Genomic DNA, 66289 nt, shown 5'->3' with positions numbered 1-66289 from the left:
TTGTGAAAATGTACAGTCTGGTTACATGATTCCCAGTTGAAGTCTGGAGCCTCTAGGTCTCACAAACTCCCAAGGGATGCAGCTTGGACTGTTCTTTACACCCTCATCGCTTTCCATTTTTTGGAACCTCACACTCCCCCCAACCTTGTGTTTTTGGCCACGCCACGCAGCCCGTGGGACAGGGACTGAACCCACAACCCCCGTCTGCCAGAAGCTCAAAGTCTGAGCCAGCAGGGAAGTCCCCACACCCTCTTCTAGGGGACTGACTTTTCTTGTCTTATGCCACAGGCATCATTGTCTCAGCAGTGTCATGGTTACACTGTATCCAAGTCAGTCCGTTTAGTTTGGCTCCATGTAACAGGCCGAGCGAATGTTTCTTTCTTGCTCAGGATCAAGTCTAGCACGTGAGCCAATTGAGCGAAAAGAACGTGGCCCCCCCAGGGAGTCAGCCTACTGAACACATCCCGGACAGGAGGGTCACTTCCCCGGTGCACCACGCACCATGACTTCCTAGACGTATCCCCAGGTCACTCTTGTGTTTTGTCTCATGCTTGATGAGAGCTCGATAAAGGATCGCAACGGGGCCTGTGCAATCTACCTTGTCGTTGCTGCTCAGTGGCTCAGTCACGCCCAACTCTTTGTGACCCCGTGGACTGCAGCCACGCCGGGCTTCCCTTGTCCTGCACCATCTCCCGGAGTTTGCTCAAACGCGTGCCCAAACCACCTTACCTTTTCTTAATCGGCCCCTTCTCCTTGTGAATCAGCACACATTCCCCAGAGCTAGCGTTTTCCCTGCAGTCCCAAGTCAGCTTCGTCGTCTGTGGGTCAAACTTCACATTTAGGCTGGCATTTGGCTTCACGGTTGGAAGATCTGCAAGACGTGACCTCAGGAATCAAGAAACGCCCCTTTTCCCAACTCCATGCCCACTCAAGCAATTCGCCTCAGGTCTTGCAAGGAAAGATCAGCGTTAGGGATCACTGCCAACCACCCCTGTCAAATCCTCTGTGTCCCCTACCCTCTGTCCCGTCTCTCCCTCCTGCCCCTTTCTCCAAGCGGAGATGCCTCTGTTGTTATACAGTCACTAAGCCACGTCTGAGTCTTTGTGACCCTCTGGACTGTAGCCCGCCAGGCTCCTCTGTCCGTGGGATTCTCCAGGCAAGAAGACTGGAGTGGGTTGCCATGCCCTCCTTCCTGACCCAAGGATGGAACCCATGTCTCCTGCACTGCAGGCGGATTCTTTACCACTGAGCCACCAGGGCGGGCCCAGTGGAGACGTCTACTGTGAAAATAAATGAATATCAACCGAGCAAGGAGCAGAGGATAGTTAATCCCATCTCGTCACAGGCAGAGAGTCAGGCACCATCAGGCGTGGCTATGCCGATAGGCTCGCCAACAAAGGTCTGTCTAGTTAAAGCTACGGTTTTTCCAGGAGTCATGTATGGATGTGAGAGCTGGAGTATAAAGAAAGCTGACCGCCGAAGAACTGATGTTTTTGAACGGAGGTGTTGCAGAAGACTCTTAGAGTCCCTTGAACTGCAAGGAGAGCCAACCAGTCCATTCTAAAGGAGATCAGTCCTGAACATTCATTGGAAGGACTGATGCTGAAGCTGAAGCTCCAATCCTTTAGCCACCTGATGCACAGAATAGACTCATTGGAAAGGACCCTGATGTGGGAAAGACAGAAGGTGTGAGGAGAAGGGGACGACAGAGGATGAGATGGTTGGATGGCATCACCGACTCGATGGACATGAGTCTGAGCAAGCTCTACGAGTTGGTGATGGACAGGCAGGCCTGGCGTGCTGCAGTCCACAGGGTCGCAAAGAGTCGGATGTGACTGAGCAACTGAACTGAAGTGATAGGAATGCATCCCAGAAGCTGGGGTCAGGGGAATGGGGGGAAGCAGAAAGAGGTCAGGCACATTCACATACTCACCCTGCTGCTCCTGGGTGAGGAGCCATGCGGAGTCAAGCACCATAGAGAGGAGGACCACCGTCGCCAGGAGACTTCCAGGGCTGCCCAGACAACGCAGAAGCGCTGCAGATGAGAAAAACCAGCCTGCGTGGGAGTCTTGATGTGGACACCAGTGATGTTTCCCCAGGGAGATGGGGGAAAAAAACCAACAACACAGGACTCTCTCCAGGGTGATGGTCAGCATCGGCATGCTGACCTGGCCAGCAGCTTGGGTCACTTGCTTATAGTGGTTAAGACTCTGTCCTCCCAACGCAGGGGGCCACAGTTTCAATCCCTGGTCGGTGTACTAAGATCCCCCATGGTACACAGTACAGCTAAAAAATAAATTAATTAACTAAAAAGACAATTTGAAAAAGAGTTCAAAGTGCATGGGCTTCCCAAGTGGCGCTAATGGTAAAGAATCTGCCTGCCAACACAGGAGACTTAAGAGATTCTGGTTTGATCCCTGGGTTGGGAAGATCCCCTGGAGGAGGGAATGGCCACCCACTCCAGTATTCTTGCCCGGAGAATCCCATGGACGGAGGAGTCTGGCGGGCTACAGCCCTCGGGGTCCCAAAGAGTCGGACATGACTGAGCGACTTAGCATGCACACAGAGTGCATGATTCCAGTTCTATCACTTTCTGGAAAAGGTAAAACTATAGCAGAGTGGAAAAGGATTGATGATGCTTTCAAACTGTGGTGCTAGAGAAGACTCTTGAGAGTCCGTTGCACTGCAAGGAGATCCAACCAGTCCATCCTGAAGGAAATCAATCCTGAATATTTATTGGAAGGACTGAAGCTGAAGCTCCGATACTTTGGCCACCTGATGGGAAGAACTGACTCGTTGGAAAAGACCCTGATGCTGGGAAAGATTGAAGGCGGGAGGAGAAGGGGATGACAGAGGATGAGATGGTTGGATGGCATCACCGACTCCATGGACATGGGTTTGGGTAAACTCCGGGAGTTGGTGAAGGACAGGGAGGCCTGGCGTGCTGCAGTCCATGGGGTCCCAAAGAGTCGGACATGACTGAGCGACTGAACAACAGCAATGGAGAGAGAGAAAGCATCAGTGCTTGTCAGGGGTTGTGAGAACAGGAGGGATGAACAGGTGGGTGGAGGACAGGAGATTTTAGGGCAGTGGAAATATTCTGCTCTAATGATGGATACCTGCCATTACACATTTGTCCAAACCCACAGAAGACCCAGCAGCAAGCCCAATTCAGCTCAGTCGGTCAGTCGTGTCCGACTCTTTGCGACCCCATGCACTGCAGCACGCCAGGCCTCCCTGTCCATCACCAACTCCCAGAGTTTACTCAAACTCATGTCCATCGAGTCGGTGCTGCCATCCAACCATCTCACCCTCTATCGTCCCCTTCTCCTCCTGCCCTCAATCTTTCCCAGCATCAGTCTTTTCCAATGAGTCAGGTCTTCCCATCTGGTGGCCAAACTACTGGACAACAGCAACAGTGACCCCTAATGCAAATTATGACTTTGAGTCAAGAATATTGCGTCAAACTTGCTCCATCAATTGTAAGAGACGGTCCAGACTGATGCTTCGTGTCCATCATTGGGGAACTAAGTGTAGGAGGAAGTGGGTATGCAGGAATTCCCAACACTTTCCGAACCTCATGTTTCTACAAACCTACACACGCCCTAAGCAAATAAACTCGACTAACATTAAACAAAAAAATTTAGGGACTTCCCTCGTAGTCCAGGGGTTAAGACGGCGAGCTTCCCACACAGCGGGCTCGGGTTCCGTCGCTGGTTGGGGAACTAAGATCTCACATGCCACACAATTTGGGCAAAAATATAAAAATTTAAAAACTAAAGTAAAAAAAAAAAAACAAAAAAAACTACCAAGGTACCGTCCTCTATCCCCCACAAAGCCACACTCTGGAAAACACCTCATCGCCCAGCTGGGTTTGGGGTGGCAGCTGTGGATGTGCCCACTGTTTCCCCAGCAGTGGTTTTAGGCTGTGCTTTGCTGGTGGCTCAGGTGGTGAACAACCCGCCTGCCAACGCAGAAGACTCAATTTCGATTCCTGGGCCGCGAAGATCCCCCTGCAGGAGGGCGCGGCAACCCACCCCAGAGGAGTCTGGCAGGGCTCCGGTCCACGGGGCCACCAGGAATCATACCTGGCTGCTTTGGGTCGTGCTGATTCCTTTCCAGTATTGCTCTCACTTGTAATGTGCCTTTCCATTCGTCTACAGTGCAAATCTCCATTTGTCTCGAGCTGAGTTCTTGCAGACTCCCTCCTCACCTTTTTGGGCTCCCGGGAATCCCATCCTTTGCAAATCTCCATTTGTCTCGAGCCGAGTTCTTGCAGACCCCCTCCTCACCTTTTTGTGCTCCCAGGAATCCCATCCTTTGACCTCTGTATCTTTTCCCCAAGGGCTCCCCCTCTCTGTCTCCATTTTACTGGGCACGGTCGTATTTTCCATCATGTCCTTGGGTTTATGGAGTCTACCGGTCTCAAGCTGGCTTCTGTCTCTTGGGGAGTTCCTTTCCTGGCGGTTGCCGTGACAAATGACAAGGTTTTTTGTTTTTCCTCCTCGCCTGTTTCCCTCCATCTCTCCCTTCTCTCTCCCCTTCCTGCATCCCTGCATCGTTCCTGTCTCCTTCCATCTTCCGTTCCTCACTCTGGTCCTCCTACATTTAATCCTCTTCCGCCTTCTCTTCTCAGACTCACTCAGACGGTCTGCATTTTCACCAGGTCCTCCTGGCCGGATGCCAAGCATGGAGGACCACAAACACCCTCCCTCCTTAAGGACAGGGACACCTGTCCGTCAGCACACCCGGGGACAAGCACCCAGCCTCAGATTCCTGCCCACCCACGTTCAACCTCGTCCCCTCAGGGAACCTCACTTGCCATCACAGAGGGGAACCAAAACCAAACAACCCACCAGACCGGTTCCAACTTTCCCATCTGACTGTCATCTCCTGTTCCACTGCTCCAGGGACCGTCCCCCCGAGACCCTGCCCCATGCAGACTTTGTCTTTCTCGGGGGCCTGCTGTCTGATCCCCACCTGTGGGGGAGGCTGCTTCCTGCAGCGGGGAGGGGGTGTGCTTGCCTGCCCACGGCACCCCGGAACCTCTCCGAGAGGACCTTCCTCAATCCACACACCCCCACGGCTCTTGGGGCCTTGCCTGGATTTTCACATCTGCAATTTGCGAAATGTCTGCGGTCTGAGCTTTGCTTAACGGGAGACGAGGGGGATAGGCCGTGGGTGCAGGGCGGGGTGGGGGAGGAACCGCAGCCTGACCCGTCTCCCCACCTCCTCGGTGAGGGCAGCACCTGTCTTACCAAGCTCCCTGAGTCCAGCTTTCTCCTCCACGGGGCATACCGTCGTGCCGGCCTCCGGGTGGTGGTGCGGGGTAGACATGCAGAGGGGGTAGCAAAGTGCCCCCCAACCCACCAGACTCATCAACACCCTTCACCCCAACTTCCCCACTAACTTGTGCGCTGAACTCCCGCCGGCTTCCTGCTCATCGTGATGGAGCAAAAACCAGAAACTGCTGTAACCTTGACCGAAAAAAGAGTTCTCATATACCACAAAGGGACACAGAAACCCATCCCCAAAAGTTGCTCGCTTTAAATCATCAGTTCGTCGGAGACCCCGGCTCTTGGTCAAGGACTGTGAGAAAATCTCCAAAGGAGACTCTGCAATGGGCGTGATGTATCGTAGCACTGGAAAAGGCTCTTGAGAGTCCCTTGGACTGCAAGGAGATCCAACCAGTCCATCCTAAAGGAAATCAGTCCTGACTGTTCACTGGACGGACTGATGCTGAAGCTGGAGCTCCAATCCTTTGGCCACCTGATGCGAAGAACTGACTCATTGGAAAAGACCCTGATGCTGGGAAAGATTGAAGGCAGAGGGGGAAGGGGGCAAGAGAGGATGAGATGGTTGGATGGCCTCACCGACTCAGTGGACATGAGTTTCAGCAAGCTGCGGGAGTTGGTGATGGACAGAGAGGCCTGGCATGCTGCAGTCCATGGGGTCGGAAAGAGTCAGACATGACTAAGCGACTGAATAACAACATGATGTATCTTATTCAGCCAATCCCTGATTTAATTGTCACTTCCATCTTACGAGGCACTTCCAGGAGCCTCACAGAAGTGGTCAGAAGACTGAAATCCACAGAAATCTCATCGCTGTTTCACTTAATTTTGCCCTTTTTTTAAAAAAAAAAAAATTCAGGCTAAATTCACACGGGGTGCAACCCTCTGCGCTCAGTCGCTAAGTCGTGTCCAACTCTCTGCAACCCTGTGGACTGTAGCCCGACAGGCTCCTTGGTCCATGGGGATTCTCCGGGCAAGAACACTGGAATGGGTTGCCACTTCCTTCTCCAGGGGATCTTCCGGAACCGGGGAGGGAACCCGTGTCTCCTCCGTCGGCAGAAGGATTCTTTACCACTGAGCCACCAGGGAAGCCCCCTTGTACAACTCAGAGACACTCAGCACATCCACAAAGCCTGGCTGCAGAACCTTCCCGTCTCCCCAAGGGAGACCTGTCCCCCTGAGCCGACAGCCTCCACTTCTGGTCCCCCAGCCCCCCCAAGCACGAACCCACTTTCTGCCTCCGTGGACTCGCCTGTGCGGCTTTTGCTTCCTGTACATGGAATCGAGTCACCCCTTGCTTTTTTATGCCCGCTTTCTCTTCTTGTTTTGGTAACCACCAGGCCGCGCTTTCTTTCCCCATTTAAAGATTTCAGTTTTACAACCCTGTAGGAGGGCCCGACACCGTCTTTCAGATTCAGGACACGCCCTGGAGGGGGCTGGGTAACCGGGAGGCCAGTCCAAGGGGGACCCTTGCACGACCTTGCGCGTGGAGCTCACCCTGCTTTTGGGCGAGCCAGGGAGAGCGTGAGTGAAAGTCGCTCAGTCGTGTCTGACTCTGCGACCCCGTGGACTATACATATACAGCCCATGGGATTCTCCAGGCCAGAATACTGGAGTGGGTAGCCTATCCCTTCTCCAGCGGATCGTCCCGACCCAGGACTTGAACCAGGGTCTCCTGCATTGCAGGCAGGTTCTTTACAAACTGAGCCACACAAAACGCCATGCCAGCATCCCAGGCAGCACCCGTAACCGCGACGGGCCCCCATCACTGCAGCACACACAGCTCGCAAACCCAAGTCTCGTTCCAATCCCGACAGGCACGGGCTGGCCCGGGGAACTCCGAAATCTTTCACCCCAACCTGGCCAAGTCCCCGGGGGCGCATTCGGACCTGAGAACGCTGCGCCCACACGCCACCCCTCATCCATCACCCTGTCTGCCTGGGCGCCCTGCATCCGAAAGGCTTCCCAGGCGGTGCAAACATTACAGACTCCGCCTGCCCGTGCAGGAGACCCAGGTTGACGCCTGGGTCAGGAAGATGCCCTGGAGGATGGCATGGCCACCCACTCCAGAGAATCCCCTGGAGAATCCTGGAGAAGCTTGGGAGGGAGCTACAGTCCACGGGGTCGCAGAGTCGGACACACGACTCAAGTAACTTAGCAGATAGAGTAGCACGTTTGTTCTGACCCACCTGGAGCACCCACCGTCAACGGCAGCAACAGAAGCAGAGAAGTGGCACTTTCAAGGACCCCGGGGGTCAGGGGGGACCGGGTTACACCCCTCCCCTCCGACACACACGCCCCACGCTCCGGTCTGCCAACCTGCGTTCCCCATCGCTCTCCTGCCAGGCTTCCACGTCTGACCGCCCCGACGCCTCTCTTTCTCACCCGACAGTGATGGCCCGTGGACGGCACGACCAGACGCCGTCAGCTGGGTTCCTGTTTTCTTCTCCTCGATTCCCTCCCCTTGCCACGCCTGCCACGAGGAGGAACTGGGATAGGCGGGTCCTCTGGTCTCCACACCCCCGCCCATCACTCGCGTGGAGAAGGTCGTCTTCTTAGAGTTGGACCAAACGCTTCACCACATCTTCTCAGGTCAGGGACCAGGTGGCCTGTTCTCACTGACCTTTTCTTTTTTTTGATGTTTTGACCATGCGGTTGTTTTCCGTAGCTGTGGGACACAAGATTCTCACTGCAGTGGCTTCTCTTGCGCAGCGTGGGCTCCAGGGCCCCCAGGTTTCAGCAGCTGTGACGCACGGGCTCAGTTGCTCCATGGAACGTGGAATTTTTTTTCCCCGATGGGGTATCAAACCCCTGTCTGCTGCACTGGTGGGAGGGTTCTTTACCACTGAACCCACCTCAGCAACCATTTTCATCACAGATGTGGAGAGGGTCATCTTCCCAGGAACTGGACCAGAAGGTTCCCCAAGTCTACTCACATCCGGTACCAGCTTGGTACCCTTATCTCAGTTCAGTTCAGTCGTTGTCATGTTTGCGACCCCATGGACCGCAGCACGCCAGGCCTCCCTGTCCATCACCAACTCCCGGAGTTTGCTCAAACGCACGTCCATCGAGTTGGTGATGCCATGCAGCCATCTCATCCTCTGTCGTCCCCTTCTCCTCCCGCCTTCGATCTTTCCCAGCATCAGGGTCTTTTCAAACGAGTCAGCACTTCACATCAGGTGGCCAAAGGATTGGAGCTTCAGCATAAGTATGCGTGTATCCCCTCGTTATTGGATTTCCTTCCCATTTAGGTTATCACAGAGCCCTGAGTAGAGTCCCCTGTGCTGTAAAGCAGGTTCTGACTCATTATCTACTATACACATAGTATCAATACGCATACTCTCGATTTATTGTATATGTAAACATGTATAAGGATCTGTTAGCTACATAGTATCAGTATCAAGATGGGCTTCCCGGGTGGCGCTAGTGGTAAAAAATCTGCCTGCCAACGCAGGAGAAGTTAAGAGACACAAGCTTGATCTCTGTGTCAGGAACATGCCCTGGAGGAGGGCATGGCAACCCACTCCAGTATTCTTGCCTGGGAGAATCCCACGGACAGAGGAGCCTGGCGGGCTACAGTCCGTGGAGTCACACAGAGTCAGATACGACTGCAGCGACTTAGCAGGCATGCCTCAACTGTGTATACGTGCCAATCTCAATTTCCCAACTCGTCCCACCCCCTCCTTCCCTGCTCAGAGTCCGTGCGTCTATTTCTGCTTCGCAAGTACGGGCATCTCTGCCATTTTTCTAGATTCCTCATAAACCTGTCAAGACGCGACAGTTGTGTTTCTCGTCCTGACTCCCTCCTTCAGTCTGTGTGACTGAAGGTCCCACAGAGACCTGCCCTCTAGGTCCAGTTTTCACCTTCTGTGATTTTTCTCATCTTCATCGCCCTGGCGTGTTCCCAGACCAGCTCAGACCTCCCAGCAGGGTGTGCAGACAAGGCGAACAAGAGTAAAGGAGATGGCGCCTGGTCCTGGGTGGCGCCAAGAGTCCTTCAGGACAGTGTGCAGAGAGCTTGCAAGGCGGGGCAGAGGGCCTGGGGGACAGAGTCCTCCACAGGGACCACCGACTTACAGGTGGCCAGTGGACGGTCCCTTTAACACAGCCCACGCGTGTTCCCATCTTCACTGTCTCTATTTGAGGCTTGGGTTTTTTTTCTTTCCCTCCCCACCACACAGAATACCTTTTACCCTTTATTAAAGGTTAACTGTGAGATTCCGTAAAAACTGGAAATAGAACTGCCATATGACCCAGCAATCATGCCCACTGCTCGGCATACACACCGAGGAAACCAGAATTGAAAGAGACACGTGTACCCCAATGTTCATCCCAGCACTGTTTACAATAGCCAGGACATGGAAGCAACCTAGATGTCCATCGGCAGACGAATGGATAAGAAAGCAGTGGTACATATACACAATGGAACATTACCCAGACATTAAAAAGAATACATTTGAATCAGTTCTAATGAGGTGGATGAAACTGGAGCCTATTATACAGAGTGAAGTAAGCCAGAAAGAAAAACACCAATACAGTATACTAATGCATATATATGGAATTTAGAAAGATGGTAACAATAACCCTGTATATGAGACAGCAAAAGAGACACTGATGTATAGAACAGTCTTTTGGACTCTGTGGGAGAGGGAGAGGGTGGGATGATTTGGGAGAATGGCATTGAAATATGTATAATATCATATGTGAAACGAGTTGCTAGTCCAGGTTCGATGCACGATACTGGATGCTTGGGGCTAGTGCACTGGGATGACCAGAGGGATGGTATGGGGAGGGAGGAGGGAGGAGGGTTCAGGATGGGGAACACATGTATACCTGTGGCAGATTCATTTTGATATATGGCAAAACCAATACAATATTGTAATTAGCCTCCAATTTAAAAAAATAAAAGACTTAGTAACAGAGCAACAACAAAAATGGACATATTTCCATCTTTCAGATGCTACTGCAGATAGAATTGTTTTCTGAATTTCTTTTTTTGGACGGTTCCCCGCACTTGGGTCTTTGTGCCTGAATCTTATACCCTGCTGCCAGGCCAAATCTGGGTACTAGTTCTAAGATTTTTTTTTTAGTGGATTCTCATCAAGATTTTCCTTCCGTAACAGCCGTCTGCAGATGGGATATGGTTTTACTTCTCTTTTCTGATCTGCATGTTAAAAAAAATTTTTTTTTCATTGAAGTAGAGTTCATATACAGGGTTGGGTTAGTTTAAGGTGTACGGCAAAGTGATTCACTTATACACGTGTGTGTGTGTGCGTGAAAGCACGCTAACTTTCTCAGTCGTGTCTGACTCTTTGCGACCCCCTGGACTGTAGCCTGCCAGGCTCCTCTGTCCCTGGGATTCTCCAGGCAGGAACACTGGAGTGGGTTGCCACGCCCTCCTCCAGGGGGTCTTCCCCACCCAGGGATCGAACCCGAGTCTCTTATGTCTCCTGTATCAGCAGGTGGGTTTTTTTCCACTAAAGTACCTGGGAAGCACTGGGTACTACACGCAAAACTTTGTAATGACCTATAATGGAAAAGAATCTAAAAAAGAATATATATATGTGAATCCGAACGAAAGTACAGTACCCTGTATTACACAGTAGATCCTTGTTGGTTATTGCATATTTTTTAAAACGATAAAATTTTAATCCATTTATATTTTTAAATTTGCTTACATTGTAATACATCTTTTGTCTAACTGGCCTTGGCTTCTGCTCCACACCCCGTAGTGCACAGGACTCCTCACGTCAGAGACTCGTCCAGCCCTGCGTGTCAGCAGTGCTGAGGCTGAGGATCCCTGAGCAGGCACGACAGTCTGTTGTCTAACGATTTCTCCGTCTGTTTTTCTATCCATCTCCATTCTCCATGATTAGCATAATTATGCTATCATCTACCTATTATGCATCATGTATATGTACGTATCCATTCATCCATCCATCCATCTACCTACCGATCCATCCATCCATCCACTCATCCATTCATCCATGTACCCATCCATCCATCCATCCATACATATATACAAGTATCTATCTGTCCATTCATTCATCCATCTACCTACCAATCCATCCACCCATCCATCCATCCATCCACCCATCCAGCCAGCCCTCTATCCCTCCATCCATCTGTCTATCATCCATCCACCCATCCATCTATCCATCCACTGATAAATCTATCCATCCATCCATACATACATACATGTATCCATCCATCCATGTATCTATCCATACTTCTATCTATCCATCCATCTATCCAACTATCCATCCATCTATCTATTCATTCATCCATCTATCTACCGATCCACCCATGTATCTCTATCCATGATCCATCTACCCATCCATCCATCTATCCATCATCCGTCTCATCTATCCATCCATCTATCCATCCATCATCCATCCATCCATCATCCATCCATCAATGCATCCATCCATCCATCATCCATATGTCCATCCATCCAACCATCTATCCATCCACCCATCATCCATCCACCCATCATCTATCCATCATCCATCCGTCCATCATCATCTATCTCATCCATCCATCCATCAACCCACTCATCCATCCATCTATCCATCCATCCATCTATCCATCCATCTATCCATCCATCCACCCATCCATCTATCTATCCACTGATACATCTATCTATCCATCCACCTATCCATCCATCTGTCCGTCCATCCATCTATCCATCCATCCACCCATCCATCCACGTATGCACCTCTGGCTGTGGTTCACGGACTGGGAGGACTTTACCCTCCTAGGGGAAATATAACAACGTCTGGAGACATTGTGGCTGTAACAGTGATGGGGTCAGGGGGTCCCCCTGGCGTGCGGTGGGGGGAGCCCAGGGACACTCCTCCACACCCCACACAGGGCCCAGGACGCCCCCCATCAGAGACTCGTCCAGCCCCGGACGCCTGGCGGCTGAGGCTGACCAGCTCGTGCAGGCACTTGCTGACAGCATCTCTGTGCCCCTTCTGCTGACACAGGCTCCTCCCCACCCCCTCACCCGCCAGAATCCCACATTTCCGCCCTTCCCAGACTCTCCTCCGGGTCAGAGAGGAAAAGGAGTCATGGGCAAGAGGGGTCATCATTGCCTCTTCCAGAGAAAAACAGAGGTGTGGGCCGCAGGATCTCAGTGAGCCAACGTTTGGGGGGAGGGTGGAGCCCACTAAGTTAAAACATCGATTTTCCCAGAAAGGAAACCAGATACGAGGAGACACATTTCCTAACAAACTCACAGTTTCTCAACTTCCTGATGGGCTGAGCCGGGCCTCACGCTCAAGGCGGGGGCGGGCGGGGTTCGGCAAGAGCGCCTTCACTTCCTCCCAGACTCCAGGACAAAGATCTTCAGGCAGCAGGAAGGCCGCGCTGGTATTGTTTTCTTTTCTTTAAGTTTCATTTTATCTATTATTATTATTGGCCATACAGGAGGACTGCGAGATCTTAGTCCCCCGACCAGGAATGGAACCTGTAACCCCCCACCCCCTAAAGTGGAAGCTTGTAGGCTTAACCAGTGGATCGCCAGGGAAGTCCCCATTTTAGTGTTTTTTAATTGGAGTGTCAAAGTGAAGTGAAAATATCAGTCGCGTCCAACTCTCTGCAACCTCGTGGACTGTAGGCCCCTGCCAGGCTCCTCTGTCCAAGCAGCAGTAGCAGCAGTGTGACTCTGTGAATATCCAACTCCTAATCTATCCCTTCCCCTTCATTCTCTTTTGGCAACCACAGGAAGTGAAAGTGTTAGCCACTCAGTCGTGTTTGACCCTTTGCGACCCCATGCCCTGTAGCCCACCAGGCCCCTCTGTCCACTGGAGTGGGTGGCCATTTCCTTCTCCAGGGGATCTTCCCGATTCAGCGATCCAACCTGGGTTTCCCGCATCGGAGGCAGACTATTTACCATCTGAGCTACCAGGGAAGCCCAACTGAAGTATAGTTGACTACTGATACTGTATTAGTTTTAGCTGTACAGCAAAGTGATTCAGTAACATATATATACACACACATGTATTTTTTTCAGATTCATTTCCACTATAGATTATTACATGATGGTGAATAGAGTTCCCTGTGCTATAGAGTAGGCCCTTATAGTTTATTTATTTCATACATAGTGGTGTGAATCTGTGAATATCCAACTCCTAATCTATCACTGCAGATGGTGACTGCAGCCATGTAATTAAAAGACACTTACTCCTTGGAAGGAAAGTTATGACCAACCTAGATAGCATATTCAAAAGCAGAGACATTACTTTGCCAACAAAGGTCCGTCTAGTCAAGGCTATGGTTTTTCCAGTGGTCATGTATGGATGTGAGAGTTGGACTGTGAAGAAGGCTAAGTGCCGAAGAATTGATGCTTTTGAACTGTGGTGTTGGAGAAGACTCTAGCGAGTCCCTTGGACTGCAAGGAGACTCAACCAGTCCATCCTAAAGGAGACCAGTCCTGGGATTTCTTTGGAAGGAATGATGCTGAAGCTGAAACTCCAGTACTTTGGCCACCTCATACGAAGAGTTGACTCATTGGAAAAGACTCTGATGCTGGGAGGGATTGGGGGCAGGAGGAGAAGGGGACAACAGGATGAGATGGCTGGATGGCATCACTGACTCGATGGACGTGAGTCTGAGTGAACTCCGGGAGTTGGTGATGGACAGGGAGGCCTGGCGTGCTGTGATTCATGGGGTCGCAAACAGTCAGACACGACTGAGCAACTGAACTGAATCTATCCCTTCCCTTCATTCTCTTTTGGCAACCACAGGAAATGAAGGTGTTAGCCACTCAGTCATATCTGACCCTTTGCGACCCCATGGACTGTAGCTCACCGGGCTCCTCTGTCCATGGGATTCTCCTGGCCAGAATCCTGGACTGGGTTGCCATGCACTCCTCCAGGGGATCTTCCCGACCCAGGGATGGAACCCAGGTCTCCCATATTGCAGGCAGATTCTTTACCATCTGAGCCACCAAGGAAGCCCTAAGTTGGCAAGCATAAGGTTTTTTTTTTAAGTCTGTGAGCCTGTTTCCGTTTCATAAATAAATTTATTTGTATCATTTTTTTTAGATGCCACATATAAGCAACAGCATATGATATCTGTCTTTGACTTACTTCACTTGGTATGATAACCTCTAGGTCCATCCCTCATGCTGAAAATGGCCCTATTCCATTCTTTTTTATGGTTGAGGAGTATTCCCAGGTGGCTCAGCGGTAAAGAATCTGCCTGCCAATGTGGCAGACCCAAGTTTGATCCCTGGGTTGGGAAGATCCCCCCTGGAGAAGGGACTGGCAACCCACTCCAGGATTCTTGCCTGGAGAATCCCATGGACGGAGGAGCCTGGAGGGCTGCAGTCCTTGGGGTTGCAGAGTCGGACACGACCGAGCTACTGAACAAGAACGACAACCACTCGGAAGCAACCTTGGAGTCCATCGACTGATGGGTAGATGCAGAAGACGTGGTCCATATATACAATGGAGTATTAACTCAGCCGTGAAAAAGAACGAAACGATGCCACTGGCAGCAATACGGATGTAACCAGACATGATGAAAGTAGTGGACTAAGTCAGACAGAAGAAGACCAATGTCGTATGATATAGCTTATATGCGGAATAAAAAAAGAGGGTGAGAGACAAACGAACTCATCTCCAAAGCAGAAAGAGACTCAGACATACAGAACAGACTTGTGGTCGGCCAAGGGTTGATAAACTGGGAGTCTGGAGTTAACAGATACGCACTGCTATATGCAAAATAGATACAACAGAAGGACCTACTGTGCAGCACAGGAAGCCATACTCAATGCTGCTGCTGCTGCTGCTGCTAAGTCGCTTCAGTCGTGTCCGACTCTGTGCGACCCCATAGACGGCAGCCCAACAGGCTCCCCCGTCCCTGGGATTCTCCAGGCAAGAACACTGGAGTGGGTTGCCATTTTCTTCTCCAATGCATGAAAGTGAAAAGTCAAAGGCAAGTCACTCAGTCGTGTCCGACTCTTAGCGACCCCACGGACTGCAGCCCACCAGGCTCCTCCGTCCATGGGATTTTCCAGGCAAGAGTACTGGAGTGGGGTGCCATTGCCTTCTCCGCCATACTCAATACCTTATATAAAATATATAGAAGCAGTGATTTACTATATAGCACAGGGAACAATATTAAAATCTTGTAACAACGTTTAAGAGAAGTCACTCAGTCGTGTCTGACTCTTTGCAACCCCATGGAATGTAGCCCACCAGGCTCCTCCATCCATGGGATTCTCTAGGCAAGAGTACTGGAGTGGGTTGCCATTTCCTTTTCCAGGGGATCTTCCCAACCCAGGGATCGAACCTGGGTCTCCTACGTTGCAGGCAGATTCCGGGAGCCAGCGTGAGGAACTCCGCCCGTGGCAAAGGTCATGAGGAAGGAGGCTCGACATACGTAAAGGCAGGATCGAGCCTCAGGAGTCCCCCTGGAAATTCTCGAGCATCTACCCCCAAAACCAGAGTCTGCCGACTTTACTGCTTTGTGCTCTCACCTACACCTCTGACTTTACGGGGGGCTGTCCCCCACCACCTCTCTCTGAAAAAGAGTTAACTTACAGCTCCAGTTAATAATAATTCCTGGGCGTGACAGGAGTGTATCAACCTACAAACTCCTCTGAAGGTTCTCTAGCCTGCCTGACAGGTTTGTCTAGCCACATGTGATTGTTCACAGCCTCCCAACCGTGAGAGGCACGAGATGCTTTAAACCTTCTAAAAACAGGTTCTTCAGGGAAGTTAGAAAACTATTAGTATAGTATAGTGGGCTGATTAGAAATTGTACTGGTGAAGGGTTTTTTCATTTGTTGAGCCAATGTTTGCTGCTAAGTCTCCACATCCCCTGCCCTTATACACGTTAATGAATATAACTACATATAGGAGAAATAAGTATTAACCTTTGATATTAATCACGTTAGACCTTAGGCTAAGCAAATTCTTTCCTTAATTAAAACCCACTACACTCTCACCCTATAAGAATGTAACTTTATCTGGCGCCTTCGGAAGGTGGCGTCTGTTTTAAGAATAATCACCCCTGGAGAAATAAGTGTTCTGGTTGACTGACCGCTGTCACAAGCCGAGGGTCATAAACTGTCAGCAGGCCCCCTGGCCAGAAGATGATGTAACACCCCTAAGACCTCTGTATACATTTGTATGAAGCACCTGATTTTGATAAAAGTCAGGACTGCTGACCCCGCGTGACTTTTGTATTACATCTCTGTGTATAAAAGCGGACCCTGGAAAATAAAGAATGGGATCGGTTCCTGGAAAGACTGGTCTCCTTATGTCGTTCTTTCTCTCACCTTCTGGGTGAATTCACATCTGGAGCCTGGAGGCTTGTCAAGGCTACTAATTATGCCTGGGCTTCTAAGATCTGACCGGGGAGGCCTTAGTGTCTCCTCTCCTTCAGGAGAATGGGAGGATGCCTGCGGCATACGTAGGTGACGCAAATTTCTGGTCTTGAAATTTTATTGGCTTTCCATGTAAACCAAGTTATTCAGCCTCTTTTCTTCACTGAATTTTCCTACTGAGCTATCCTTATTTAACCACTCTTTACATCTTTAATTACCGCTTAATTGATCTATTGTTTCCTGGTCACCGACGCCATCCCCGCTGCGAATTCCCTGGATCCACCGGGGCTGGACCCCGGCAGGCCGACTCTTTACTGTGTGAGCCACCAAGGAAGCCTATGATGGAAAATAATCTGGAATATTTATATATACATATATATGCTGCTGCTGCTGCTGAGTCGCTTCAGTCGTGTCCGACTCTGTGCGACCCCATAGACGGCAGCCCACCAGGCTCCCCCAACCCTGGGACTCTCCAGGCAAGAACACTGCAGTGGGTTGCCATTTCCTTCTCCAATGCATGAAAGTGAAAAGTGAAAGTGAAGTCGCTCAGTCGTGTCCAACTCTTCGAAACCCCATGGACTGCAGCCCACCAGGCTCCTCCGTCCATGGGATTTTCCAGGCAAGAGTATAGGAGTGGGGTGCCATTGCCTTCTCTGATACATATATATATATGTGCATATATATAATGTTTAAAGTCAGAAGACATAAGTAAGACCTACTCTTAAAAAATTAACACTCAGGCCTTCCCTGGTGGCTCAGTGGTAAAGAAACCGCCTGCCAAAGCAGGGGACATGGGTTCAATCCCTGGTCAGGGAAGATCCTACATGCCCCAGAGCAAGTAAACACACATGCCCCAAGTACTGAATGTGCTCTCTAGAGCCTGGGGGCTGCACCCAGAGAGAAGCTGCACACCGCAACACAGACCCAGCGCGGTCAAAAAATTAAACTAATGCATTAAAAAAAAAAAAAAAACAACCCATCCTCGGAAGCAACCTCAGTGTTCATCAACGGAGGAATGGATTAAAGAAGATGCAGTCCATACACACAATGGAATATTACTCAGCCGTGAAAAAGAATGAACTAATGCCCTTTGTAGCTACAGAGGTGGACCTAGAGCGGATCACGCGAAAGGAAGTGAGTCAGACAAAGAAAACCATCACGTGATATCACTTGGATGTGAAATCTAAAAGATGACACAAAATTATCTCTGAAACAGACTCACAGACGTGCAGATTTGCAGATGCAAGTGTGGGGCGGGGGATGGGGTAAATGATGAGATTGGGATGGACGTGTACACAGTACCATACCTAAAATAGATAACCAACAAGCACAGTACAGGGGACTTCTATTCAATATCTCCTGTGGTGGTGGTGGTCTAGTCTCTCAGGAGTGTCTGACTCTTTGTGACCCCATGGACTGTAGCCCGCCAGGCTCCTCTGGGATTCTTCAGGCAAGAATACTGGAGTGGGCAGCTTCTCCCTTTTCCAGGGGATCTTCCCCACTCAGGGATCGAACCAGGTCTCCTGCATTGCAGGCAGATTCCTTACCGACTGAAGGATTTACCCTTATAATACAGGGAAATGCGTTCACATCTTGTCATAACGTATGATGGAAAACAATTTGAAAAAAAATACATTATCGATAGAAAGTTGAAGCTCAGTAGACATAAGTAAGAACCATTCTTGGAAAGGGAAGAGTGGGGACTTCCCCGCTGGTCCAGAGGCTTAAACGCTGAGCTCCCAGTGCAGGGGGCCTGGGTTCCATCCATGGTTCAGGGGACTAGACCCCACATGTGGCAACTAAAGAGCAAAGAGCCTGCCTGCCACAGCTAAGGCTTGGCACAGCCAAATGAATACATACCGCAAAAATAAAAAATAGGTAAGAGTCTTGCTTCCTCACCTTCTGCCCTAGTTTGCAGGAAGAACAGAAGAGCCTACACAGACATTAAAGATGACATAAAAACATTACAGAAAACGCAGCGAGCCACCCCCAGGAGAAGACAGAGTCAGAGATCACCTGGAGTAAAACGCTGGGCAGAAGGAAGATGGGGAAGGATGCCCAGGACAGGGGCCACTGCCTAGCTTGTGCTGAGAACCCTCTGGACACATAGTCAGAAACCCCCAAACAATGGCAGGTCCCAGGCGGTCCAGGGGTTACGACTCTTGTGCTTCCACCGCAGTGAGGGGCACAGGTTCAATCCATGGTCGGGGAACTAAGATCCCACAGGCTGCAAAGTGGCCAAAAAAAAAAAAAAAAAGAGAAAAAGCAATCGCCAAACAAAACCCCCCTGGGACCTGCACCTTCAGTGATAACCAATGGAAAACGTGACCTCCTTGGGGCTTCCCTGGTGGCTCAGTGGTAACGAATCCGCCTGCCGATGCAGGAGACACCGATTCAGGAAACAAAAAGAAAAAAACCCTCATTCCATGAACCCCAGCGAAGCCCGCGCACCCCAACAAAGAGGCTGCACCCCCCCCCCCACCACCCCACCCTGCTCGCCTCAACTAGAGAAAAGCCAGCGTGCAGCAGGGAAGACCCAGCCTTAGCCAAACATACACACAGAAATAAAAGGATTAAATGCACAATGCGACCTCCTTACCCGCAGCTCCTGCAGACGCAGAGGCCAGGCCTTAGTCTCGTGCTGGAGGATCACTCCCCGGGAGCCTCCTCGTGGGCACGGCCACCTCTGAGCTGCCCCCCCGGGGAGACAGTCCTGGCCCATCATCTCGTCACCCCGGGGTCTCCCGGGTGTTAGACCGCGGTCCCGGGCCCCCGCCGCCCAGGCTCACATCTCTGCGTCCTCTGTCTCCCCAGCGCCCCGCACCCCCGCTGCCCAGCTCCACTTTCAGTTTCTCTTTGTGGAGTCCAGCTGTCCTGGAGGAAGAAATGGCCCCAAGCCCCAGTATGCCCGCCTGGAACCCCCACCACGGCCAGAGGAGCCCGGCGGGCCCAGTCCACCGGGGTGGGGGGGGGGTCACAAAGAGCGGGACGCGACGGAGCACGCATGCGCGCCGGCGCGGGGTTTGCGAGGAGCGCTTCTGACCCCTAGTGGCCGAAACTTCCAGATTCCGTCCTGGCAACAGCCTTCATTGGAAGGACTGATGCTGAAGCTGCAGCTCCAGTACCCTGGCCACCTGATGCGAAGAGCTGACTCATTGGAAGAGACCCTGATGCTGGTAAAGATTGAGGGCAGGAGGAGAAGGGGACAACAGAGGGTGAGATGGCTGGATGGCATCACCGACTCGATGGACATGAGTTTCAGCAAGCTCCGGGAGATGGTGATGGACAGGAGGCCTGGCGTGCTGCCGTCCATGCGGTCACAAAGAGTGGGACACGACTGAGCGGCTGAACAGAAACATTTCTACCCACACCGACTAAACCACCCTCCACCTTCTGACTTAGCAAGCCCTGAGCTGCCCCGAAAGCCTGTGCCCTCAGGTCCCGCCGGGTGGAGCTGGGCAGGGTCTGTTCTTTAAGCTGCTGGGTGAGCGGGGGATGGGGGGTGGTTCGAAGGGGGGGTGGTCTTGGCGCGGTTTGGAAGTTTTCGTCAGTAGGGGTCACTAGCGCTCTCTGCAAGCCCGATCCAGACCAGCTGGCGTCCAAGGAGTTTCGCTGCCCTTGAAAGGGGCCTCCCATCCGCATTGAGTATCAGGAACTCATCCTTGGCCAAGCAGGAGTGTTGTTAAGGCTGGGCGGAAAGAGCGTGGGGTTTCTATGAGCCCACTCACCCAGCTCAGAAGGTAAAGAACCCGCCTGTCAATGCAGGAGACGCGGGTTCGATCCCTGGGTTGGGAAGATCCCCTGGAGGAGGACATGGCAACCTACTCCAGCATTCTTGCCTGGAGAATCCCATGGACAGAGGAGCCTGGTGGGCTACAGTCCATGGGGTCTCAAAGAGTCAGACATGAATCAGCAATATCACCACCTCCCGCTTTTGTGTGAGAGGTATCCATGGGCACAGGGGTCATGCTGGAATGGGGGGGGGGCTGGTTCTCAAAAGCGCCCACCCCAAATTCTCCTTTAAATGCAAAAGTTATTCTTCCCTGCTTTGAGAAAGCTCCGAGAGTTGGTGATGGACAGGGAGGCCTGGTGTGCTGCAGTCCACACGGTTGCAAATAGTCGGAGCGACTGAATGGTTCTTCCCAGGGATGTACTTCAGGAGCCAAACCATTGGCTGTTGGGTCCTAGGGTTTCCAACGTCAGCCAGAGACCACCCCCAGCCCCCAGGGACCGGTGTGAGACCACCAGATAGTGAAAGTGTTAGTACGGCCGTCGTGTCTGACTGTCTGTGACCCCGCGGACTGTAGCCACCCCCAGGCTCCTCTGTCCACGGGATTCTCCAGGCAAGAACACTGGAGTGGGTTGCCATGCCCTCCTCCAGCGGATCTTCCCGACCCAGGGATGGAATATATATTTATTTTTTTTTAATTGAAGGATAATGGCTTTACAGAATTTTGCTGTTTTCTGTCAAACATCAACAGAAATCAACCGTAGGTGTACCTGTGTCCCTTCCTGCTTCTATTCACATTTTTTTTTCTTTTTCCCCAGGTGGTTGCAGAACCAGCTCGCTCACATTTTTTTTTTTTTAATTTAAACAGGAGATTAGCGTGCTTATCTGCCGGGCTTATCTCTATTGTTGCTGCAGTTTCGGAAACCCCCTCCCAGCCCCCGGGCTGTACTCGGAGGGGAGCTTCTGTTCCTGGAAAAAAATTTTTTAAAAAGGTAATTGGTGCGGAGAGGTTAGATGCAGGAGAGATTGAGACAGGGGCCTGCGGGAGGGGGCACTGCTCTCTGCCACCAGGAGGTGAGAGGGCATCTGGAAGCGCCTGGCTGTGCCTGGGGTCTGTGTGACCCCCGTGGCCCCGGCTTGATCTCTCCAGGCTTTGATGTGTGTTTCCCGTTGGTGCATCTTGTCCAGGGATTAGGACACGAGTCTGAGCAAGCTCCGGGAGCTGGTGATGGACAGGGAGGCCCAGCGTGCTGCGGTCCATGGGGTCGCAGAGTCCACGGGATCGGATACGCCTGAGTGACTGGACTGTGTGTGTCTCTCTCTCTCAAGGATGGGGAGAAGAGAGACGTGTTCAGTGTTCTGGCACTTTCTGCTCAGATCTGTTGTGCCCTGGCAGGTTTAAGGTTACGGAATTTCTGACGACACCCAGGCTCACTCCAGACACACACCCCTACCACTCACCCCAGCTTTCCACCTGCTGCCGCTGCTAAGTCGCTTCAGTCGTGTCCCGACCCCGTAGACGGCAGCCCACCAGGCCCCACCGTCCCTGGGCGTTCTCCAGACAAGAACACTGGAGTGGGTTGCCATTTCCTCCTCCAATGCATGAAAGTGAAAAGTGAAAGTGAAGTCGCTCAGTCGTGTCCGACTCTTTTCGACCCCATGGACTGCAGCCTACCAGGCTCCTCCGTCCGTGGGATTTCCCACCACTCACCCTAAAAACCCCCATGCACCCTGCATTGGTATGTGATGGATACCAATCTCACTCACCCCACTCACTCCAAATTCCTTTTTGTGGTGTAGTTGCTAAGTCGTGTCTGACTCTCTGCGACCCCATGGACTGTAGCCCACCAGGCTCCTCTGTCCATGCGATTCTCCAGGCAAGGATACTGGAGTGGATTGCCATGCCCTTCTCCATTCCTTCATCCAGACACCCTGTACTCACTCCAAATGTCCATCATTCATTGCAGAGACTCACCCCTTCCCCATTTGCCCTAAATTTCCATCCATCACCCCCAGAGACCCTCCCTCAGTCACCCCAAATTTCCATCCCTCATTCCTGAAGACCCATAAGATAACCCCAGATTTTTCCCCACTCTGTCCAAAGATGGAAGAAAGACCATCTCCAATTTCTATCAACCACCCAGAGACCCCAGAATCACCCCCGAATTTTGCACCCTTCAGACACAGTCCCCGAGCCTCGATGACGAGTCCCAGGCAGGAGAGACAGGGTCCCTCACGGGGAGGGGGTCTGTGTCAGCAACTCAGCGTCTGCTGGAGCAACCTGCCTCCACCTCAGGGCTTCATTAAACACCCCCGGGGTTTGTAGAGGAGCCTGCTGCGCTACCGTCCACGGGGATGCAAGGAGTTGGACACAACTGAGCGTGTAACCACACACACACACACACACACAGGTCGTAGAGGGCCTGCGTGACGGAATCTCTTGATCCGTAAGTGAATTTGGACACCTTTCTAAGGCTTTTGTTGCTGTTTAGTAGCTAAGACGTGTCTAACTCTTGTGCGACCCCGTGGACGGTAGCCCCGCCCGGCTCCTCCGTCCATGGGATTCTGCAGGCAAGGATACAGAAGTGGGTTGCCACGCCCTCCTCCAGGGCATCTTCCCAACCCAGGAATCGAGCCCGGGTTTCTTGCATTGCAGGCAGATTCTTTACCGTCTGAGTCACCAGGGAAGCCCCTGTTTTAGGTACTTCACTCCGGTGAATAACCAAAGCACTTACCGCTTCATTTCTACCATCGTCTGCAGGGAGCTTGAAAGGGGCTGTCAGCGCACTAGCCCTGCAGGGTCCCAGGACCAAGCCAGACAGAGCTGTGTGTAGGTTGGAGGTGGGGTGGGGGCCGCAGTGTGGGGAGCAGATGATGGAGTTTTGGGGCGAAGGGAAGGACACAGTCACCCAATTTTTTTTTCAAGCCTGGAGTTCCAAGGGCTGCCCAGGGAATTCCTGAAAACCCCCTCTCTGAGTGCTTTTAAAGATCACAAAAGCCGGTTTCCCTAAAAGTCAGCCTCAGTCAGGGGCGATTCCCTGGAGGGCTATTTCCTGGGGTAAAATACCACTTTCAGGGTAAAAAATAAAATTCAGGGTCAGGAGGCGGGTGCTTATTTTATAGTTCCCGCACAGCGGGCTGGAATTTCAATCACTGATACACAAGAAAATGGAAATGTATTCCACAGTATAAATCTCGTGAAGAAGGGCTTATGTTTGTTTGTTTTTTTTTTTTTTTTTTTGGTCTGTGCTTATAATGCTAATGAAGCAGGCAGGAAGGCAGAGGGTAACTGGGCTCTGGAGCTGCTGGGAACGTGCTTCCTGCTGTTGGAGGAATATTGTGGGGGTCCCAGCCGCCAGCTCAGGGAAAAGGAAAGACATACATCACGATCACAGCAACAGCAAAGGAAAAAAAGGGTGACTTTCTGGGAAAAGGAGCGTGAAAGATTCAGGCAGTTTAGACCATCAAACTTTTCACTTGTGGCGGCAGGCCCGACTTCATGTCAACAATTTGGTGACGGGTGTCTTTTTTTTTTCTTTAAATTATAGTCGAGAGTCCCTTTGGACTGCAAAGAGATCAGACCATGTAGTGCTGAAGGAAATCAACCCTGAATATTCATTGGAAGGACTGTAGTGCTGAAGAAATATTCATTGGAAGGACTGATGCTGAAGCTGAAACTCCAATACTCTGGCCACATGATGGGAAGAACTGAGTCCTTAGAAAAGACCCTGATGCTGGGAAAGATTGAAGGCGGGAGGAGAAGGGGACCACAGAGGATGAGATGGCTGGATGGCATCACCGACTCGATGGACATGAGTTTGAGCAAGCTCCGGGAGTGGGTGATGGACAGGGAGGCCTGGCGTGCTGCGGTCCATGGGGTCGCAGAGAGTCGGACACGACTGAGCGACTGAACAACGAGAATGTACTAGATTTACAATGTTGTGTTAATGGCTGCTGGATAACAAAGGGCTTCATATATACATATATATACTGTTTCATATTCTTTTGCTTTGTGGTTTATCATAGGATATCAAATATAGGTCCCTGAGCTCTACAGTAAGAGCTTGTTCTTTCTCCACCATATATATATATCAGTTCAGTTCAGTCGCTCAGTCGTGTCCGACTCTTTGCGACCCCATGAATCACAGCATGCCAGGCCTCCCTGTCCATCACCAACTCCCAGAGTTCACTCAGACTCACGTCCATCGAGTCAGCGATGCCATCCAGCCATCTCATCCTCTGTCGTCCCCTTCTCCTCCTGCCCCCAATCCCTCCCAGCATCAGAGTCTTGTCCAATGAGTCAACTCTTTGCATGAGGTGGCCAAAGACTGGAGTTTCAGCTTTAGCATCATTCCTTCCAAAGAAATCCCAGGGCTGATCTCCTTCAGAATGGACTGGTTGGATCTCCTTGCAGTCCAAGGGACTCTCAAGAGTCTTCTCCAACACCACAGTTCAAAAGCATCAATTCTTCGGGGCTCAGCCTTCTTCACAGTCCAACTCTCACATCCATACATGACCACAGGAAAAACCATAGCCTTGACTAGACGGACCTTTGTTGACAAAGTAATCTCTCTGCTTTTCAGTATGCTATCTAGGTTGGTCATAACTTTCCTTCCAAGGAGTAAGTGTCTTTTAATTTCATGGCTGCAATCACCATCTGCAGTGATTTGGAGCCACCCAAAATAAAGTCTGACACTGTTTCCACTGTTTCCCCATCTATTTCCCATGAAGTGATGGGGCCGGATGCCATTATCTTCATTTTCTGAATGTTGAGGTTTAAGCCAACTTTTTCACTCTCCACTTTCACTTTTGTCAACAGGCTTTTTAGTTCCTCTTCACTTTCTGCCATAAGGGTGGTGTCATCTGCATATCTGAGGTTATTGATATTTCTCCTGGCAAACTTGATCCCAGCTTGTGCTCCCTCCAGCCCAGCGTTTCTCATGATGTACTCTGCATAGAAGTTAAATAAGCAGGCTGACAATATACAGCCTTGACGTCTTCCTTTTCCTATTTGGAACCAGTCTGTTGTTCCATGTCCAGTTCTAACTGTTGCTTCCCGACCTGCATACAGGTTTCTCAGGAGGCAGGTCAGGCATATATTTATATAATATTCTGAGCCGTCCCCTTCTCCAGGGCGTCTTCACGATGCAGGGATGGAACGCAGGTCTCCCGCACTGCAGGTGGATTCTTTACCACCTGAGCCACCAGGGAAGCCTAGGTTTGCAGCTGCCAACCCCAAACTGTCAACACTTTCCTCTCCTGTCTTCCAAGGAGGTGGTATCTTTCAGGAAAGTAGTGGACATCGTGCAGGAAAAGTGAACATGAGCTTGAAGCAGAGCAGCAGCCGGGGACACCTTTCGAAAAGCCTATGGGCTCCCAGATATCCCACTGCCCGGGAACGCGGTCTGAAGCTCCGACAGACAGGCTGCTGCGTTTGACTCTGCTGTATCTTCCTCCCGACTGACCAGCTTTGGGCTCCTGTCTCTGCAACCTCACGAAGGTTCCTGGTGCAATGCCCCGCCCCCCCAGCCCTGGGTCATGTGCCCATGAGTGAGGACCGTGGGTGGCAGGGGATATTTGTACCAAACACACCGCTGGGGATGGTCAGTGACCACGGAGTTACACGTGGCCATGACTCCAGAGCAGGTGACACACCCACAGATTTGCACAGCTGCACCCCCTCCTGACGCCCCACGGCCAGTACTCAGAGGCGTATCTGCCACAAAGGGGAAGCAGGGGTCACGGACAGTGAGCTGGAAAGACCCCATGGCTGATGCAGGACGTGTGTGTGCTGAGTCACTTCAGGCGTGTCCGACTCTCTGTGACCCTGTGGACTGCAGCCCGCCAGGCTCCTTTGTCCATGGGATGCTCCACGCAAGGATACTGGAGTGGGTTGCCATTTCCTCCTCCAGAGGGTCTTCCCAACCCAAGAATCGAACCTGCATCTCCTGTGTCTCCTGTATCAGCAGGTGGGTTCTTTACCATGAGCCCCTCCTGGGAAGCCCACGTAAGCTCGATGCCAAAAAAAAAAAAAAAAAAGGACCAGCTTTGGCCACAGCACGCCATGTAAGGCCACCCTTCTGCTGTTTTGTAAACTATGCAGATGTTAGATTTGCTGGCTTTTCCTGCTCTTGGTCCTTCCCTTCCGCTTTTGAGTCCTTTGCCTGAAACAGGGACTTACCAGGTGGCTCAGCAGTAAAGACGCCCGCCTGCCAATGCGGGAGATGTGGGGTCCGTCCCTGGGTGGGGAGGCAACCCACTCCAGTATCCTTGCCTGGAGCATCCCACGGACAGAGGAGCCTGGCGGGCTACAGCCCAGGGGGTTGCCCAGAGTCGGACACAACTTAGAGTCTAAACAACAAGATTAATCACGCCAGGCTCAAATGCAACCATGTACTCACAGCATCGCTCTCATAACACACTGATAGCAATCAACGTGTCAGTGACCATGTATTGATACCGATCTAACAGACAAAGCACTCCAGCTGATGATTTGTGCAAAACACACCCGGCTGAGGGTAGCTGTTGATACCAGGGGAACTCTCCGTGTGGGGGAAAGGACGCATATGGGAAAACCCTCCCTGTACTTCCCTCTCAGGTTGGTTGCAAACGTAAAAGTGCTCTAAAAATAAAGTCTCTACTGAAGAGAAAGTCGCCACCTCTGGGGGTTCCCTCCACCCCCTTCCCCTTGTGACCGTGAATCTGGGGTGCGGCTGTCTGCAGCGTGGCCAGAGAATACAGAAGAGTTCCTCCTCCGCGTTACTGCACGGGGCGGGGGCGCGGGGAGAGACGGCAGAACCGCGAGCCCGGTTCCTTCCAGAGGAAGAACGTTTGTTGTTTTTGCTGTTGAGTCCCCAATTCCCATCTCATTCTCTGCAACCCCATGGACTGCAGCACGCCAGGCCTCCCTGTCCATCACCAACTCCCGGAGTTCACTCAAACTCGTGTCCATCGAGTCGGTGATGCCATCCAGCCATCTCATCCTCTGTCGTCCCCTTCTCCTCCTGCCTTCCATCTTTCCCAGCATCAGGGTCTTTTCTAATGAGTCAGTTCTTCACATCAGGTGGCCGAAGTACTGGAGTTTCAGCTTCAGCATCAGTTCTTCCAGTGAACACCCAGGACTGATCTCCTTTAGGATGGAGGGGTTGGACCTCCTTGCAGCCCACGTGAAAGACCCCAACATTGAGGTGGCGTGAGGTGACTTAGGATGCCACATCCAGATAGCATCACAGAAAAAAACAGACCCTGCATCTTGTCAGCCACCCCTCCACACCTGGAACCCCTCTTTCTCTTTGCCAGTTCTCCTCTTGCTTAACCCAGAACTCTAAAAGTGAGTGAAGTTGCTCACTCGTGTCCGACTCTTTGTGACCCCATGGACTGCAGCCCAGCAGGCTCCTCCGTCCGTGGGATTCTCCAGGTAAGAATACTGGAGTGGGTTGCCATCTGCTCCTCCAGGGGATCGAACCTGGGTCTCTCACATGGCAGGCAGACGCTTTACCATCTGAGCCACCAGGGAAGCCCAGACTCTAAAGATCATGCTTAATACGGCTTGATTTTTTTTTTTTTAGTATTTTTTTTACTGTTGATGTTTGACAGAAAGCAACAAAATTGTGTAAAGCAGTTAAAACTGAAGTGAAATTCACTCAGTCGTGTCTGACTCTATACAGTCCACCGAATCCTCCAGGCCAGAATACTGGAGTGGGTGGCCGTTCCCTTCTCCAGGGGAATCTTCCCAACCCAGGGATGGAACCCAGGTCTCCAGCATTGCAGGCGGATTCTTTACCAGCTGAGCCACCAGGGAAGCCCAAAGCACTTAATCTTCAATTAAAAAAATAAGTCTTAAAAAACAAACATGGGCTTATATTTTCTTGTCTGCGTTGGAGCTCAGTTTCGGCACTGACGCTCGTCACTCCGGTGCGAGTGGAGTTCGGTCGTCATGGTGTGCATGCTGTCTTGCTCCAGCACATGGGATCCGAGTTCCCCGACCAGGGATGGAGTTAGCCGGGAGTGAGACGTGCGCTCTGTCTGCAAAGCGGGTGACGCAGTCACTCACACCCGCAGCTGCAACCCTGCCCAGCTCCCCACGGCCGGTCCTGAGACACGCCTGCCACGAAGGGGAAGCTGGGGACAGGGAAAGTGAGCTGCATCCCTGGCATTGCAAAGTGGGTTCTTAACCACCAGACCACCAGGGAAATTCCAGTATACAGATTTCTTGGGGCGGGGGCGGCGGAAAATAACAGATCCCCTTTCAGGGTGTTCTCATCGAAAAGTGCTGGCCGGCCAAGCCCTCTTGAGGGCTGCTCACTGGGTTGGTGCATCCTTATGCCTTGCTGGGTATCCATCGCTCACCTTCCACCTGCTTCTTCGAAGCCTCATGAAGTACTCGGCTTCCCCCAGGCAAAAGGGGCTCCGCAGACTACTCCTCAGCTGTGGGATTTGAATACACCAGAAGCAAAAGATGACATGTTTTTGTGTCAAGATTATTTTAAGCTGAAGACCTTTGAACTGCAACCGATTCAGGAGGGGAAAAAAAAAGTCTTTTTGGAGCTTCCCTATCTGATCAAAAGCAGCAATTTCTGAGAAATAGGGCTCCATAAATACCACTCCTCCGGGGTGTATGTTCTCCCAGGTGGGAGAAGACAGTAAAAACCCCCACCCCCACCCCGCAAATTCCATCTCCAAGGCAATTTTGCAGCCCTGAAGGGGGTGGAAAATTCACTCTTATCTGTATAAACACTGTCCCACTCTCTCATCTCCTGTTTGTTCTCCTGAAAAACCCACGTATGTGTCTCAAAGCCGTTTGCTTTCCCCTCAGTGTGTTTTATCCACCTCCCCGTCACCTACTGAGTTAGGCATGTTGCTGTTAATTTGCTCAGTGGTGTCTGACTCTTTTGCGACCCCGATGGACTGCAGCCCACCAGGCTCCTCTGTCCGTGGGATTTCTCAGCCAAGAATACTGGAGTGGGTTGCCATTTCCTTCTCCAGGGGATCTTCCCAGCACGCGGATCAAACCTGCATGTCCTGCATTGACAGGCGGATTCTTCGCCACCGAGCCGCCTGGGAAGCCCAAGTTAGATGTATAAACCCCAAACTCTAAGCATTCCTTGCAATTCCTCATCACTGAGTTTCTCCCCCGTGTATGCATGCTGAACATGTAAACTCTGCTTTCTTCTTTCCTACAAACCGATCTTCTGTGAATTTAATTTGCAGGGGCACAGGGAAAGAACCTAAGAGTATAGATGGAAAAGACTTTTTTTGCTTGTTTCTCTTTTTTCCTTCCTTCCCCTTCTTGGATGTTTCCATCTCTGAAACCAACTCATTTGAACCCTTTCCATCATTACTGTTTGGGCACCTGAAGGAAGTCGATGGAAGGTCGCTCAGCATCTTGAATCTGACACGGTATCAGGCTACTGAAGAGTCTTGGAGCTCATCAGAGAAGGAGGCTCGTTTGACGTGGAAATCGAGGTAGCACTTGCCATCCTCAGCCATCTGAACAGGGCTCCCACGGAGATGGGTTTTTCCGTGTGGTCGGAGGACAGGCCAGGTTGGGGGTAACGGGTGGACTTTTTGTCCACTGCAGCCGTTTGGACACCAGACGGAAGGTCCAAGCTTACCGCCCCTACAAGACTTAGGTGACACCCATGTGAGTTTCCGGGCTTGGTCGTAACACAGCACCACGGGCGGGGTGGCTGAAAACAGCAGAAATGTATCATCTGGCAGTTCTGGGAGCCAGGAGTCCAAAATCAAAGCGTCAGCAGGGTGGGTTCCATGCATTTAAGAGGTTGTGTACTCGGAGGAGGGAGGCCCCAATGCTCATCGTTGCAACTGTCTGGCCGAGACAGTCAAGAGGTTGTCTTTTCTCTGCCTTGAGATATAGGCATTCTGCGCCGGTTCAGGTTCGAACCCTGGGTCGGGAAGATCCCCTGGAGAAGGGCAAGGTGACCCACTCCAGTATTCTTGCCTGGAGAATCCCATGAACAGAGGAGCCTGGTGGGCTACAGTCCAGGGGGTCGCAAAAGAGTTTGACACGAATGAGAGAGTAACACACGCCATGGTCTACCCGTCAGTCCTAGAAGAAATCAACTCTGAATACTCATCGGAAGGACTGATGCTGAAGCTGAAACTCCAATACTCTGGCCACCTGATGCAAAGAGCTGACTCATTGGAAAAGACCCTGATGCTGGGAGGGATTGGGGGCAGGAGGAGAAGGGGACGACAGAGGATGAGATGGTTGGATGGCATCACTGACTCAATGGACATGAGTTTGAGTGAACTCCGGGAGTTGGTGATGGACAGGGAGGCCTGGTGTGCTGCCGTCCGCGGGGTCGCACAGAGTCAGACACAGCTCGGCCACTGAAAAGCAAGGACCACCATGGTCTACGTGGTACGGACCCCCCGTGACCCTTCTCTCGCGCCGCCTGAAGCCAATCCCTCCTTTTCCAAGGTCCTTGATCATCACCTCTGCCCGTCTTCAAATCTCTCTCCAAACAGGTGAAACAGCAGAGAGCTTCCCACAGTCTCTGCGCCCCGCAGATGGTCCTCCGCTTGCTGCTGGGGAGGGGAAACCCTTCTCTTATGTAACAGCTCTCAACAGGGTGTCAAACCCGACAGATGGATCTGATAGCAAAACCGCGCGGGGGGGTTCGCGGGCCTGGGGCTGTTCTGTGACAGTTGGCCGTGGCAACCTGGCCGGCCGGAGGAGAGATAAGAGGTCGTGTCACGCCCGCCGCTCGTTCCTACAAACCTACGTGCGGGCTGGAGCCTGTGACATGTAAGGCGGGGGAACTGTCCTTGCCGTCAGCGTCGTCCCCGTGAGCCCGTCTTATCTTGAATTTATGCAAGACTCGAGTGTCTTTTTTTGGAAGGCATGCTGAGTCTTATCAAACAGACATCCGTACAGGTGTGGATTCTTTTTTTTAAAATGTGCTTCTTCTTCTTTTTTTTTTTTTTGACTGCACTGAGCCTTCATTGCTGCTTGTGGGGTTTCTCTAGTTGCAGTGAATGGGGTGGGGGGGCTACTCTGTAGCTGTGGCGAGAGAGGGCTTCTCACGGCAGTAGCTTCTCTTGTTTCCAAACACAGGCTGTAGGGCGTGTGGGCTTCAGTCGCTGTGGAACGTGGGCTCAGTCGCTGTGGGTGGAGTCTCCCCCAGAGAACGGATCGAACCCGTGTCCCCTGCATTGGCAGGGGGATTTATTTTAACCACTGTGCCACTGGGGAAAGAAAGTGAAAGTCGCTCAGTCGCATCCGACTCTTTGGGACCCCCATGGACAGCAGCCCCACCAGGCTCCTCTGTCCATGGGATTCTGCAGGCAAGAATACCAGAGTGGGTTGCCACTGCCTCCTCCAAGAAGGCAGATTCTTAACCACTGGACCACCAAGCCCAGCTGTGAATTCGTCAGAGCTCCTCCCAAGGACGCTCGGTGTGTCTCGAGTCTGGGCTGGCTCATGACTGGCTCTGGCCAGCGGACAATAGCCGAAGTGACCAGATCCTCGGGAAGGCTGACCATCAAATCAAGTCTCCCGGCCAGGAAAGAGACCGCTCAAGCTGTTAGGTTACTTTTCAAGCCCAGCGGCCCTGTGTGTGCGTGTGTGTGTGTAAAGGTGCTCAAACATTCCCCCGCACTCAAGCCTCCTGTTGAGAGTGGCCCCACCCGAGCCTGAGCAGAGCTTCCCAGGCGCACCCACGCTGTCAATCAGGACACATGACCCGCCGCTGCTCACGGATGCCTCCAAGCGTCGTGGCATCACAAGACGCAGCCGTAGCCCACCCAAGTCATTCCCCCGCATGCAGAAGGGCAGCCATGCCCACGAGAGAGAACAGCTGACGCTTCTATCTCCGCTGGGACAAGCACGTCTTCCCACCTCCGCCCCGTTGCCTTTCTTGGCTTGCTGACTCAGTGCCTGCGCCTGACGGGGTGGAAGAAACACACGCTGGGCACTCGGTTTGTGGTTTTGCGTGCACGCTGGGGGCGTGGGGAAGGAGGTTCCCGGGAGGGGCGGTGTGTCATCCACAGGAGAGGTGACGCCACTGGTCCTCGGAATTCGCGTGCAGTCAATGTTTCCATGCTGGAGTCTGGAAGGGAGCTGGGGAAGTTCGGGGCTGGGACTGGGGAGGTTTGCTTATTTTCTGGCCCCGTCTCCTCCAGGTGTCTGTTCCCTTGAAGGGCAAGACCGGGGAACCTAAGAGGTTCCTGTGTAGTCCCCCAAGACCACAGAAGCCCAGCGGGTACTCCTTCTCGGAGCTGTTAACATGTCCAGGATGCTGTCTCTCATGGTTTCCCAAGAGACGCTGGAGGACATGGTGAGCTCTGACCTTCCTTTGATGCCCCTTGAGTTCCCTCAAAGGACAAACAAGGGCTCGAAGCTCCAGCTTCTCTGCAGGAGGCATGAGGCAGGGAGGAGGGAGGTGGGGCATGGGGCGATGGGCAGAGGCATCCCGCACGTTTCAGCGTCGCGGCTGGTGGCGGAGGGCTAACTCCTGGCATGCGGTGGGGGGACCCCAGGGACGCTGCTCCACACCCTGCAGGGCCCGGGACCCGGGACGCCCCGCCTCAGAGAGCCGTCCAGACCCAGGCGTCGGCAGTGCCGAGGCTGAGAAACCCTGAACCAGCGTCACTGTCTAATCACACATTTATCCTCTCTGCCCATCCATCTGTCTACTTTGTCTGTTCGTCTACTTATTCTATGTATCCATTTACTCTATCTACTTATTCTTGAGAGTCCCCTGGACTGCGAGGAGATCCAACCAGTCCATCCTAAAGGAGATCAGTCCTGAATGTTCACTGGAAGGACGGATGTTGAAGCTGAAACTCCAATGGTTTGGCCACCTGATGCGAAGAGCTGATTCATTGGAAAAGACTCTGATGCTGGGAAAGATTGAAGGCTGGAGGAGAAGGGGATGACAGAGGATGAGATGGTTGGATGGCATCACTGATTCAACGGACATGAGTTTGAGTAAACTCCAGGAGTTGGTGATGGACAGGGAGGTCTGGCGTGCTGCAGTCCATGGGGTCGCAAAGAGTCGGATACGACTGAGCAACTGAACTGAACTGAACTTACTCTATCTAGCTACTTATTCTATCTATCTACCTACTTATTCCGTCTACTTAGTCTATCTACTTGTTCTATCTACTTACTTACTCTATTTATCCAAATACTTATTCTATTTATCTATCTATCTACTTACTCTACACCTGGATTTTAGCCCAGAGACCACAGCGTTGAGCCTCAGACCTCCAGAAGGATGGTCATGGCCGAAGCACCCCTGGTCTGGGGCCAGGAAGACCTGAATCTCACCCTGTACCACAACGAACGATTTGAGGTCCATCAGCCAGGGATCGATCCCTGGGTCGGGAAGACCCCCTAGAGGAGGGCATGGCAACCCACTGCAGTCTTCTTGCCTGGAGAATCCCATGGACAGAGGAGCCTGGTGGGCTACAGTCTATGGGGCTGCAAAAGAGTCGGACACTACTGGAGTGATTTAGCACGCATGCAACCACTGTCAGCTTCTGGGAAAACTCAGGTTCTAACTCTAAAATGGAGCAATTTATGCTCACTTTGTCCATGGTTCACAGATTCCATCAGTGAATATCTGTGAAAACGGTTGGTCGTTTTGTGTGTGTGTGTGTGTGTGTGTGTGTTTTAACTTCTCTTAAATTCATTTCTTTGGCTGTGTCTGGTCTGTTTCAACATGCTGGGTCTTTCACTGTGGCCGACGCTGTTTTTATCTGGTACATTGGTTTAGTTGCCCCGAGGCACGTGGGAGCTTTGTTCCCCAACCAGGGATTGAACCCACGTCCCCTGCATTGGGAGCAAGGTGGATTCTTAACCCGTGGACTGCCAGGGAGTTCCTAGAGCTTCGTAGCTTTTCAAACATGATTTTGCAAGGACGTTTATCACGCTGGGTGTTATTTAGTAAGAGTCAAAGGGAGTCAGACACGACCTGTGGACTGAATAGCAACACTGACTCCCAGGAGTGGTTTTGCACGCAGGTGTGAGTTGTTCAATCGCTCAGTCGTGTCTGACTCTGTGACCCCATGGACCGCAGCACACCAGGCTTCCCTGTCCTTCACCAACTCCCAGAGCTTGCTCAGACTCATGTCCATCGAGTCGGTGATGCCATCCAACCATCTCATCCTCTGTCGTCCCCTTCTCCTCCTGCCTTCAGTCTTTCCCAGCATCAGGGTCTTTTCCAATGAGTCGGCTCTTTGCATCAGGTGGCCAGAGTATTGGAGCTGCAGCATCAGTCTTTCTAATGAATATTCAGGTTTGATTTTCTTTAGGATGGACTGCTTTTGTGACCTGAAGGGGTGGGAGTAAGTTGTCTCCTGATGGTCAACCCAGGCTTTATTCTGCAGGACAAAGCCCACTGACTGGACAAAGCCCATTGACAAATCTCCCTGATAACCTCTGGGAAGTGATTCTCCATTGAGACCCTGGCAGTCCAGCCAACAGAGACATCATACTGTCCCCTGCTTCCTTTGATGCCATCGGGAGCTGGACCAAATCTCCCTGGCCCTGGATGAGCAGCCAGAAAACATCAGCTAGATGAGACCTGTCTGGGCCTCCGTCTCCAAACACAGGACTATCACGACCCACCGGAGGCTGGGAACCTTATCTGGACAATATCCACTATCTGAATAGCCTCTCTAGACAGTTGTATCCGGTGGGGCTGCACACATGATCGCCGAGGCTGAAAAAATGATTCTGCATTTTTTTTTTTTCCCTTTCTGACCAGTCATCTTTTAAAATAAAAGCATGAATGTTTCCTGTAGTCATTTCCCCAGTTTCCTTTCCGCCTTTTAAAAAAAGGGGTGACCTTCATACGTTAGTCATGAGCCGGAGTCCTCTTGGAGGAGTCGACCTGCGGCTCGACGCCTCCACCTCCACCATGAGGCATGTCTTTCTGCCCTGGGCGGCCGCCGCTGTCCTCTTGCTGGGACGCGCGAACGCTTCAGGGAAAACCAAACCGGGTAAGTCCTGCTTACAGCTGTAGCCGCCTGTCTGCCTGAAATGCCCTTGCTTTCAACATCACTGCTTTTTTTTTTTTCATTTTTCTTTTTACGATGTCTTTTGCAAACTCACGGTTTTCTTTGTGAAACTGAGAAGAGCTTTCACAGGTTCCCCTCCCTGAGTTGGGAAGATCCCCTGGAGGAGGACACAGCAATCCACTTCAGTCTTCTAGCCTGGAGAATCCCCATGGACAGAGGAGCCTGAAGGGCTACAGTCCATGGGGGTCGCAAAGAATAGGTTACGACTGAAGTCTCTACAAACCTGGGTCTGCCTGTTGTAAAGGACCCTCTTCTTCATTGCCTTCAGGATTAGGTCCAGATGGGAAAAAGAAAAATGTAAGAGCCTGTGTCTAGAAAACTGAGAATCTGGGTGGTTTCACTGTGCTGCCTGCCTGCAAAGAGGTTGCAAGCCTTTTGCTTAAATTAATACTTACCTTTCTGTGGTGGGGCTTCCCTGACGGTTCAGACAGTAAAGAACCCACCTGCCAATGCAGGAGACCCAGATTCGATCTCTGGGTTGGGAAGATGCCCTGGAGAAGGGAATGGCTACCCACTCCAGGATTCTGGCCTGGAGAATCCCCATGGACAGAGGAAGCCTGGTGGGCTACAGCCCGTGGGGTTGCAAAGAGTTGGACACAACTGAGTGACTAATACTTTCACGCTGAGGGTGGCCCAGGTGGGAGCTGGCGATGGCACGTTCCTGATGTTCTTTTTCTGAACTGTCCTCGGGCATCACCCTACACTAGACCTTCGCTGTCTGAGATGGCTTCTTGCCCAGCTGGTTTGGATGGGTCCTCGGGGACCTTCCGGGCTGAAGCCCTGGCGGGGATCGGTGGGGGGGGTACTCCTACACTTGGAGTTTGGGTGGAAAAGTGCAGTTTAGACCAGCTCTGGAATCTGAACCACTTGAAGCACAAATACAATAGTAAGATTTTGTTGTCGTTCAGTTGATCAGTCGTGTCCGACTCTGCGACCCCATGGACTGCAGCACGCCAGGCTTCCCTGTCCATCACCAACTCCTGGAGTTTTCTCAAACTCATGTCCATCAAGTCGGTGATGCCATCCAACCATCTCATCCTCTGTCGTCCCCCTTCTCCTCCTGCCTTCAATCTTTCCCAGCATCAAGGTCTTTTCAAATGAGTCAGTTCTTTGCATCAGGTGGCCAAAGGATTGGAGCTTCAGCTTCAGCCTCAGTCCTTCCAATGAACACTCAGGACTGATTTCCTTTAGGATGGACTGGTTGGATCTCCTTGCCGTCCAAGGGACTCCCAAGAGTCTTCTCCAACACCACAGTTCAAAAGCATCCATTCTTCGGTGCTCAGCTTTCTTTATGGTCCAACTCTCCCATCCATACCTGACTACTGGGAAAACCATAGCCTTGACTAGACAGACCTTTGTTGGCAAAGTGATGTCTCTGCTTTTTAATACGCTGTCTAGGTTTGTCGTAGCTTTTCTTTCAAGGACACGGGAGAGGGCTTGGAAGGGCGGAGGGCTCATCCCCCTGTGAAGCTGGGCTCGGTCAGAACCTTCGTAGGAACTTCCTGGAAAACGCAGGGCTCACTTTATGAATGGCCTTTGTTTGCCTGAGGTCATTACGGGTGTGAGACCCTAAGAACCCACCAGGCATGGTCTTAATAAAGCAGCCCCTCTTCCCACCCAAGGTCCCAGAGTTGTGTCGAGAGACCCCTCAGGGGCCGTTTCCACTCAGTCGATCCATTTTTAATGAACAGAGTCCAACTTCGTGGCTGCAGTGAACTGTCAGTATTTCCATCCGAGGCCATCATGCGTTGGTGGCAGGGCTACTAGGCTACTGATGGGGCCCCTTTGCCCCTCTCAGAAATGCCCTTGAACTTACAAGGAAAACGCACGCACCCCCAGCCCTGGGGACCAGATGTCTGGGCTCAAGGTGTCCCAGAATTGAGCTCCCTGCAGAGGCTCCAGGGGAGGGTCCTTCCTGCCTCTTCCAGCTTCTGGGGGCTCCAGGCATCCATTCCTGGGCCACCTCCCTCCCGTCTCTGCCTCCGTCTCCACATGGCTTCTCCTCTGTATCCGTGTCTCCCCTCTTCTGTGTTTTATAAGGACCCTGTCATGGGGTTCAGGGCCACCCCCATCCAGGAGGACCTCATCTCAGACCCTTCCCTTCAGCACACCTGCAAAGACGCCATCTCTTAATGAGGTCCTGTTCCCAGGTTCTGGGGTTAGCACGTAGGCAGGCCATTTGCAGAGCCACAGTCCAAGCCCTACAGGATCTATTCAGGGGATGCTAGCATTTGAGAGAGATGGGGGTCCTTTTCTGCTTTGACAGGTCTTGCTGTCGTCGTAAGGGGAGGGAGGTCGTTGAAGCAGATGACCCGGTGGCCAGTCTGAGTCTGTGGCAGAGACGCAGGACAAAGGAACGGCTCTCGAGATGCTGTGTTTTATCTTATCTGTGTATTTACTTTCGGCCGTTGCTGGGTCTTCGCTGCTGTGCCCTTGAGTTCACGAGCTGCTCTAGAAGTAAGAAGGTGGTGTGGGCAAGAGACGGAGTGTGTGTGAGCAAGCACGTGTGTGCATGAGTGCTCAGTCACTCAGTCGTGTCCGACTCTCTGCGACCCCGTGGACTGTAGCCCGCCGGGCTCCTCTGTCCATGAGATTCTCCAGGCGAGAACACTGGAAGGGGTTGCCATGCCCTCCTCCAGGGGATCTTCCCCACCCAGAGATCGAATCCATATCTCTTACGTCTCTGGTATTGGCAGGTGGATTCTTTACCACTAGCGCCACCTGGGAAGCTAGGGAGATGAGATTACATATATATGTAGATACAGACAAATGTCGGAGAAGGCAATGGCACCCCACTCCAGTACTCTTGCCTGGAAAATCCCATGGACGGAGGAGCCTGGAAGGCTGCAGTCCATTGGGTCGCTGAGGGTTGGACACGACTGAGTGACTTCACTTTCACTTTTCATTTTCATGACTGGGAGAAGGAAATGGCAACCCACTCCAGTATTCTTGCCTGGAGAATCCCAGGGACAGGGGAGCATGGTGGGCTGCCGTCTATGGGGTTGCACAGAGTCGGACCCGATTGAAGCATAACAGCAGCAGCAGCAGCAGCAGCGTGTATACATGTAAAACCCTTTTTGTATCTGTAATAGCCAAACCTGCTTGAACTGCCCCAACCTTCCAGGATGGAAAAAGACCCCAGGACTCTATGTCAAACGATGTAACCAATGTTAACAAACAATGTAACAGATGACGTGCTGATTGCCCCCAGGACCTGCCGCCCTGGATGACCTTACTCACACCCCCTTGGAAATACTCAGCAAGGCCGGGCTCCAAGTCCCTCTGAACGCCCTATCTCGCAGGAACAAATGCCTCTGATTCATCTGCATGTTTTTCTATACGCTCTCCAAATCGGGAAGCGGGTTCTACCTCTGGGGAGGCGGGTGGGTGCAGTGAGTTCTTGGTAGTTACACGACGTGTCTGCCTATCGGAGACCCGCAGCTGGTACGTTTGTTCACGTCCAGATTGCTCTCGACCTTGCTGGTTTTCTGAGAAAACGCTGAAAAAAAAAAGAAGAAGTTACAGAACCAAAGTCATGTTTACAAAAGCCCCCAGAACTTTCAGAAGCGTCTGGATCTATGAGATAGGAGGCCCCCGTTTTCAAGACCCTCTTTCTGGGCCTCCCTGCTCACCAGTGTTAGATGACAAAGTCTGTGTCAGACGTGAGGAGGATCTGGGGGAAATGAAATTAGGCAAAAAAGGTGGATCGGGGGGGGGGGGCGGGCGGGTGATGTTCTGGTTAACAGCTTAGTTAATTTACTCGCCAGATGATTCAGCTCTTTAAAGCACACAACTCAATCCTTTTTTTTTTTTTTTAAATAAAACATTATTTCTTTTTTAGTAGAAGGATAATTGCTTTACAGAATTTTTAGTTGACGTAGAGTTGATGCGTGAGCTTCCCCGGTGGCTCAGCGGTCAACATTCTGCCCGCAGAGCAGTAGCCACGGAAATCTCGGGCTCGATTTCTGATTGGGGAAGATTCCCCTGGAGGCAGGCGTAGCAACTCACTCCAGGATTCTTGCATGGAGAATCCCACGGACAGAGGAGCGCGGCGGGCTGCAGTCCACAGGGTCGCAAAGAGTCGGACATGACGGAGCACGCACGCTCGCACGCATAGCAGAGGCATCATGTATTAATATAAGTTACAGGTGTACAGCATAGCGATTCTCATCTTTGAAAAGCGATGCTCCCTTTACCGTTACTATAAAATAGTTTCTATACTCCCTTTGAAGAACTGCATCATTCTTGCATTATAGGTGCCAAACACACGCAGACTCTGGACACACAGGAAAAATATAAAATGTCTTGATAATTATAGATACCTAGATAGATACCTGTACATCATTACATAGATAGTTACCTAGATAGATGACATAGATGACAGTTGATTGATAGATATATAAATGCAGAGACGAGATAGATAACAACTCGATGATATAATGATAATGATAATAGGTAACATGCTGAAATGATAATATTCTGGTTGCCTGCATGCTTAGTGACTCAGTCGTGTCTGACTCTTCACGACCCCATGGACCGTAGCCCATCAGGCTCCTCTGTCCATGGAATTCTCCAGGCAAGAACACTGGAGTGGGTTGCCATTTCCTCCTCCAGGGGATCTTCCCGGCCCGGGAATCGAACCCGAATTTCCTGTGACTTCCGCTTTGCCGATGGCTTCTCTATCCACTGAGCTATCATGGAAAGCCAATATTCTGGTTATGCTGGGCTAAATAAGATGCATGATCAAGTTTTTTTTTTTTTTTTTTAAAGCACCGTATCATTCTTATGAGTGCTGACATCATTTTACAAATTTCAAAGCCTTTCCAGCGTCGCCTCAGAGTCCTCTCTGCTTTTTTTTTTTTTCTGCACAGGAAGCGCATTGCAACTTCAGGTGATCAACTTTAACTTCGAAACGGTGCAGGTTACGTGGAACTCAAGTGCATATGCTGGGATTAATTTCACATTCATTTACAAGTAAGTGCCGCCACGGGGATTAATATCAGGTCCGTCTGCAAGTAAGGGCCCCCCCACCCCCTCCACGGAAAACCATGCCTTCGGATAAACCATTTCCCCTCGGAAGAGGGCACCACGGGGGCAGCCAGGAAGTGAAGGTGTGAAAAACCATACGTGCAAGTGTGAATGTGTGCGTATGCCCTCTGGACCGTCCCCCCCCCAGCCCCACCACCACCACCAGTATCACCACAAACACAACCACAGCTCCCAGACCTTCTAACCGGGGGATGACTGAGTCTCTCTCGAAACCGCCTGGACTCTCGCAGGAGATGCAGAGCGGTCTGCCCCCACGGGGCCCCCTGCAACGTCCCAGCAACCGTCTTTGCCCACCTTCAACTCCGTCGCCTTCAACTATATTCCCTGCTGACCAGGGGCCGCCTTCCAAAAAACCCCATTTCCCCCTTTCACAGGGCGCTTTGCCCTGCCTGACTCAACCACGACCTGAGTGGCCACGTGGGAGGCAGGGTTTTTTTTTGTTTTTTCCAGTGAATTTGGTCTCAGTTCTGTAAAGAGTGGGGTGTTTGGTGAGGGCTTGAGTCGTTGCCATCTGATAAAACATGAGGTAGGCAGGAAGGCAAGCAGAAGAGGGAAATTTTTAAGGTGAATTTGTTGGCAAAATAAGACTCATGGGGCAAAGAAACAAGCGCTGGATGGTACAGATGGTCTCACAGATAGCTCATTTCATTTTTTTTTTTTTTTCCCTGAGCAGCTGTTTGTCCTGTTGTACGGGAGATAATTCTTGATCTCATCACAGATTGGGGTTGAGTCTTAAGGATGGAGTGTAAACCTGTCTCTAGGCTTCCTGTTAACACTGCAGGAGAGTCTCAAAGCTTTATCCAATTTTGGCACGTCCATATTAAAAGTGCATCCTTGAATCAAGGGCTTGGTTGCTCTGGAGGTGAATTATTTACTGATACCAATTTATTGATTGCTCATGGTATTGATATGTGACAGCAATTATTATTATTGATACCATTAATAGTATCCTAGATGGTCTCAACAAAGTACAGCAAGCTGGGTAACTGGGAACGATGGAAAAACAAAATGTATCCTCCCCTAGTCCTGAGAACCAGACGTCTGAGGTCAAGGGGTCCCCGGGCTGAGCTCCCTGCAGAGGCTCCGGGGAGGGACATTCCTGCCTCTTCCAGCTTCTGGGGGCTCCAGGCATCCATCCCTGGGCTGGTGCCGCCTCCCTCCCATCTCCGCCTCCGTCTCCATGTGGCTTCTCCTCTGTGTCCGTCTGTCTCCTCTTCTGTGTTTTATAAGGACCCTGCCATGGGGTTTAGGGCCACACCCATCCAGGAGGGCCTCATCTCAGACCCTTCACTCCATCACAGCTGCAGAGACACTGCTTCTTAATAAGGTCTTGTTCACAGGTTCCGGGTTAGCAGGTAGGCATGCCTTTTGCAGAGCCACCGTTCAACTCCTAGGGATCTATCGAAGGGCCATCAACATTTGAGAGAGACGGGGCTCCTTTTCTGTTTTGACAGGTCTTGCTCTAGTGGTAAGGGGAGGGAGGTCATCGAAGCAGATGACCTGGTGACCACTCTGAGTCCGTGGCAGAGATGTGGGGCAAAGGAACGGCCCTCGAGATGCTCTTTATTTTTTATTTGATCTACGTGTATGATCGTTGGCTGCGCTGAGGCTTTGCTGCCGTGTGGTCTTGTCTCTAGTTGTCGGGTGTGACACTCTTCTGTGGTGGAGCACCCCCTTTAGGGTGCACAGACTTCACAATTTGCAGCTTGCAGGCTCTAGGGAGTAGGGTCCGTCATTGCGGTTCACAGGCTTGGTTGCTCCGCCGCACGTGGGATCTTCCCGGCCCAGGGATCGAACCCGAGTCTCCTGCATCGGCAGGCAGATTGCTTTTTTACCGCTGAGCCACCAGGGAAGCCCCAAGATGTTATTTCCAAGGACACAACACGACTGAGTGATTCTGTTTTTAAAATCACAGATTCCATACAAAGGAGGAATACAGACCATGCCCCGACTACATCCTTCAACACGGTTACAGGGCCGGGTGCCTGCTGGAGGTACAAAGAGATGGACCTCTGTATTTTTCCATCCGGAATGGAACAGAGCCTCTTCTCACCAAGGACCTGGCCATTAGTACTTACCGTACGTATGACGTACCTTGAGGGCTGACTACGCATCTCGGGTGAGGAGCCATCGTACACGTGGAGTGAACCAGTCTCTCCAAAGCTTGCTGCTTTGATCTACGTTTCTGCGGTGTCATGGTCCTTCCTTTCTTTCTTTTTCGTGGAGGGTTGGAATGTCAGAGGTCCATCTTAGAATCCGGTGGGAGGTTCGACCCTTGGGTGCGGAAGATTGCCCTGGAGGAGGAAATGGCAACCCACTCCAGTATTCTCGCCTGAAGAATCCCATGGATGGAGGAGCCTGGTGGGCTACGTTCCACGGGGTCCCAAGAGTCAGACATGACTTTCCAACTAAAAAGCAACAATATAGCCGATGAACAATGTTGATGGTTTCAGGTAGACAGGAAGGGACTCACCCACACATATACATGTGTCCATCCTCCCCCAGACTCCCCTCCACCCAGGCTGCCACGTGACACTGAGCAGAGCTCCCTGTGCTGTCCAGCAGGTCCTTGCTGGTTCTCCATGTTAAACACTGCAGTGTGTCCATGTCCATCCCAGACTCCCTGACTATCCCTTCCCCATCCTTTCCCCCTTGGTGACCATAAGTTCGTTCTCTGTCTCTTTCTGTTTTGTAACTACCTTGATTTGTATCACGTCTTTTTAGAGTCTGCATATAACGGATGTCATAGCATGTTTATGCTTCTCTGTCTGACTGTTCAATCCCATGGTCTCTAACGACCTCATCTTACGTTAAACGGTTACCTCCTGTAATGATCCTCTTTCCAGAGCTGGTGAAGGGCTAGGGGCCAGGAGTTCAAGGCGACTTTTTCTGGTGGGAACACAGTTCGTTGCATGACACATCCTGAAATCTTTCTCCACTGGTTTCAGGGGGGCTCCTTTCCACAAGACCCCCCCTGGGTCCTTGGAGAGCTGGCTAACCCTTCTAACTGTCCATGCGCTAAAGACAAGGGAAACTCACGTCTCATGAAGTATCGGGGAGAGGACGGGGAGCAGCCAAAGAGGAAGGTGAATCGAAGCCCAGGGACCGCTGTGAGTTCAGAGATGGGCCGTGTTTATCTTCACAGCGGTGTTGGTCACTGTGCTGTCTCTTCATTCTCAGTGAAACCCAGATCCCCCGGCGCCCTGAACTTCCAGTGGCGCGAGGAGGCCGTGACGGTGACCTGCTCCAGCCTGGGATACAACGATCTGCAGTACGAAATCCAACACAAGACTGTCTTTGACGCTGAGTGGCAGGTGAGGTTCCATTGTCTCGGTCGGGTGTGAGTAGGCACCCTCGGGATGGAGAGACGGAGAGGCACAGACATCCAGACTTGTTTAATGCACTTGCTCACGTGATTATGGGCTTTCCTGGTGTCTCAGACGCTAAAGAATCGGCCTGCAATGCAGGAGACCCGGGTTCGATCCCTGGGTGGGGAAGATCTCCTGGAGGAGGGCATGGCAACCCACTCCAGTATTCTTGCCTGGAGAATCCCATGGACAGAGGAGCCTGGCGGGCTACAGTCCACGGGGTCGCAGAGAGTCGGGCACGACTGAGTGGCTAGCATTTTCTTTATCACATTCCCTGGCAGGTCCAGTGCTTAGGAATCTGCCTTGCAAAGCAGACCACGTGGGTGGGTTTCATCCCTGGTCCGGGAACCCAGGATTCCATGTGCGTCAGGGAAGCTCAGCCTGTGAGGCAATGACTGAGCCTGTGTTCTGTGATGAAGATCCCGCGTATTACAGCTGAGACCTGATGTAGCCAAATAAATAAATACATTAAAAAAATTACTTTTGTAAAAAGGAAGACCTTAGAAAGTCTTCATAAGCATCTTTCATCATGTTTGTTATGGCGGATTTATTTCCTTTTTGGAGGGAAGGGCATTTTTTTTTTTTTTTTGCTGTTGTTTATTGTTTTTTTGCTGTTGTTTCTGAGGATAAACATCTGCCCAGAGAGAAGTGAAACTGGAAGCAGGAATCTCATGCAAATCTGTGGGACAAGATGAACACGTCAGGCTAAAGCGTCAGTCAGGGGTCACAGTGTTTTTTTCCGCTCCAGTCCACAGAGGCAGAGACCTGCAACGTCACCATCGATGGTTTGGATACTGAGAAGTGTTATTTCTTCCGGGCCAGGGTGAAAGCCCTGGAGTTTGCCTACGGCTCGGAAACGTACCCCAGTGACTGGTCAGAGGTGACATACCAGCAGAGGGGTGAGCTGCGAGGTAATGCTTGTCACGCAGCATCGCTGCCCAATACAGGCCAGTGGGCTCCGTGCGGGGAGGGCAGAATGGGCCGCCTGAAAACATGGATGACCCCAAGGCCTTCTGCAGAGGTCACTGTGGAAGCAATGCCTCTTCCTGTGGCCGTTATCATCGGACTAAGCTTCACTTTTATTTCTGTTGACCCAGCAAGAATAATAAGTGATATTTCTGAATGTTGTTGGGCTTCCCTTGTGGCTCAGCTGGTAAAGAATCTGCCTGCAATGCAGGAGACCGGGGTTCGAGCCCTAGGTTGGGAAGATTCCCTGGAGAAGGGAAAGGCTACCCACTCCAGTATTCTGGCCTGAAGAATCCCATGGAGAGACGAGCCTGGTGGGCTACAGTCCATGGGGTCACAAAGAGTTAGACACGACTGAAGTGACTTAGGATGCAGGTGTAGATAAGCTGATGGTGGATAAATGGCAGAGACAGATAGATGAGATACACAGATCGACATAGATAATGACAGGCGGTAGACAAGTAGATGGATAATAGACAGATAGATGATAGACAGACGTGTGGACGCCTGCTCATTTGCTTCAGTCGTGTTCGACTCTGTGACCCCATAGATTGTAGCCCACCAGGCTCCTCCGTCCATGGGAATCTCCAGGCAAGGATACCGGAGTGGGTTGCCATTTCCTCCTCCAGGGGATCCTCCCGACCCAGGGATCGAACCCGGGTCTCTTGTGTCTCCTGCATTGGCAGGCAGATTCCTTACTGCTGACCCAGCAGTGAAGTCCCAGGGAGACATATAAATAGATGATAGATGGAAAGACAGACAGATGGATAGAGACAGATAGATAGACAGCTGGACAGATAGACAGACAGATGGATAGAGACACAGATAGATAGACAGCTGGACAGATAAGACAGACAGACAAAAATCAAGCCCTGGTACCCTCAAACACCCCTGGGAGTAAGGTGAGTCTGTGCTCCCTTCTGCCCAACGTCTCCCTCTCCAGTGTACCCACCTCTCCTTACCAGGATATTTCACACCAAAAGCAAGATCTGCTGATGCTGACAATTCTCAAGGGAAAGAAAAACCACAGTGGGCGGGTGGGGATTAGAGCGTGACCCCATATCATGTTGAAAACTTCACAGGCCTCATTCCATTTCCCTTTAGATTCGTGCTGGGAAAACAGCCTTTTCCCCAAATTCATTTTAATTGCTGGCATGGTCTCCTTCCTGACGGTCTTCCTTCTGCTTCTGTCTCTATGGAAACTGCACAGGTAAGGAGGCCCCCACCAGAATCCTCAGACACCTGGGTTTGGTTCCCATATGCAGTGAGTTGGGCAAAAATAATAATAATAATAATAACAATTGTGTGATGTGATTATTTAGCTGAATATCACTTTCTCTCTAATGCACATGGTATATGACAAGAAAACAGAGAGGTGAATAGAGCCAAAGGTGTGGAGATAGCTGCAGAATTTGTTGAGAAATATTCTCACGAAGACCATAAGATGCAGGAATGTTCATTCCTATGAGTGTTATTGCTGTTCAGTCACTGAGTTGTGTCTGACCCCATGGACGGCAGCACGCCAGGCCTCCCCGTCCATCACCAACTCCTGGAGTTTGCTCAAACTCATGTCCATCAAGTCAGTGATGCCATCCAACCATCTCATCCTCTGTCGCCCCCTTCTCCTCCTGCCTTCAATCTTTTCCAGCATCAGGGTCTTTTCCAATGAGTCAGTTCTTCACATCATGTGGTCAAAGGATTGGAGTTTCAGCTTCAGCATCAGTCCTTCCAATGAATATTCAGGACAGATTTCCTTTAGGATTGGTTTGATCTCCTTTCCATCCAAGGAGTCTCAAGAGTCTTCTCCAACACCACAGTTTGAAAGCATCCGTTCTTCAGCGCTCAGCCTTCTTTACTGTCCAGCTCTCGCATCTGTACATGACTTACTGGAAAAAAAACATAGCTGTGACTATGCCGACCTTTGTCAGCAAAGTGATGTCTCTGCTTTTTAATAATTCTTCTAAGTTTATTGTAGTTAACTTTGTTCAAACGCACACCCCACTGAGCTCTGTTCTCCTATCATGTTAGAATGACAAGCACGTAGAACATCTTTTAATTTTTATTCATATTTACTAAAGACAACTTGGTGAGTGATGTGAGGAGAATCGGACAAGAAAAGCTTGTAAATCCAGTTACAGATATAGCAAAACATAATTCTCTGAAACCATAGAAAACTTTTCCAAAAATACGATATTAAATAGTTCTCTCTGTTATCCTTCCAGGCAATAATTTAACCGCTGCCATTTCCAGCCTTATTCAAGCTCAGTTGTGCCCGGGCGTTTGACTGTTGATGATGTTCGAAGGGACTGATGCTCAGGACTGTGGGCGCCATCTTTGTTTCTGAGGTTGCCGTTTCCATAGCAACACTGGGAGCGATGCATAGAGAAAGATGGGGTGCCATTCTGGACCACTCACGCTGGGTCTGAGCCAGGCTGAGTTAGACAGTTTCAAGGACCTTCCATCATGGTTGGATATAGCATGGGGGTAATTCTCTTAATTCTTGCAAACTGCCCATTAATTCTTCAGTCTAGATTCCCTGCTTTCAGCAGCTTAGACACATGCCACCTTCATCGTTCTCTCTTGGGGAACAGAGGAAGTAGGGAGTAGGGAGGAGATGCAGCAGTCAGATAGGGGTGTTGACAAGTGACAGGTCTGATTTTTTTTTTTTTTTTTTGGTCTTGTTGTTTTGTTTTGCTGTGGTGTTTTTAGTTCAAAACTGAAACCACTCCTAAGGGAATCTGAGGAATACACTTCTTTGGGGGGAAAAAAACACTCCTCCTGTCTTTAAGAAAGCTTCTGTTACAATGAGTGGTCTAATCAACTGTATTATTTTCCCGGAGCTGCCGTAACAAAGCACCAAAGACTGGGGGCTCAAACAACAGACATTTATTTCTCCCAGTCCTGGAGGTTGGAGCCTGAGGTCCCGGTGTGGGCAGGGCTGGTTCCTCCTGAGACCTCTCTCCTGGGCATGCAGACGGCCGTGTCCTCCGAGTCTGCACACGCTCCTTCCCCTCTGTGTGCGTGTCTGTGTCCTGACCTCCTCTTATTATGAGGATCCCACTCCCATCGGATTAGGATCCTATCAGACGAGAACCTCTCAGGTTCTGTTCCTAGGGGCCTGCAAATTAAACTGGCCAACCAAAGACAGTAACAGAAGAATATGCCTATATTTCTTTTTGGATGTCATATTTTTAAGTGCACAAGGCATTCTCAGGAAGCAAGTGAACAGCTAACCAGGCAGTTCATCTGGGGACTTTTATAGCATTTTAACAAAGGGCAATAATCTGTGGAGAAGTCACCAGGCAAAGGAACAGGGAGTCTGGATGGGCGTAAATTGTGGGGGAGTGATTAAGAGGTGTGTCAGACAAACTGCAGGCAGATGAAGGTTGTCTGAATGGAATCATCTTGACACCATCTTGGTGATATGACTCATTCTCCATTTCTTGCTACAGGAGGGCGCACTTTTATAAATGGAATTATTGTGTGTTTTTTTTTCAATCAGGAGGGAAACTGATGCTCTCCTTTCAGGCAGATGGGAGAAGGCAGAGAGCATCTCTTGGCTCTGTTTTTCTCAAGCGGATGCAATTCCCCCAAAGTGCTGAGCCCCCGAGATCCATATGCAGCTGTCCTGGGCCCCTGGTTGGGGTCTTTCCACGTGATGCCCCGCTCGGGGGTGCCAGCCCATCTGACCAGACTGTCCATGTCCATTTCAGGATTAAGAAGGTTCTCATGCCCAGCGTCCCTGATCCCAAGTTCTCCTTCTTGGGGCTCTTTGAGTCCCACCAAGGTAACTTCCAGGTAAGCAGCATCTCCTTGTGCAAGCTTGCTCTGGGCGGGCCTAATATCACCCCTCTTCAATATTTTATTTTATTTTTTTCTGCCTAGAGGTATTTCTTTAATCAGCTTTTTATTTTGCATTGGGGTATAGCCTATTAATGACAGTTTCAGCTGGACAGCAAAGAGACTCAGCCATACATGTATCCATTCTCCCCCAACTCCCCTCCCATCCAGGCTGCCACGTGACATTGAGCAGAGTCCCCTGTGCTGGACAGCAGGTCCTTGCTGGTTCTCCATGTTAAATACAGCAGTGTGTCCATGTCCATCTCAGACTCCCTGCCTATCCCTTCCCCCATCTTTCCCCCTGGGAACCATAAGATTATTACAGAGTATTGAGCAGAGCTCCGTGTGCTGTCCAGCAGGTCCTTGCTGGTTCTCCATGTTAAATACAGCAGTGTGTCCATGTCCATCCCAAACTCCCTGACTATCCCTTCCCCTATCTTTCCCCCTGGGAACCATAAGGTTATTACAGAGTATTGAGCAGAGTTCCCTGTGCTGTCCAGCAGGTCCTTGCTGGTTCTCCATGTTAAACACAGCAGTGTATCCATGTCCATCCCAAACTCCCCGACTATCCCTTCCCCCACCCTTCCCCCTGGGAACCGTAAGTTCATTCTCTGGCCTGTGAGCCTGTTTCTATTTTGTGCGTAAGTTCACTTGTATCATTTCTCTTTGGAGTCTGCATGTAAGGGCTGCCATAGGATATCGCTCCTTCTCTGTGTGACTTTCTTCACTTGGTATAATAATCTCTAGGTACATCTCTGTTGCTGCAAATGGCATTTATTTCATCCTTGTTATGAGTAAGCAACATTCCAGTGTGTATATATATACCCCACATGTCCTTTATCGGGGGCTTTCCCGGTGGCTCAGATGGTAAAGAATACGCCTGCAAAGCAGGAGGCCTGGGTTCGATGCCTGGATGGGGAAGATCCCCCTGGAGGAGGAACTGTCTGCTCATTAGTGTGTGGATGGACACTTAGGCCGCATCTGTGTCTGGGCCATTGTAAACAGAGTTGTAATGAACACTGGGGCTGATTCATCATTAATGAAAAAGAAAAAAAAAATCAACAAAAGGCTTTTATTCCTCTTTAAACGCCTGCGAGCCTCTTCGAATCCGACAGCAGCGGTTTACCGTTTTTCTGTTTCGGTCAGAGAAAGTGGATCCAAGGGTCTCCGAGGGCGGCTTCTCTTGAAATCAGTCTCTTGAAATCCTGCCGCAGGACCATGGGATTTTCCAGCCTCCTCGCCTTCTGATCTTATCGGAAGGTTCCGTTCTGACACTGTTCCCACTGCAGGGGGGCCGACAGCGAAACCTGCATTTCCGCTTTTCGACTTTGATGGTCGCTGCATTTCCGCTTTTCAACGTTTATGGTCGTTAAACTTCGTTCCGTGATAAGCTTTTACAGGGGGCCGAGGAGGAACTGGGGAGGAGGGAGCGAGGGCGGGTCCGGCTCCCCGCATCACCAGGTGTGGATTTGATAGGACGCCGGGAGCAGTCCCCTGGGGCTGCCACAAACCTGGGGGTGCAAAGCATCACACACTCATCCTCCCCCCGGTCCTGGGGACCACGCGTCTGAGGTCAGGGGGTCCCAGGGCTGAGCTCCCTGCAGAGGCTCCAGGGGAGTGTTCTCCACACCTCCTCCAGCTTCTGGGGGCTCCGGGCGTCCCTCCCTGGGCCGGTGGCCGCCTCACTCCCGTCTCCGCCTCCGTCTCCACGTGGCTTCTCCTCTGCGTCCCTGTCTCTCCTCTTCTGTGTTTTATAAGGACCCTGTCCCTGGGTTTAGGGCCACCCCCATCCAGGAGGAACCTCATCTCAGACCCTTCACTGCATCACATCTGCAAAGAAAAGAGCTCATTTCCAAATTAAGTCCTGTTCCCAGGTTCTGAGGGGGTAGCACTCGGGTATATCATTATTTTAGAAAGAGAGTGCAGTGTTTGGTTTGTTTGTTTTTGCTCGGTTGCTTCAGTTGTATCCAACACTTTGTGACCCCATCAACTGCAGCCCCCAAGGCTCCTCTGTCTGAGGGATTCTCCAGGCAAGAATCCTGAAGTGGGTTGCCGTTTCCTTCTCCAGGGGATCTTCCTGACTCAGGGATGGGCTGAGGCTGCGCCACGATGGTCAGGAAAGGCCAGCGCTCATCAGCCTCTGTCCCCAACATACGCACGGGTTCAGCGGACCTGGGCAAGAGGTCTCTGGGCCTGGCGCCTGCCAGCTGCTGGGCTGCTCTCCAGGCGGGTCTGAGATGCAGAGAGAAGAGACGAAGCCCACGGCAGGTGCATTTGCGGGCAGGGTGTGGCCCCAGCGCAGCTGGAAGCAGCCTCTAGCGGGGTGCAGCCAGGGGTGGGGGCACTAAGGAGGCAGCGGCAGGTCTGTCCTGGAGCTGGTGCAGGTGGTGAACCAGATGCCCGTCCAGGGTCGGTTGTGGAGAACCATCGGAGCACCAAGGAGGGAGGCAGCCAGGTGGGAACCCAGGGAGAGGACCCGCCCCGGCCCCGAGAAGGACACAGGGGGCTTGCGGGCAGCAGGCGGGGAGGGCTGTGGGTGCCGTGGGCCCTGGGGACACCGAGCACGAGCACCACAGTCCACCAGCAGAGGAACGGGGGCCCCCTGGCCGCCGCCTGCAAACAGGAACAAGGACCAGCGCCAGCTTCGGTCCACCAGACAAAGGATGAGGTGCTTACAGAGACAGAGCAAGCAGAGGGCGGAGAGACACATCTGTAGAAGCCCGTCTCTGTGTTCCGAGCCAGGTACACGTCGACTAACGCTGAGCCCGGCCCTCTCCCACTCCCCAGGACTGAGCTGACCTCAGACAGCCACAGAGGCATGGCTGCAGGGCGGGGACACTCCACAGACAGAGGCTGTCATCGTGGCATTCAAGTCCAAGAATAATGACCAATAGCCACAGGGGGCAAATTTTTCAAAACTGTTTCTTAAATGTGTCGACTTTGTGCAACGAACAGCGATCCGGAGGGGTGCAGACTCCAGAAACACAGGAACATCTCAGTGGGTTTGCAGGGCCCCACCCTGGGTGGCGGGGACAAGCAGGGATGAGCGAGAAAGTCCAGGCTGCGGCCCAAGGACCTGAGGGTGGGACTCTCGGCCTGCGAACGCTGAACCATCTGCAGCTTCCAGCTTAGGACGGGGATCGCCAGTCAGGATTCTCCAGAGAAGCAGAGCCAGCAGGACAAAGATGTGTGTACAGATGAAATCAGGTACGGGGGAACCTGGTGGGCTGCCGTCTATGGGTCGCAAGAGTCGGACGATTGAAGCAACTTAGCAGCAGCAGAGATGAGAACTGACAGATACAACAGACAGGCAGGTGGAAGGAGGGGGAGGGAGGGAGAAAAAAGGAGACACAGTTTAAGGGCTCATCACACACGATACGGGAGCTGGCAGGTCCAGAATCTGCCGAGCAGACTGGCAGCCTGGCAGCCTGGAGCCCCCGCGGGAAGGCATCTGTGGGCAGGAGCTCCTCCCTCGGAGATGGGCTCTCCTTAATGCCTTCATCGATGGGGGAGCAGGACCCGACACACACACACACACACACACACAGAGAGCGTAATCTACCTACATCCACTGACACAGTTCCTCTCATCCAAGGCACACCTTCACCAAACCTAGAGTACATCCGCCCAAACGCCCGGGTACCGGGCCCAGCCAGGCGACTCATGACGGCACCATAAGGGCCGTGGGCGACCGCACCCCTAACGGGAGGGCCCGGAGAGCAGCATCTCTCTCCAAAGCCTGAGAGGCGTGTGAGCTAGCGCAGCTCCCAGGACGGGATGAGCCGGCCCAGGCGGTGCGTCCACGTGGAGGGCAGCGCCCGATGCGCAATGATTCGTCTTGTTAAAAATCTTCCACACGAGTGGGTGAGTGCAATGCCGCTTGAGTCAGAATCCTAAAGTGATCTTGCCTCTTTTCTTTGCTTAGAAACAAAACAGTGTGTAAAATCACACGGAAGAAAGATGTCGGAGATAGCTGAGAAGTTTTTTTTTTTAATCATGAGATGGGAATCGACCTTTTCAGCTATGAAAACTTCAGCATCGCAGGAATCCCAACCACAGGCCTGAACCCAGGAACCGCGGGAGGAGCAAGGGCCCAGAAGAGTGGCCGAGGCTGGTCCAGATCCCGACGGGAAGGCCTGGGCGGGAACAGCAGCTGGACGTGAGACGCCGGCATCACTGGAATGAAGGGGAAAAATGCAGACCCTGTGCCCACCAGGGGTAAAACCACTCCACGTGGATGGAGACATGCGTGGACAGGCTGAAATAGGAAGAGATGACTGAAGACAACATTTCATCCTTCAAAGAGGAGAGACTTCCCGTAAGACAGCTAACCTGGAAACGTAAAGGAAAATGATGGTTTAACAAGTGCATAGCAGTTTTTCTTTTAAAGTATTTTATATATCTTATCACATCATTATTTTCACCTTTTTTCTTGTGCAATTTACATACAGAATAAAATGCATACGTTTATATGTACAGTGTAATCGATAATTATAAAGAAAATTCATACACAAACCCAGATAATAAACTACTCCTAACAATAAAAGCAGATGCTAAAAAAAAATAAATAAACTGCCAGCTCAAAATAACAGTAGCAAGAGTGTGTGGGGTGACACAGCGCGTGGAGAGGAGGACAGGCATGGTCAGCGGCTGGGAACAGGGAGCTGGGGACACCCTGCCAGGAGGCGCTGGACTACAGTAAAGAGGTAAGGTGCTATTTGAAGGCAAACTCCGATCTGTTAAAAATGTATATTAAGAACCCTGGGGCAGCCACTAAGAAATTTCTTAAAAGAAGGAAGATTGATACCCTAGAAAGGAGATAAAACAGAATCATACGAAATTCAGTGAAAAACAGAGCAGCAGGAAAAGTGTGGAGTCGCTCAGTCGTGTCCGACTCTTGCAACTTCATGGACTATAGCCCACCGGAGGCCGCGGGGGGTGGCAGGGGCAGGGGGGGCTCGAAGCCCAGGGCCAGGCATCCCGCCAGCCACCAGAACCACCACCCCAGGGACTCACTTGCCAGGTTCGGGGGCCCACGGAGAGGGGCAGCGTCCCCAGCACAGAAGGAAGCCTGACTTCTACGGGGAGGGTGGCTCGAGTCTGGACACAGGTCGATAAGGGCAGAGAGCAGTCATTCTCTGAGCTGGCTTCTCTCCAAATCCATCAAAATGGGTTTCCATTCTTGCTCAAGAGTCACCAAAAGACCGCGATAAGGTTCAGTCGTTTCAAAAAAACCCTCCCCACCCAAAATAACCTCCCCAGCACCACTCCCCAGGTCCACGTACCAAGCACCCACCCCCAGATGGGAGGGTGGACCGAGCTTCACACCACCTCCAGGCTGTCCCCCTGCAATGGCCTCCCCGAAGGCAGGAGCCAAAGAGGTTCCCTGTGAGGCGGCCGTGGTGTAGAATGAATGAGTGAATGAATGCATGAGCAAGTTAACACAGGATGTGACGCAAAGCCCCTGGCGCCCCCTCCCCTGGTGGTGGTGGTTTAGTTGCTAAATAGTGTCCAGTTCTTGCGACCCCCTGGACTATTTCCTGATTGAAGCGGCTCTACGGGAGGTGTCTGTGAAGTCTGGGCCCCCATGATCCCCCATCGAGGGCCACGCCCAGCAGCCTGGCTGAACGGCCACTGCCTGACCAAGACCCTAAGCAGGGGCTCCCTGCTTCCTGCATCTTGGGGAAAAGGCTCATGGGAGGCATGGCGGGTGGAGGGTGGCTCCAGGCTGGGTCTCGTGTGGGTACTCAGTCGGGGGCCCCGCTGCGGCCACAGGGGAGGGGCGAGCTGGCCGGACCCAGGAGGGGGTCACATAAGGCCCCCTCAGCCACCTGACCCAAAGGAGGGCTGGGCTGCCTCTGCCTCCCTGCCACCTGAAAGGCCCTTCCCAGCCTCAGAGTCGCTGCAGAGCCAAGAGAGAGGGTCTCCCACAAGAAGCCCACCGACCAGCAGCACCTCCACACAGGAAGACCAGCGGAGGGCAGAAAGGGAAAGCAGGCTGGTGGAGGCCACAGGGACGCTCCAGGGCCCATCTGCCGAGCGAGGGCTTCCTTCAGGGTGCCCAGGGGCAAGCCTCCCACACCCCAACATGCACGCAGCACCCCCAGGGTTTACAAAGGTGGCTGTGAGGAGAAAGCAAAGGAATGGATCTGAAATGTCTGCAGACAGGGATCGCGGCCTGGGGGTGCAGATCCTACATCTTTCCCCCAGGGGAGAGCAAGGGAAGAACCAAGGTGAATAAGAAAGATACATATGGTGTTTGAAGTGATGATTAATCAGGGGAAAGGAACAGGGTGGGGGACGGAACAGGAGGCTGGTTGCAACTTTACCAAGGTGAACGGGACAGTCTCTCTGGGAAAATGAGATCTGGGCAAAACTAACGAAATGAGGGAGAGGCCACCCAGAAACCTGGAGAACGTTCCAGGCAGAGAGGAAAGCAGGTGCAAGGCCCTGGGGCTCCAGGAGCCGCTAGGGGGTCAGGAAGGTGAGGGAGAGGGTGGTCTGGAGGGTGAGGAGGGAGACCGGAGGGATGCAGCGAGAGGCAGGGGGCAAGGCCTGGTGGCCACGGGGGGCTCAGGTTTCAGGCCAAGTGTGAGATGGGGGCCTTGGGTGGGTTTTGAGCAGAAAAGTGGCCCAAGTGCGTTGAGACACCTAGGACTGGGGTGCGGGGAGGGCGTTGCATGTTGGTCAGCCACAGACCCCCCAAGTGCCCATCCCAGCCCAGGCTGAGAGCCAGAACAGGAAGGTGGTGGCCCCAGAAGAACCAGCTGCAAGCAGGGGAGGCCAGAGGTAAGGTTCAGTTCCCAGAGCAAAGCCGGTCGGGGCCGGGAGGACACTGAGCGGAGACGGTCAGGGCCAGGCAGATGCTGAGCAGAGACGGTCGGGTGGGAGGCACCAAAACAGAACTGGGTCAGAACCCAGGGACCGCAGAGCCCAGGGCAGGTCCAGCCAGAGGAGAGGGGCTGTGAGCTCAGAATCAGGGCCTAGGGGCCCGGAGGGACGGGCGGCTGGCCGGATGCTGGGGGAAAACTGGAAGACACCCCCAGCCCGACAGAAGGGAGACTGCCATTCTCTCTGGGATCCTCGGGGCACAGGCAAGCCCCCGGGCTTGTCTGACGTGCCTGGGGAGCTGTAACGAATCAGCTCACACTCAGCAGCTCACAGCGGCACACACTTGTTATCTCAGATCTCTGGAGGCCAGAGTCCGACCTGGTCCATTTGAGCTGGAATCCAGGTCTCCACAGGCCTGGCCCCTCCTGGAGGCTCCAGAGATAACCGGCTCCCTCCCCCTTCCAGCTTGAGAGGCACCCCCTCCCCTGGGTCATGCCCACCCCTCCATCCTCAAAGCCCGCGATGCCCAGCCAGTCTTGGCTCTCAGGCTCTGCTGGCCCCCGGGATGAGGCTGCGCCCACCTGGATGGTCCAGGAAAGGCCAGCTGCTCATCAGCCTCTGTCCCCAACATACGCACGGGTTCAGTGGACCTGGGCGCAGAGGTCTCTGGGGCCTGCGCCCTGCCAGCCCTGCTGGGCTGCTCTCCAGGCGGGTCTGAGATGCGGAGAGAAAGAGATGAAGCCCACGGCAGGTGCATTTGCGGGCAGGGTGTGGCCCCAGCGCAGCTGGAAGCAGCCCCTCTAGCGGGGTGCAGCCAGGGGTGGGGGCACTAAGGAGGCAGCGGCAGGTCTGTCCTGGGAGCTGGTGCAGGTGGGTGAACCAGATGCCCGTCCGGGGTCGGTTGTGGAGAACCATTCGGAGCGCACCTAGGAGGGAGGCAGCCAGGTGGGAACCCAGGGAGAGGACCCGCCCCGGCCCCGAGAAGGACACAGGGGGCTTGCGGGCAGCAGGCGGGGAGGGCTGTGGGTGCCGTGGGCCCCTGGGGCACCCCGAGCACGAGCACCACAGTCCACCACCAGCGAGGAACGGGGGCCGCCCTGGCCGCCGCCTGCAAACAGGAACAAGGACCAGCGCACCCAGCTTCGGTCCACCCAGACAAAGGATGAGGTGCTTACAGAGACAGAGCAAGCAGAGGGCGGAGAGACACATCTGCTACGAAGCCCGTCTCTGTGTTCCGAGCCGAGTACACGGTCCGACTAAACGCTGAGCCCGGCCCTCTCCCATTCCCCCCAGGACTGAGCTGACCTCAGACAGCCACAGGCATGGCTGCAAGGGGCGCGGGACACTCCACAGACAGAGGCTGTCATCGTGGCCATTCAAGTCCAAGGAATAATGACCAATAGCCACAGGGGGCAAATTTTTCAAAAACTGTTTCTTAAATGTGTCGACTTTGTGCAACGAACAGTGATCCCGGGAGGGGTGCAGACTCCAGAAACACAGGAACATCTCAGTGGGTTTGCAGGGCCCCACCCTGGGTGGCGGGGACAGAGCAGGGATGAGCGAGAAGTCCAGGCTGCGGCCCAAGGACCTGAGGGTGGGACTCTGGCCCTGTGAACGCTGAACCATCTGCAGCTTCCAGCTTTAGGACGGGGATCTGCCAGTCAGGATTCTCCAGAGAAGCAGAGCCAGCAGGACAAAGATGTGTGTACGTATGGAAAATCCCAGGGTCGGGGGAACCTGGTGGGCTGCCGTCTATGGCAGAGTTGGACACGATTGAAGCAACTTAGCAGCAGCAGAGATGGAAGACTGACAGACAAGCAGGCAGGTGGAAGGAGGGGGAGGGAGGGAGAAAAAAAGGAGACACAGTTTAAGGGCTCAGCTCACACAATACGGGAGGCTGGCAGGTCCAGAATCTGCCGAGCAGACTGGCAGCCTGGCAGCCTGGAGCCCCCGCGGGAAGGCATCTGTGGGCAGGAGCTCCTCCCTCGGAGATGGGCCTCTCCTTAATGCCTTCATCTGATTGGGGGAGCAGGACCCCCGACACACACACACACACACACACACACAGAGAGCGTAATCTACCTACATCCACTGACACAGATCTTCCTCTCATCCAAGGCACACCTTCACGCAACACCTAGAGTAACATCCGCCCAAACGCCCGGGTACCGCGGCCCAGCCAGGCCGACTCATGACGGCACCGTCACAGGGCCCGTGGGCGACCGCACCCCTAACGGGAGGGCCCGGAGAGCCAGCATCTCTCTCCAAAGCCTGAGAGGGCGTGTGGAGCTAGCGCAGCTCCCAGGAACGGGATGAGGCCGGCCGCAGGCGGTGCGTCCACGTGGAGGGCAGCGCCCGATGCGCAGATGAGTTCGTCTTGTTAAAAATCTTCCACACGAGTGGGTGAGTGCAATGCCGCTTGAGTCAGAATCCTAAAGTGATCTTGCCTCTTTTCTTTGCTTAAAGAAACAAAACAGTGTGTAAAATCACACGGAAGAAAGATGTCCGGAGATAGCTGAGAACGTTTTTTTTTTTTAATCATGAGATGGGAATCGACCTTTTCAGCTATGAAAACTTCCAGCATCGCCAGGGAATCCCAACCACAGGCCTGAACCCAGGAACCCGCGGGAGGAGCAAGGGCCCAGAAGAGTGGCCGAGGCTGGTCCAGATCCCAACGGGAAGGAAGGCTGGGGCGGGAACAGCAGCTGGACGTGAGACGCCGGCATCACTGGAATGAAGGGGAGAAATGCAGACCCTGTGCCCACCAGGGGTAAAACCCACTCCACGTGGATGGAGACATGCGTGGACAGGCTGAGAATAGGAAGAGATGACTGAAGACAACATTTCATCCTTCAAAGAGGAGAGACCTTCCCCCGTAAGACAGCTAACCTGGAAACCGTAAAGGAAATTATGATGGTTTAACAAGTGCATAGCAGTTTTTCTTTTAAAGTATTTTTATATATCTTATCACATCATTATTTTCACCTTTTTTTCTTGTGCAATTTACATACAGATAAAATGCATACGTTTATATGTACAGTGTAATCGATAATTATAAAGAAAATTCATACACCAATCACCCAGATAAATAAACTACTCCTGAACAATAAAAGCAGATGCTAAAAAAAATAAATAAAAAACTGCCAGCTCAAAATAACAGTAGCAAGAGTGTGTGGGGTGATCACAGCGCGTGGAGAGGTGAAGACAGGCATGGTCAGCGGCTGGGAACAGGGAGCTGGGGACACCCTGCCAGGAGGCGCTGGACTACAGGTAAAGAGGTAAGGTGCTATTTGAAGGCAAACTCCGATCTGTTAAAAATGTATATTAAGAACCCTGGGGCAGCCACTAAGAAATTTCTTAAAAGAAGGAAGATTGATACCCTAAGAAAGGAGATAAAACAGAATCATACGAAATGCTCAGTGAAAAACAGAGCAGGCAGGAAAAGTGTGGAGTCGCTCAGTCGTGTCCGACTCTTTGCCAACCTCATGGACTGTAGCCCACCAGGCTCCTCTGTCCATGGAATTTTCCAGGCAAGAATACTGGAGTGGGTTCCCATTTTCTTCTCCAGGGGATCTTCTTCCCAGGCCGGGGATCAAACCTAGGTCTTCCACACTGCAGGCAAACTCTTTACCATCTGAGCCAAGGGGGAGGAAAAAAAAAGAATAAAGGCAAGAAAAAGAAACAAGTTTAAAATGGTAGGTATTAGTATTAGTTCAATAATATCAAACCAATTTAAATGTGAATGGTCTAAACACATCAATGAAAAGCAGAGATGGTCAGAGTGACTTTTTGTAAGATGAGGCCTGAGTAGCTGTTGACCACAGTAAAAGCCACTTTACATAGAAAGACAAGGACAGGTTAGAAGTGAAGAGGTGGAGAAAGATGTGCCACGGATCACTAGTCAGAAGAAAGCTGGATTGTCTCTATTTATTCAGATTTCATTCTCTGGTGGCTCAGATGATAAAGAATCTGCTGGCAATGCAGGAGAGCCAGGTTTGATCCCTGGGTCGGGAAGGTCCCCTGGAGAAGGGCACGGCAACCCACTCCAATATTCCTGCCTGGAGGATCCCCTGAACAGAGGAGCCTGCTGGGCTACAGGCCACAGGGCCACACATTTCAGAACAGGGACAATGATCAGGGACAAGGAGAGGCGTCACATAATGACAAAGAGTCAGTTCTCCAGGACACACGACAAACCTAAGAATGAAGCATCAGAGCACGAGACCAGCACCGGCAGAACGAGAAACGAGGGGCTCCAGTGCGATAGATGGAGACTTCATCACCACGCCTCGTCCCTGACGGGCCCAGCACGCTGGGCCCAGCCAGGCCGCAGGCTGACCCCAACAGCACCTTCAGTCACCGGGAACAGCTGACCCCTGGGGGCTGTCTCACCCAACGGCGGCATCACGCACGCTTCTCACACCAACAGGATGACGAACGGCATTCTTTCCCTACCTACCAGCAATGCACAATTAGAAACTGAAATTTTAAAAACAGCTCCAAAAACCTGAAATACTTAGGTGCATATTTGAACAAGAAAGAACTACAGGATCTGTCTGCTGAAAACTGCAAACACTAATGAGAGAAATCAAAGATTTAAAGGAGCAGAGGGTTGTTTGTGCTCACAATCAGAAGACTCGGTAATATTTAAGGTGTCGAGTCTTCCCAACTTGATCAAGACCTTCAACGCGATTCCAAAGTCACTTGGTAGATATTGACAAACTGGTTATAAAGTTTTCATGGAGAGGCAAAAGACCCAAAATTGGCCACTCTGAAAAGGAGGACAAGTGTGAAAGTCTCACTCTACCCAATTTCAGGAACTACTGTAAAATTACAGTGATCAACACAGCATGCTTTTGGCAAAAGAAGAGACACATAGACCAATGGACTGAATAGCTGCTGCTGCTAAGTCGCTTCAGTCGTGTCCGACTCTGTGTGACCCCATAGATGGCAGCCCACCAGGCTCCCCCGTCCCGGGGATTCTCCAGGCAAGAACACTGGAGTGGGTTGCCATTTCCTTCTCCAATGCATGAAAGTGGAAAGTGAAAGTGAAGTTGCTCAGTCGTGTCCGACTCCTAGCGACCCCATGAACTGCAGCCTAACAGGCTCCTCTGTCCATGGGATTTTCCAGGCAAGAGTACTGGAGTAGGGTGCCATTGCCTTCTCCATGGACTGAATAGAGGCCCACATAAACATGGCTGGTTGATTTTTTAACAAAAGTGAAAAGGCAATTCAAAGGAAAAAATAGAGTATTTTTAAGAATGGAACGATGGTGCCTACATGCAAAAAAAATTAAAAACTTACACACAGCCTGCCTTCTAACGGGAACTGGATTTCTCTCTGGCGTGGTGAGCCTTTTCTAGAAGTAGAGAGCTTTGGTTTCCTCATCTGTACAATACAGGATTTATCTCCTAAGAGAATGACAAGGATTAACAAGCATCCATGCTGAGCACTGAGCATATTCTCTTACACAGAACAGCTCAGGTCAGCCGCTCAGCCATGTCCCGCTCCCTGCGACCCCATGGCCTGCAGCACACCAGCCCTTCCTGTCCATCACCCACTCCCGGAGTTCACTCAAACTCATGTCCATTGAGTCGGTGATGCCATCCAGCCATCTCATCCTCTGTCGTCCCCTTCTCCTCCCGCCTTCAGTCTTTTGCAGCATCAGGGGCTTTTCCAGTGGGTCAGTTCTTCGCTTCAGGTGACCAGAGTATTGGAGTTTCAGCTTCAGCATCAGTCCTTCCAGTGAATATTCAGGACTGATCTCCTTTAGGATGGACTGGTTGGATCTCCTTGCAATCCAAGGGACTCTCAAGAGTCTTCTCCAACGCCACAGTTCAAAAGCATCAATTCTTCGGTGCTTACACAGAACACCCCTCAGTAAATCAGCTGCCATCACGGTTACTGTCTCATCCTTCATATATGTTGGCAGAGAAGCCTCTTTTGATGAGACAAGGGAAAACGTAATTGTCCTAACGGGATTTTTTAAATTATTTGTTGATAGACACAGTCTCCCTTATTGTGATACCCATGTATTTTCAGTGAAGAGCAAGGAGCAGAAACTAGTCAAGAAAGAAATGAAACAATCGCAGACACTTCATCCTACCTCGAAGTTAAGGCCCCGTCATGAAATGAAATGAGGAACAGAAGACGGGGGCCACTTCGTGGCAAAGGCCTCCTCCAGATGCCAAATACCAGATACCCTGACCCCCGGGGGATTGCTCTAGGCCAGAAGCAGGCAGGACCTGGCAGAAGGCCCTAGGACGTGGGCAGCCGGAGCAAGGATGCTCTTCCAGGGTCACTGCCGCCTGCCTGAGCTTCCGGGCACCCACCGGCTGCTGCGGGACCTTCCAGGCTGGCCTCTGCCGGCAAACAGGGAGTGTGGGCCCTTCTTTATGAGCAACCCCTGCTGGCCGACACTCGGGGCTGGGCCTGGGACGGAGTGGCGTCTGGTGCTCAGGATGGAGCACGAGGTCCACCTGCTGGCAGTTCTGCAAAGGCTGAGGGCTCTGCAGGAGAGCTGCCCCCCAACCTGAGGGGACTGAGCCTGCCATCGCCCCCGCCCATCACCGGATTCTGCCATACCTGAAAGGGACACGGAGATGCTGCCGGCTGACCCACCGTCACCCACGGGTCCCCAAGGGGCAGAGCACAGGGAGGCCCGAGAGGAGGCCGGGGCTGGGGCGCCCTGCAGCTAAATCACGTCTCCTCACCTGCCCGTCACACTGGGTCAGGGCAAGGCCCGCCGCTCTGGGGAGTGAGTGCTGAGAGGGGGTCGTGGCCCGACCCCCGGCCCATCCTGGGCAGACCCTACGGGGCCAGGCTGGCCACGACACCCATCCCCGGGGGTCAGAGAGCCCCACATGGGCTTTGTCAATCGCCAAGAGCTAAACACAGGTCAGGGCAGTTAGTATCCCTGCTCCTCATCAGACTGACCAGCCATACTCCATGTGAAGAGCAGGTCGGGACACGAGTGTTCATTAAGAATTCCAAGTGTCTTTACACGGTTCTGCTGACCTTTGCATGAATTCTTGCTTTTTCTCCCCTCATTAAATCCTATTCCTGGAGCCCTTATTAGCTCCCCAGCCTCTCCCCTGATTAAATAATGACCCAAGATCACTCAGGCCAGTGTTTCCCGTTCTCCTCACGCAGCAGCCCGCGGCACCCCCTCTTCAGACGCAGCCGGCTTTGCCGTGGGTGCTGGCCGGTTGGCAGGCTCCTCGCCATCACCCCGTTTGTGGGCACAGACCATGCCTCTCACACCAGTTATGAAAAGCTTGCAACTTTCAGGGGGAGAAATTCACTTTTACCAATAATTAGGTTAGGGTTTGATGTTCCCCGCAGGAAAAGAGCACTAATGACTCGCACTCCATCAGCCAAATTCTTACCCTGAAGCTTGGGACACCGCGGGGAGGTATTCTCTCTGACAGCACAGAGGAGGCCCTTCCAGTTTCTTCTTCTGAACTGAGCTGAGGCCACTCCACTAGGCTGCGGGTGAGCACCCACGCACGCTGCGACAGAGTGTCTGTCCTCCAGCAGCTCCGGCCCTTTACATCAAGTGTTTATCAACTTAGATTAGAAATACTTCCCTGATTCCTTACTGGTGCAAGCACTACGGTGTAGGTTTCGAGTGGGTTTAAAGTTTAAGGTGGGTCAACAACAACAAAAAAAAAAAACAAGAGAAGACGCTTGAGAGTCCCTTGGACAGCAAGGACATCCAACCAGTCCATCGTAAAGGACATCAGCCCTGAATACTCATAGGGAGGACTGATGCTGAAGCTGAAGCTCAAGTACTTTGGCCACCTGATGCAAAGAACTGACTCATTGGAAAAGACCCTGATGCTGGGAAAGACTGAAAGCGGGAGGAGAAGGGAATGACACAGGATGAAATGGTTGGATGGCATCACCGACTCGATGGACATGAGTTTGAGCAAGCTCTGGGAGTTGGCCTGCTGCAGTCCATGGGGTCACAAAGAGTCAGACACGACTAAGCTACTGAACTGAACTGAACTGAACACAAACCAATTCAAAAGTGTGCAAGAGTCTCAAATAGACATTTCTCAAAAAAAAAAAAACAAAAAAGACCAATAGCAAATAAGTACATGAAAGGATGCTCAGCATTACTTATTATTCAGTTCAGTTCAGTTCAGTAGCTCAGTCGTGTCTGACTCTTTGCGACCCCATGAATCGCAGCACGCCAGGCCTCCCTGTCCATCACCAACTCCCGGAGTTCACTCAGACTCACATCCATCGAGTCAGTGATGCCATCCAGCCATCTCATACTCTGTCGTCCCCTTCTCCTCCTGCCCCCAATCCTTCCCAGCATCAGAGTCTTTTCCAATGAGTCAACTCTTCGCATGAGGTGGCCAAAGGACTGGAGTTTCAGCTTTAGCATCATTCCTTCCAAAGAAATCCCAGGGCTGATCTCCTTCAGAATGGACTGGTTGCATCTCCTTGCAGTCCAAGGGACTCTCAAGAGTCTTCTCCAACACCACAGTTCAAAAGCATCAATTGTTTGGTGCTCAGTTTTCTTCACAATCCAACTGTCACATCCATACATGACCACAGGAAAAACCATAGCCTTGACTAGACGGACCTTTGTTGGCAAAGTAATGTCTCTGCTTTTGAATATGCTATCTAGGTTGGTCATAACTTTCCTTCCAAGCAGTAAGCGTCTTTTAATTTCATGGCTGCAGTCACCATCTGCAGTGATTTTGGAGCCCCAAAAAATAAAGTCTGACACTGTTTCCACTGTTTCCCCATCTATTTCCCATGAAGTGATGGGACCAGATGCCATGATCTTCGTTTTCTGAATGTTGAGGTTTAAGCCAACTTTTTCACCCTCCAATTTCACTTTCATCAAGAGGCTTTTTAGTTCCTCTTCACTTTCTGCCATAAGGGTGGTGTCATCTGCATATCTGAGGTTATTGATATTTCTCCCGGCAATCTTGATTCCAGCTTGTGCTTCTTCCAGCCCAGCGTGTCTCATGATGTACACAGCATATAAGTTAAATAAGCAGGGTGACAATATAGAGCCTTGATGTACTCCTTTTCCTATTTGGAACCAGTCTGTTGTTCCATGTCCAGTTCTAACTGTTGCTTCCTGACCTGCATACAGATTTCTCAAGAGGCAGGTCAAAGTACAATGAGATACTCATTAGAATGGCTATCATGGGGGTGGGGGATGCAAAATAGAAAACAGCAAGTATAGGCAAGTGTGGTGAAACTGGAAACTTGGTGCATTATCAGCAAGAATGTAAAACAGTGCAGCCTCTGGAGAAAACAATAAGGCAATTATTCCAAAAAAATCAAAAACGGAATTACCACATCAACTAGCAACTCCACTTCTGAGTATAGCCCTAAAAGCATTGAAAGCAAGGACTCAAACAGGCATCTATAGACGGGTTCACAGCAGCCTGATTCACACCCAGGGAGAGGCGGAAAGAATCCCAGCGCCCGTCAGGGGACGAGCGGTCCATCCACATCACAGGACGCCGTCCAGCCTCCGAGGGAAGGAGGTTCTGACACGAGCTGCGGCCCGGGTGAACCCTGAGGACCTCAGGCTACACGCACTCCGCCAGGGACCCTGTGTGATCCCACCTCACCAGGTGCGTGGACGAGCCTGACTCTAGAGACAGAGAGTAGAGTAGAAGCTACCAGCGCTGGGGAAAGGGAAGAAGGTGGCGCTTGATGAGGCAGAGTTTCTGTTTGGGACAATGAGACGCTTCCTGAGACGGAACTCGAGATGGTTGCACAACATTATGCATAGACTTTAATGCCACTGAACTGTACGCTCGAGATACGCTTTATATTACAGGTATTCACCATGCTTTTTAAAAAGGAAAAATAAAATACACTTTTTTTAAAGCTCAAGGCCCATCCCTTGACTACCCGTAGACCAGCCTGGGCAGACTAAGACAAGATGAGACCTGGGACCTTGAGCTGCAGTCCTTGTACCTGGACAAATGTCTCCTTGAACAACAAATACGAAGAAACTGTAGAGGGCAAAAAAAATAACTTCTTGCATGAGCAGTTGGGACAAATTCTGGACAAAAAAAACCAAAGGACCAAAAAACTCAACCGCCGCTTCTGAAGAGCGTGGGAGCGAAAGGAGGGCTCAGCACGCCCCCCCGCTCACACCTCTACCGCCGCTTCTGAAGAGCGTGGGAGCGAAAGGAGGGGACTCAGCACGCCCCCTGCTCACAACTCTACTGAAGGGCAGGCAAGCCACCTGAGCCTGCACGACCCCTGGACACCCCTACCCCACCCCACAGACGGAACCCGCTGCCTGCCCCAGGGGAGTGAGGAGCAAGCGGACCTGCCGTTACCCCCACCCCCCAACGCTGCAGGGCCTCCAGTAAAGTGTTGCCTGAACCTCTGTCTGGCCTCTAGTCGATTTCTGTTGACTGGGAGACCAAGGAGCCTTTCCGTATCAGGACAACAGCCCAAGTAGTCTGACGAGACAAACAGTCCCGCCCAGAGGCTGTGAGCCACGCCATCAGCCCTGGGAAGAGGGGAAGGCTGCACGTGGGTCTGCACCATCTTCCCAGAGCCCCCAAGTCCTGAGAAGGCACCCTTCAAGCCAACCTCGGGAAAGAGGGAGCATCACTAATGTTCTAACAAGAATAAACTGAAAGTTTAACTCGATTCTGTTGAAACTGTCCCATATTTATAACCCACCACATGTTGAGATTGCGGCAAAACAGGCTCAGAGAGTTCCTGCTGTGACTTCTCAGATTCTGTCCTTTCAGCCCACAGAGCAGACTTGGAGACCCAAGGCTGCCCTTCACATGAGGGGACAGCAGGGTGCTCTGTGCTC

At 51.9% G+C, this 66289-nt stretch overlaps 1 protein-coding gene and 1 long non-coding RNA gene across 4 annotated transcripts; one reads left to right on the top strand and one right to left on the bottom strand.

Moving 5' to 3' along the window:
- Positions 1-8: 8 nt before the first annotated feature.
- On the bottom strand, positions 9-8289 carry LOC132344221 (uncharacterized). Of its 2 annotated transcripts, none has more exons than XR_009493391.1 (3): positions 7614-8289; positions 1934-2035; positions 9-871 (listed from the first exon to the last, which is right to left on the bottom strand). It is a non-coding gene; the product is annotated as an uncharacterized lncRNA (long non-coding RNA). The 2 variants fall into 2 exon arrangements; XR_009493392.1 differs by lacking the exon at positions 7614-8289 and adding an exon at positions 7484-7600.
- Positions 8290-35167: 26878 nt separating this feature from the next.
- On the top strand, positions 35168-50690 carry LOC529792 (cytokine receptor like factor 2). Of its 2 annotated transcripts, none has more exons than XM_024987475.2 (7): positions 35168-35338; positions 40288-40390; positions 42381-42544; positions 43646-43779; positions 44582-44744; positions 45904-46009; positions 48513-50690. In XM_024987475.2, the coding sequence occupies exons 1-7, from the start codon at positions 35200-35202 to the stop codon at positions 48682-48684; spliced, it is 981 nt and encodes a 326-aa protein (XP_024843243.1). In that variant the 5' UTR covers positions 35168-35199; the 3' UTR covers positions 48685-50690. The 2 variants fall into 2 exon arrangements, with proteins under 2 accessions (XP_024843243.1, XP_024843244.1); XM_024987476.2 differs by lacking the exon at positions 48513-50690 and adding an exon at positions 47022-48506 and having other exon boundaries at positions 35172-35338.
- Positions 50691-66289: the final 15599 nt, after the last annotated feature.

This window comes from Bos taurus, chromosome 29 (genome assembly GCF_002263795.3).
Source record: "Bos taurus isolate L1 Dominette 01449 registration number 42190680 breed Hereford chromosome 29, ARS-UCD2.0, whole genome shotgun sequence".
Lineage (NCBI taxonomy): Eukaryota > Metazoa > Chordata > Mammalia > Artiodactyla > Bovidae > Bos > Bos taurus.
This window is presented reverse-complemented; position numbering and strand designations above follow the sequence as displayed.

Excerpts from the sequence above, each read along its gene's own strand:
- LOC529792 (XM_024987475.2), top strand. The coding sequence starts at position 35,200 with ATGAGCCGGAGTCCTCTTGGAGGAGTCGACCTGCGGCTCGACGCCTCC. Across the intron at positions 40,391-42,380 it reads AATTTCACATTCATTTACAA|ATTCCATACAAAGGAGGAAT; the intron begins GTAAGTGCCGCC and ends TTAAAATCACAG. Across the intron at positions 44,745-45,903 it reads GCAGAGGGGTGAGCTGCGAG|ATTCGTGCTGGGAAAACAGC; the intron begins GTAATGCTTGTC and ends ATTTCCCTTTAG.